General features: G+C 38.1%; 2 protein-coding genes across 4 annotated transcripts in view; one reads left to right on the top strand and one right to left on the bottom strand.

Moving 5' to 3' along the window:
• The window catches only part of alx3 (ALX homeobox 3), a 7,434-nt gene extending 6,630 nt beyond the window's left edge, over nt 1–804 (bottom strand). For 2 of the 3 annotated variants that reach the window (XM_056260989.1, XM_056260990.1), the window contains exon 1: nt 180–801. In XM_056260989.1, coding sequence (XP_056116964.1) covers nt 180–501 — 322 coding nt within the window. In that variant the 5' untranslated portion in view covers nt 502–801. Of the gene's footprint in view, nt 1–179 lie in introns of all 3 variants that reach the window. The other variant, XM_056260991.1, reaches the window with a different exon arrangement.
• A 40,047-nt stretch (nt 805–40,851) lies between these two features.
• slc6a17 (solute carrier family 6 member 17) lies at nt 40,852–69,865 on the top strand. The gene is made up of 12 exons (XM_056260988.1): nt 40,852–41,233; nt 49,242–49,652; nt 57,734–57,891; nt 60,883–61,009; nt 61,427–61,608; nt 62,600–62,710; nt 63,083–63,324; nt 63,472–63,664; nt 64,393–64,585; nt 64,709–64,868; nt 66,805–66,967; nt 67,873–69,865. Exons 2-12 carry the CDS (start codon nt 49,364–49,366, stop codon nt 68,239–68,241), a joined length of 2,187 nt encoding a protein of 728 aa, XP_056116963.1. The 5' UTR covers nt 40,852–41,233; nt 49,242–49,363; the 3' UTR covers nt 68,242–69,865.
• The last annotated feature ends 922 nt before the right edge of the window (nt 69,866–70,787 follow it).

Below are 70,787 nucleotides of genomic sequence, written 5' to 3'. Positions count from 1 at the left end.
GTCAGTTAAAAACATTAATGGTTTGTCACATATTCTACATAACATGGTCATCTTGGTTGTTTTGAGACGGGGCCTTTTAGAAGGAGTTTTTGAAAAGTTTTTTTAAACTTTAATTGAGAATTATTATTATTATTATAGCGTTTGGTATATTACAAACTACCAAAACGACTGTCACTTACCTTCGGAATTCGTCTCATAAAATGACGAGTTCTTCTCGGTGATCGAAGGTTTTTGGTCCTGATTCATATTCTCCAAAAACTTGGTATGCTTTCCAGGCGACGCGCGAGGAGTTGTGCTGACGCCGTGCGTAAAGTTCGCGGAGCCGCCGTCAGCGTAGCGTCCCATAAAAAACTCATGTCGATGCGCTAGAGGAAGATGCGGAGACTTTTGAAGGTCGTCACACTGAAAGAAAGAGCCGGAATTATGCTCCAAACCGGGCGAATTCTCCGGCGTGATCCTGTTTGGAGGCGAGGAGAAAGACAAACAACTCTCAGTCTCCATCACCTCGTCCCGAGCACGAGAGCGCAAATAGTGGACTAGGATGCTATTAACAGGGGACACGTTAGTGTATAAGCGAGCGAGTAGGGGATTTTTTCCCACCCCTTCATTTCAAGTGGGTGGGATTTAGAGGATCAGAAACAAAGACCCGTGAATTGGGAGTGAGAGAGTGAGACAGCGATCTGATTCAATACGCCCAGAAATCAATCACGTGCGGCTCCTGTCAATTAACCATTTACCTCCAAAACATTTTCTGTTATAAAACAAAATTGTTTTGAGAGATAGGAAAATGTGACTAAATCGAGTAATTAATGTGACTATAACTTTAAATCACCCAAGTTATTCCAGATTTGATGAGTTTCGGTCCAGGAACTTTTTACGCGTGACGCTGCCGGTCACTGCTCAATCAAAGCGGATCAACCACGTTAACGCGCACTGGCTATAAAAATACCCTGAATGAATTTAATTATGATTTATGGCATCTACATAAAGGATCGATGACAAAAATTAAGATATTTTGCATTTACGGATATAAATAGCTATCTGCTATTTATTTGCCATTATGTTTTTAGGCTATAGGCTATGGACAAAATAGGCCTTTAATTCAGAAATTAGGCCTAGTCTGCGTTAAAGTTTTTTTTTATCATCGAGACATGAACGAGGTCTATACAGAAGTACAAATAAAACATTGTAATTGGATTTACAGAATGAAACAACCTTGTGAAACAATCACAGGGCAAGTAAAATTAGTAGACTGATTGAGATTTTATGTAGAATTTCAGACAGGAAAAAAGATCATTTGGCTACGTTTGATATCCCAAAATCTGTGAAACATTTCAAAGGCCGTAACAGAAAACAGAAAATGTATTTATGGAAAACAGCGAGATGTTGATACCGCCAGATAAAACATATTCATACACTAACAAGATGATATAAGCAGGGTTAATGCATCACTAATATAGGTAATAAAAAAAATAATTAAAACGCGGATCCAGTTGCATCTTTAATAAACATTACAGAAAATGTTCAATCTTTGATATAACATTCATCAATGTGATCAAAATACTTGTTACTTCTTTCCACTTCTATCATCGCAAAAGCATATAACTTTAACTTCACTCCTAAAAAGAATAGGCATAAAGCAACCACTTTCAAATCAATATCTATTAGGAGAATGCCACTTAGTTCTTGCTTTTTAGAGGTAAAGGGTTTGCTATAGCCTATAGGGTTATTAAAATGAAAGTCTGCTGCATCCATTATTTTCTGCTCGATCTGTGTGGTTCTTAAAAATCCAACTTCTCCAACCCAGCAGAAAAGTTCGTTTTAATAGTAATTTTGTCCTTTTAAGTTTCAAGTGACTTTAAACTCAAAAGCTCGAGGAATAATACTGCAAACTGTCCACCAAATGAATCCAAAAAAAAAAAAAAAAAAAAAAAAAAATCACCTTCCACGTTGGACTTCAGTTTGCACATCCAGAGATCGAAGAAATTCAAAACTGTTGATATTGACGTGGCAGCTTGAATCTCTGCAATAGATCTCTAAACATAGAGCACTTAAAGGGCTTGTGCTGCTTTCCAGGATGTCTAACCGTTTTTTTTTTTTTGGTTATCAAAGCCGCATGGAGCCAACCTGACGGACAAGTGTGTAAACATCAAGACCATTTGCTTCGGTCAGCCCACATAAGAACCGTTTCATTCGACGATGAATTCACCAAGCTAACAGACTTTGGGAATGGGCTATACGGAAGAGATCATATCACTTCCTCTGACAAGTTGTTTTGTTGCACTCCAAACTGCATAGTCTTTTGAAAATTTTAATGAAATATTGATTAACTTGTCTGACGTCGTATTCTTTTTCAAAACTATAAACATAGGCCTACACCTTATTTTCTATTGCATAATTGTTTCTATTGTTATTTTGTTGCATAACCTTCTCTTATATATATATATATATATATATATATATATATATATATATATATATATATATATATATATACAGGCATATATATATACAGGCATATATATATATTTAGGCCTATATATCACTTGAAAGGTTATGCGGTTTGTGTATAAAAAAGGACATGTGCTAATTTGTAATGGGCAGAGAGAGTAGGATAAATATATTTGTTACAAATAAGGAGAACAGAAAAAAAAATTGCATTTGAGGGAAGCCTTGAGCAAACAGCACACATTTAGCCGTGCACAGTCGAGATGAAGATGAAAAAGAGAGAGTAAAAACGCCGTCTTTCATTATAGTGATCCTAAAAGGCACCAGGAGCCCCGTTAATTACCGAGCAGAAGTTAATCAAAAGGACATGACCGGCCTGCCGCTCGTGGTTCCAGGGGCATGTTTGTAACCCAATTAATGAAGAACATGACTTAGATTATGATGTGGGAGCAATGGAAATGGCGAAAACTGGAGACCCTCTGAGTAGAATGACCACCACATCCTGTCTATTAAATGATACAGCCATATACAGCGAACATGATTAAATACGCGTGCGGGAGAGTTTAATACGGGACTGCAGAACGTTGGAGGAACAGAGATCATGCATTCTAAAAACAATAGGCTACAACTCATGCGTGTAATTATTTAAAAATAAATTATACATATTGGGGAGTATGGGGCAGGTTGTCACGAGAGCTACATCATGGTGTGGAGTCGAAACTTTTGTTTGTTAGTTTTAAACAGTTAAAATATTTTTTAATTAGAATAATAGGCCTACTCTTCAGACTAATTCCAATAAGTGTCATTTTTATAAAATGGGTAAACAACCAGTGAACACAAAATACATACTGGCATAAATTCAGTGAGGACACAAAAAAATCATAAATGTCTGGTTGGGTGCATGTCACATTTTTATAAATTATATAATATAATTTAAAAGGTGTGACAATATGCCCCATGATTGTGGCATGTTGTCAAAAAAGGTCAACTTTTGTTCATTTAACTGTAGGCCTATATTTTTTCCCCCTTGGGCAATAATAGTGTAAATGTTAAATATCTGTTTAAAGCCTAGACTTTGAGGATTGTGCTTATAGAATTTCGACTTTCAAAAATAAACTTAATCTTAGAAATATTCACTGAAGTAAAAGTGACAACTAGCCCCAATCTCCACTTTATTATGTCTTTGTTAATGTGAATACTGTACTGTGTATGCAGTGCACCCTGAACACTTCTCCAGTAGCCTCAGCCAAGTTTTGTGATTCTGGCACAGGGTTAAATGGCTACAGAGAACATTTCACTCTAGCCGGAGGTGATGGCGTGTTCTTGAAATAAATAAAAAACCCAGTAGAGAAAATGTACTCCAGAAGACACGTTTGGATAGTGTGATCGGGTTGCTGAGTTGGCTGGATGGCCTCAGGAACCAGTGCTCTTAACTTTGGTGTTGACAGAGTTGGCGTGTGCACAACCACAGCCATATCATTTGCATCTGCAGGAAAGCAGTCTAACAGCTGATGCTCTCCTCTACTTCAATAGCTTGCTGATATTATTCAAATCACAACTGGCAATAGAGAAAAAAAAGTATGCCTCCCCCCTTTTCGATCAAACAGATCAGCGGCCATTTTAGAGCACAGATAAATATGTTCAGAATATAAGACATGTAATTCTTGCATACAAATGAGTCTCCTCTTGAACTGAATATGACTTGTGTGTCCAATAAAGAGCACTGACTGAATCCTGAAAAACAAGTTAGATCACAAAAAGCAAAGATATGAACAACACTATTCCATTCTAAAAGTTTTCCCAGAGAAAAAATTAGGTTAACAGCATCCGTCCTTCATTAAAAGACCCTGATAACCTAAACTCCAGACACCAAAACTCTGCAGGTTATAGATCAGGAGGAAACACCAATTTCTGGCCGTGCTGTAAATCTCCAGCAGCTCTTTGGATTTCTGGTAAGTCATCAAACGGCTGACCCTCGCTCCTCCGCTTGCTGTGGCTTTGTGGCCACTCTGGTTTCCTGAACCTGGGGCAGCTGAACCTGTCCCTGGCATGACCCCACACAGGAAATCAGTCCAGTCTGTGGCCCACGCTCTCTCATTCCCCCTTTCTCCCTCTCTCTTTTTCATCCAGTTCAGAGCAGAGAGTTGGATGTGACCCTTCTGAGACCTTCAATTAACACAATGCTGGACCTACAGTACTACGCCTATTAGTTTTTTTTTAATCTGTTATGAGAAAGAATCCAAATAACAGTTTTTCAGTGTTGCTGCACTCCATGAACAATATACGCCATTGTAAATGATGGATAGATGCATAGATGGATAGATAGTTGGTGCATTCTGCAGTTTGAAGGCTTGGTTTAAGGAGATTAGGATTTCAAAAATACCGTGCAGCATTAGTTTTGTTTAAACAGGGAAACCTCTGTGCTGTTAACAATCTTATTCACACACTCTGATCATGTGTGGATGGTCTTTATCATTTCAGCAGCCTACAGGTTTGCACTGGAATATGTGGAGGGGAAGGGGCAGTAATTCAATTATGTGCCCTGCATGCAGAGAGATGATCCCATATAAAGAGGATGGATTTTCCTCTGAGGGCTCTTTCTCTCTCTTCCACTCCCTCTGTCCAGCAGTTTGATGGCCAGCTGAAGCCGAAGCTCTGATTGACAGCTGCCGACCCCCAGGTCATAACACATGACAGAGGGAGTCTGGGAAGCGGGAGTTTGTTTCAGAAAAGCACTCAAGAAGGGCCAGTCTGTATGTGTGTGCATGCAGGGGATATTGACTGACTGACTGTCCCCTCAACAACCCCATATTTCACTGCCTCTCTCCATGAGAGTACTGAGAGATGCCTAACAGAGGTGATGTGAATGCAATGATGTTCAAATTTAAATGTGAACATTTATTCTAAAAAATTAAGAAGAAAAAAAACTTCTTTTTTTTCCCCAGGGGTGCTTTCTGAATTTCCTCCGAGAGCCACGCTGTTGTTGGAATATTAGAAACTGCATTTCAGGGTTGTGCGTAATTCAAAATTGAAGAATTGACTCCTGTTATTAATGCTCCACAAGAAGTTGAACTGGAATTTGAATTGGGATAAAAGGAAGATGAATTTACTGAATAGCAAAATCATTTAAATTCAACAAAGGCAATGTTTTCTGAGATATTAAGTGTTCTTCCAAAAATCCAAAAATCTATAAATTGCATTTTAAACATCTGACTATATAATTTTGAAATGCAGTTCAGCATTCTGTTTGCAAACTCAAAAGCATTCTCAATTAATTTAATGGTGCACATCCCACATCTATCAGTCAGTAAAAAAAAGTATAACTATCGCATGTACAGCATAAAAGTTAAGCTCACTTAGCAGGCCTGAATGCTCATCATGCTCTTATCATTCAAAGCTGAGTGACTCTAATCAAAAGATCCTCGTTTTCTTCCTCTCTGACTGCAGGAATCCGTAAACAGGCTCCTCGTCTGGGTAACCATCTGGGTATCAGTTGACCTGGCTGCTGTGGACGCACGCCACAGCTAAAAAATAAATAATCCCCAAATGTGTTTATACTGAAAGGGGGGGGAAGCTGGTGGCGGAGAGCCTCTGTGACCTGTGGCTCTGATTCAATTAAAGGTGCTCACACAATGACCATGAAGAAGGTTCTGAAGCTCAGATGCTCAGCCATGGGATTTTCATTAGCTGCAGCCTGAGGCATGGACTCTCTTCTCAGATATGGATAAATCCGGAGAGTTGGCTAAGCATCCTATTTTACCTCTCCTCTATTCCATGCAGGACCTCTGTTCTAAGAAGTCAAAACATTCCTTGAGCACCATGTCCCTCTAAATATAATTGTTCTGGCAAGCAATTTGTACTGCACCCTGCCCTGAATCCATAAAGTCCTGTCAAACATGTTATTGTAGGTTTCTTATGTCTATTTTCATTTTTTAGTAATTGAGAGAGTTTAAGGTGTTTGTCCCTCGGCTTATAAGCTACTTTTTTGAAGGAATCATTAACCTAATTTTTTTCTCCACATATCACCAATTTCCAAAGGTCGTGTCATGCCCATTTTGCGCTAAGTCGCTGTTGCTCTAAAATAAAATAAATCAATTAAAAATAAGAAAATAATTGTTCTTTTGATCTTATAAACACAATAAACACAATAAACAAGGACAATTTACAGTATTGTGCAGGTTGTGGCTGTGCCATCATTCAAATCATATCTTCCTAAATTTTGGTTTTCTTAAATAAAATAGATAGACCTTTCTTTTCGACACAAGCATTGTGGCTGTTTCATGAGTCATGCGCACACGGGATAGAAAGAGCCCCTTTTAAACTGTCACCGAGAAACGAATGAGTGGTCATGTCGCTTTAAAGCTTGTTAAATCCATGCCAACTTTCTGTCTCTTCCTCAGGAAGTCACCAGCGAGTCACAAAACGGCCAATAATAGATTCAAGTCTACTGTTCGTGAATTAACAATCAACTTCACTGTCATTTCTAACAGCCTATAGCCAAATCCGAACAGAATATTTTGAAAGCATGAAATATCGAGGCCTATAGGCTATACACACACACACACACACACACACACACACATAGCCTATATTGAAATGCTTCTCTAGGCTAAGGAACGATTTAGGGGTAGCCTACTCCAAAGAAAAATATATTTTAATTCTGTAAGTAAAATAATAATAATTATATAGGCCTAGCTAGAGTATGCTATTGAATCCGTTATGTAGGCCTATAGCGTTAATTTGTCAAATGATTTGAAATATTCGCTCTTTTTTATTTATATCTAAAAATGCTTCTGAGTGTAACAAGCAATGCTATTTAGTTCTTGCCAACTGCCGAAAGTGCGTTTCCATTTTATTTTTTATTTTTTATTATTCGCTAGGCTACAGAGAGATAATAAAGTTATAGGACAGGCTACGCGCTTTATGACCGTGGTTGTAAAATTGTAAGGATACACATTAGGTTACTATTTGTTAAATTTAAAAGAAATTGGGAGCTAGGCTACAAAAATAGTCAAATAAGCCTAGTGCAAAAATAGGGTAGCCTACAACATTTTCCCAAATAACAAATAAATAAATAGCCTAAAGCAAAATGACAAACATATAGCCTAAACGTTTCTGGGTTCTTATCGCCACCATCAAATAAAACGGTGAATTATTTTTTTTGATTGCTATTGCTTTTAATTTTAATGCTTTTTATTGCTATTGTTAACATGAATAGGTTAGTATTCTGTTTTTATTAATAATATTATTATAAAGAAGCATGTCAACGAATTCCAAACAACAGTTTGAATTGACTGGAAATTTGGAATAGGTTATCATTACTTTTATATTTTTATAAAAGTTTAAAAGTTTAAAAAATTATCTTTTATGCCATTTATATTTTACATTAGTTAGCCAGCATGTTTCAGTTGGTCTCGTAATGAATCTTTGGAGTAAATTCGGCTTTCAGCGCCCTCCGATGTTCTCTAAACGCCCCCGTTGAGAAACTCTGGACTAATAGGCTAGTCGACAATAAACTGATTGGTGGATGGGTGGAGGAGCAACAGCTGTCTGTCTCAAGTCACCATTCACGGGGAATGAAGGCGAGTCCACTGCAGTTAAACATTTTTGTTATGGTTTTAGGTTGTTTAAAATCAAATATAAACTTTGATTGAATGTATATTATTTTTATTTGGTCTTTATTTTTATGTTAGGCCATTTTATTTGTATAGCCAATTATTGTGTGCACTGGTTGTTCAGTTGGTTACAAAGGTTTTAAATTACAAATTATACATCCTTTAATGTAAAAGGAAAACTTATAAATTATTTAAATAAATGAGGGGAGGATGACAAAAATATGCAATTACTGATAAAATGATTGAGGTATTGCCTACATTTAAAAATCACATCCACCCGGTCCTTTTCACTTCAAAATAAAAACAATATTTTTCCCATGCAAATCTAAATGAATTACCCTTCTATAGCCTACTTACAAATATCCCATTAACAAATAAACATATATATAAAAAAAAAGTAAACATAATAGGCCTACTGTATAATACACACATCACTATTCAATGACACAATTAGGCTACATAACCTCAAAGCTGTCTCGATAGAATAAATCTCAAAAACGTTGATATTCAGATGACTAATTTCTCTCTAAATTTCAGGATACCATGAATTCTTTTTTCCCTCCTCTTTTAACTTAGGCCAATTATTCTAACAACTCTCGTCATTAAAATTTGAAACATTTCAAATTAATTTTTTTTTTAAATTGAGTAGAATAATAAAGTAATAGGCCTAGCCTTGTTTTAGGAAGAAGAAAAAAATATTTTAAAGTGAAGAAGCCTGTAGGCTATGTTCATAAATAAGAACTATCATTTGTATGTCGTTTTGCTTAAAAGGAAAAATACACCGTTGTTAATTATTTGTATGAAGATAGCCTATCTCTCCCGTAGCCTAACCGTTTATCTGTAGCCTATGTTGTTGGGGGGGAATCAGCAATACGATTTCTTTCATTCTTATTTTCGTGGCCTTTTCCCTCCACTGTCTCTGGTTTGGGTGAAATGTAAATAGCCTAGCAGTTCAGTAAATGATAGCCATTCAATATATGCGTTGGGATGAGATGCTATGGCCAAGAGGAAAAAAGTAGAGGGACATCTTTCTCCAGGGGGCGCTCATTGCTGGGTTTCTTCAAACGCTAAGTAGCCTAGCGCGTAAGAAAAACAAATTAAATGGATCTTTCCACTTGCTTTCACACCATGGCACCAAAAGAAAAACAAAAAAACAAAGTAAATATTAGTAAAATATAATTGAGAATAAAAAAAAACTTAATTCCAGAAAAAAGAATAGCAGTTACAGCAGCAGCAATCGTTCTCCCCTCCGCCATGTTTAAAGTTTATGGCACGCCCATCTCGGGAACTTCAAAGTTATCCCCTTCCCCGTAGATATGACTTGAGTGTTTATGTCCAATTTTTAACTAGGAAACTTGTATTTACGATAATTCCGATAGCATGTGAAGGCAACATTACAATCAATCATCTACTTTGAGAAGCAATATAGTGCAATATAGTTCAACAGTCACATTAGATTAACAATGAATATCTGTTAGGAATACAGGCATCAAATTAATGCCACATTTCAAATTGCATAGTTTTTTTTGCAACCTTGAACAGTGCAAGAAGGAGGATAATGACCTAAATTTGGCCCATGGCCTTTGGTTGTGGGACCAGTCTGAATGCCAGACTGCGGCAGCTGTACAAGCGTAACTGCAAAGGAACAGCTCAGGTCATCTTCACGTGCCCCGGAGCTCATCCTGATGGCCCGAGGCACTGGACATGCGCTCTGACCCCTCACAGAACCACCCAGATGCTGGGCATAATGCAACCTTTCATATGAGTTGCTGTCTATCTTCTGCTTGAGTATCGAATTCTTACATCCGCAGGACTGAAGTTGATTCTTTCACAAAGGACACACAGACACTCACAATAACATAGGGACTTGTGTACATACACAGGCAGGCTCACACACAAAACAGACCCAGCACAGACTCTCCCACTGCTCATGGCTACACTGGGACTCAAGTAGGCCTACACAGAGGAAAAGGGGAGAGAGAACATTTTTATTATCAAAGCTCTTCCGACAGCAATACAGCCATAAAGATTTCAACACTCAAATACAACTATTCTCACTTTCAAAAGAGACTGAGTACCACATCACACAACCTAACAGGCACATTACTACTACTTCATGTGAATTCAATCCTCTCAAAAGACAGCGACTGACCTTGAATTAGAAACTTGTGGAATCAAAACCTAAACTGTTTGGAAATACTCTGCACCTAAAGCAATGAGAAGCAGATGACGATCAAAATCAACATCAGATTAATGTTCCATTTGCTGAATGTCTTTCACATAAGGACAAAGGAATAGAAGGGAGAGAGAAAGAGATATTTTTAACCATTTATAACAAAGAGACTTAAGTACATCCCATTTCGCAAAAACTTAAATAATATAAAGATGCAAATAAGAAATTCTTTTCTCTTACTTTAGTAATAAAATAAAAATCAATAGTGAATTTGCCATATAGCGAAATATTACAAATCAGCCCATTCAAAACACCAACCAAAATGATGATTTATGTTTCAAAAATACAGATTTAAAATGAGCATTGTCAGCTTAAAACGACAGTCAAATGTACACTAACAATAAACATGCAGCTATGTTGAAAAACAAAATCTTATACAGGTGCACACACACACACACACACACCTATATTGATAATGGCACTGCTGGCCAACTGTGCCCTGGAGACTTACATCCCTGAAGCAGTGCAGAAAATCTAATTTATTGAAGCGCAGCAGCAGCTGGATTTGCACTTCCGAGAGAGGGATTCCGTTACAGCCAGCCCAGCGGAACTTAAACTGGGGTCCGGGAGTTCTGGACTGCTGAGGGAGAGTGAGGAGGTTTAGCCTTTGGGCGAAGTCTACAGAGCACCAGCTCACCCACTACCATGCACATCGTGAAGTCCCCAGTGTAGCATTTTGAGAAAGATCCAAATAATTTTGTTGTTGAACTGCATGCATGGTCCACCAGCTAGACCAGCCCCAAATCAGCATTAACCAGCAGATTTAAATAGTTTTGTTAGTTATGTTTTCTTATTACAATTTATTTTTTTATGTGTTTTAGAATTATAGGACTACAATTGTTAAAGTCCCCCTGTGGTGAAAATCCAGCTTTTAAGCTTTTAATATTGTATGTATGTTGTGTTTTTAATACGCTTTAAGACTAGGCTACAAATTCATAAGTCAACACCATTGCTGAGTATTTTCTCCTTAAAGGGGTCATAATGGTACATGCACTTTTTCAAATTGATTGTACTGCAATGTGTGTTGGCAGTGCCTGTACACAACCATCATATAATGATAAAAATCTATCCAGTGTTTTTGTTTTAATCTCCTTATATGTGTTTCCCAGTCTCAAATCGAGCCCGTTCGACCGTGTGACATCACACGGTCGGATGCCCCTCCCACGATTGTTGATTGACAGCAGCGTTTCAACACAGACCCGCCCTGAGCGAGCTGTCATCATAGTGCGTCATTGTTGGTACACTGGAGCAGAATGGTGTCTAAGCGATTGTGGTGTTCTGTTCTTGGGTGTAATAACGAACACAGCAGTCATTTTGATGTTCCTAAATCTGAACCGCTGAAGATGCAGTGGCTGAGTTTTGTTTTCGAAGGGAATATTCCCCACGAGCAACGTCAATGCTTTCATGTTTTAGCGATTCGCGAATCATTTCTCACCAGACTGCTTTATAAACGAGGGTCAGTATAAAAATAATCGGTACCAACTATTCATGTCCCTGCTGCACCTCCAGAAGAAGTAAGTGTAAAAATGTATTAACCTTTATATTAATCATTGCAAATTGCTTGCACGCTTCACGATGAGGGTACATTACGGCATGTTTTCTATGTACGACCTTCTCAATATAATTCATAATCCCACGTTTATAATGAACAACGCGTTATGGTTATTGTGTTATTACAAACTGAGTACGTATACACCAGTAAACACATAGCGTTCGTACATCTCACTAAGTTACTCTAACGTTACCCTGCCAGTACATACAAAGTGACGTTACCCAACCATTCAGAAACGTCCTGTTCGAGCCTTAAAGGTGCAATGTGTAAACATTTTGAGTATCTACTAACAGAAATGCAATATGACATCCATAAGTTAACTATGTTTTCAGTGGTGTATAAAGAACTTACTTAATAAACCGTAATGTTTTTATTACCTTAGAATGAGACATTTATATCTACATAACCGCGGGCACCCCCTTCTATGAAGGTCGACATATTGTGACGTCATGTTTCTACCGTAGCCGACAGCGAACAAACAGCTCTACAGAGCGCGTTTCGTCACTACCTTGAAAGAGAAGCAGCAGAAAGCTCGAAGCTAGCCATAAACACCGTGAGTAGTGACTTTTCCCTTGTCAGTGGTGTAAAATATGTAGTTGGATTGTTTCATGTAACTTAGTTCTTCTCCCTCGCTGTGTTATGGCTGTGCTATGTGGGGATAAATCTGCTGGTTACGTTCGTGAGACAGCTGATTAGTACTCTTGTCATTGACCGTAAAACAGTAACGTTATGTTACAGGAATCACCAACCCGTCGATCGCGGTCGACAAGTCGATCTTGGAAGCATTTTAAGTCGATCGCGAAGAGTTTTCAAAATCAGAGAAAAAAAGCCTATTGTGTGTAGTAAATGGTGTCTAGGGGATGTGGAGGCGCGCGGCGCTGTTACAATCATGTCAATCATTACAATTCAATTAAAAGAGCTTGATCTTGCCTTAAAAAAACAAGAACATGAGACTCAATTGTTGCGGGTTAGGGCTCTCGAAATTGAATCAGATCGTGATATAAAACTTCGTAGACTAGAAGTAGAGCTTCAAACGTTACGTAATCAGCCTAGTCCTCTACCCCGTTCTAGACCGTCATCGTCAGGTCACATGGATTCTGTACCTTCAGTTTTTGATGTTAGTAGGTATGTAAAAATGGTACCACAATTCTTTGAAGCTGAAGTTGATTCATATTTTACTACATTTGAGCGGGTAGCAGTTAAACTGAATTGGCCAAAAGACATGTGGGTGTTACTTCTCCAATGTAATTTATCTGGAAAAGCTCAGGAGGTTTGTTCTGCATTACCTGTAGAACAGGCTCTTGACTATGATGTTGTTAAGGTGGCCATACTAAGAGCTTATGAGTTGGTGCCAGAAGCCTGCCGTCAGAAATTCAGGGAACATTTAAAATCAGCCAAACAAACCTTTGTAGAGTTCGCTAGAGAAAAAAAGGTTCTCTTTGATAAGTGGTGTGCTGCTAGTTAGGATTGACACTTTTGACCAACTTCAGGAACTTCTCTTATTAGAGGACTTTAAAACGTGTATAGGGGAAAACATTGTGGTGCACATAAATGAACAGAAGGTTGCAACACTCGCAGAGGCAGCTGTGATCGCTGACGAATTCGTTCTTACGCACAGAACTTCTTTTCCTTCTGTACGTCAAGCCAAAATTCCTCCGTTGATAGGAAACGACTTGCGCAGAGAAACAAATAGAGTATTCCGTGCGCAGAGGTCGGATATTTTTCGTAAAACTATTGCAAAAGGTTCAGATGAACGGCGAGCTTGCTTTTACTGCTTGGATTCCAACCATCTGATTTCAGAATGTAAAGCCTGGAAACAAAAATCTGCTGGGGCAAAGCCCAAAAATGTGACATTTTCACATTCTGTAACCGTTTCGGATAGCTCACCTTCATGTTCAGAGATGGATGTTTATGAACCGTTTCTTATTAATGGGTTTGTTTCTCTGCCGGATAGTGATGAGAAAAAGCCTGTCCGCATGCTTAGAGACACCGGGGCAGCTCAGTCATTTATTCTAGAGAGTGTGGTGCCATTTTCTGATCATTCCTATTCTGGTACTGATGTACTAATTCGAGGAATTGAGTTAGGCTGTGTTAATGTGCCTCTGCATAACGTTCACTTGTCCTCTGATTTAGTTTCAGGAATGGTTAAACTTGGTGTTCGTGAACAGTTACCAGTGGATGGTGTAGGTCTAATCATTGGGAATGACATAGCAGGTGGCAAAGTTTTTCCTTTTCTGGTTTTATTCAACTAATCCTGGGCTGGGTGATCAGGCAGCATTAGCAGTTAAATTTCCTGCGGTTAGCTGCTGCTCAGCGATCTGATCCATCTTTAAATAGCTGCAGAGAAGTTGCTGTTGATTTGAGTATGGTTCCAGATACTGGTGTGTCTTATTTTTGGGATGATGACGTGTTGATGCGTAGATGGAAACCTTCATTAGTTGAGGAGGCGGATTGGAATGCTCTGTATCAAATTGTTCTTCCTTCAGGTTACCGATCTCAAGTTTTAAAACTTGCACATGAACATCTTCTTTCGGGACATCTTGGCATAACGAAGGCATACAAAAGGATTACTAAATATTTCTTTTGGCCTGGATTAAAGTCCAGTGTATCTCAGTTTTGCCGCTCATGTCATGCTTGTCAGGTAGCGGGGAAACCCAACCAGGTAGTTCCTTCAGCGCCTTTGCAGCCTATCCCTGTTATCAGTGAACCTTTTGAGCGGCTAATAATTGACTGTGTTGGGCCATTGCCTAGGTCTAAGTCTGGCCATCAATACGTGTTAACTATTATGTGTGTGGCTACCAGATATGCTGATGCTATTCCACTGCGGTCATTAAAAACGAATGTAATAGTGAAGGAGTTAGTAAAGTTTTGCTCAATTTTTGGCCTGCCTAGAGTCATTCAGACTGACCGGGGGACTAACTTCACTTCCAAGATGTTCAAGCAAGTTGCAAAAGAGTTAGATGTTAGTCATCGTTTGTCATCTGCATACCATCCCGAGTCTCAAGGGGCGCTTGAACGCTTTCATCAAACTCTAAAAACCATGCTCAGAACATATTGTGGGGAAACTGAGAGGGATTGGGTGGAAGGTCTGCCTCTTTTAATGTTTGCGGTGAGAGAGACCGTTCAGGAGTCAACAGGTTTTAGTCCCGCGGAATTAGTTTTTGGTCATACTGTTCGCGGTCCACTAAAATTGCTTAAAGAGAAACTACTGTCTAAGCAGTCATTGCCCACATCTGTTCTTGAGTATGTGAGTTCATTCCGTGAGAGACTTCATTTAGCTTGTGAAACTGCAAAAACTCATCTGGCGGCTGTGCAGTCCAAAATGAAAGCACACTTTGATAAGAAGAGTGTAGCACGTCATTTTGAAGTTGGGGATGATGTTCTTGTTTTACTGCCGGTGTCTGGGTCAGCTTTAGATGCCAAATTCTCCGGTCCTTATACAATTGATAAAAAATTGAGTGACACTGACTACGTAGTTCACACCCCTGATCGTAGGCGAAAGACTCGAGTTTGCCATATAAATATGTTGAAGCCTTATATTGTAAGAAATGGAGGTGGAGCTAGTGTCTCTAAAGTTTTTGCCTGTGATGTCTGCTGTTGTACCCTCTCCTTACAGTCCTGAAGATGATGGATTGTCTGGGTGTGATGCTAAGTTTTCGTGTGGACGTTTCCAGAACTCTTTCATACTGGTTGATCTAGATTCTTACCTGTGTTATCTTCCTGAGAACCAACATAGTGAAGTGGGTAATTTGATCAGAAAATACCCTGCTCTTTTTTCTGATGTGCCACGCCAGACGAATGTTCTGGTTCATGACATTGATGTTAGTGAGAATTTGCCTGTCAAACAGTATCCCTATAGAGTTAATCCTGTTAAACGTGAGGTTATGAGGTCTGAAGTTGAGTATTTGTTCCAAAATGGTCTTGCAATGCCTAGTGAAAGTCCTTGGAGTTCACCTTGCTTGTTAGTCCCAAAGCCAGATTCGACTTTTCGTTTTTGTACTGACTGTCGAAAAGTAAATTCCATCACTAAGCCAGACTCTTTTCCCTTACCCCGTTTAGAAGACTGTATAGACCGAGTCGGATCAGCGAAGTATGTGACTAAGCTTGATCTTTTGAAAGGCTACTGGCAAGTTCCTTTAACACCACGAGCTTCGGAAATTTCTGCATTTGTAACGCCAGATAACTTTTTGCAGTACTCTGTTCTCGCCTTTGGGATGCGAAATGCACCTGCGACATTCCAGAGGTTGATGCATAAAGTACTGGCTAACGTGCCAAATTGTGCAGCGTATCTGGATGACATAGTTATCTATTCTGATGGGTGGCAAGAACATCTAAAGTCCCTTGAGTGTGTTTTCCAACGCTTGGAAAAGGCTTCCCTTACGTTGAATTTGACAAAATGGGAGTTCACAAAAGCAGTTGTGACCTATCTTGGTACAAAGGTTGGTCAGGGACAAGTGCGACCAATTGAAGCTAAAATTACTTTAAAATTAGAGTTCCCCACTCCCACAAACAAACGCCAATTACGCCGGTTTTTGGGAATGACCGGTTATTATAGGGGATTCTGTAGAAATTTTGCTTGCATTGTGTCTCCCCTAACTGATCTACTCAGTGCTTCTAAGAGTTTTGTGTGGACTCCTGAGTGTGAATGTGCATTTCTAGCAGCGAAAGATATTCTTTGTAATGCTCCTGTTCTCTCTGCACCAGATTTCGATCTACCTTTCAAGTTACAGGTGGATGCTAGTGCTACGGGGGCTGGAGCGGTGCTGATGCAGGAGGATTCTGGAGGTGTGGATCATCCTGTATCCTACTATTCAAAAAAAAATTCAAAGTTTCAGCTTCATTACAGTACCATCGAGAAGGAGGTTTTAGCTTTAATGTTAGCTCTACAATACTTTGAGGTTTATGTGGGAGGTAGCAACACTCCTGTAATTGTGTACACTGACCACAACCCGCTTATATTTTTGTCCAGGATGTACAACGCTAACCAACGGTTGATGCGCTGGTCTTTAATACTCCAGGAATACAACCTAGATATTCGACATCAAAAAGGCTCTGAGAATGTGGTAGCGGATGCCTTATCTAGAGTATATAATCCTATGGGTTAATGAGTTTTTTTTTTTTTTACAATTCAGTGGAATTGTAAATTTGAGTGTGGGGGTGTTACGTCAAAGTACGTATCCTTGTCAGTGTTGTGAGTGCTTGTCTTTTTGTTGTTTCTGATCTCCCATAGGTTAGGTAGCGGCACCTGTGGGTAATCAGCGCACCTGTGTAGCTCCCTATGCTGATTCGCTCTTGCCGGTGTATGCTTGGTATAAAAGCTGACCAGTTCTGCAGTGCGAGAGAGGCGGGAGGTTTTCTCCTCTGTCTCTCTTCTGAAGAGACCCTTTCTCCTGTTCCAGTCATGTGTTGAAGTTTTCCCTATGTTGTGTTTGTGTCCTAAGTAAACCTTTTTACTGAGGTGAGAGATCAGTGCAATGTTGTTTGGACTGTTATAGTTTTTATTTTTATTTTGTTTACTCCCTGAGTGCAGGGTGGGTTATTTTCTTCAAGTTTTTGTTGTATTGTTTCTTTATTATTTTTCAGTTAAGGAAGGTGTAGGGAGGTAGGCGCCATTTAATTTGTTCTATTTTTTTCTCCTGTTTATATTTAGAGAGGAAGTTAGGTTTAGTATTGTCTTTTATTTACATCATTATTTTGGTGTTTAGGTTATTTAGTTGTTAAAAATAGTTAGACTTGTTTTGTTTGTTATTTTGGCATTAGCCTCCTCCTGAGGTAAATTACTTCCTTTGAGTCTTGAGTTCTTGATTACTTATGTTCCCTTAATAAATTCCCTTTTGATTTGGAAAATGGTTCTGTGTTGGATCAATACTGGGACGGAAGACAGGGGCTCTGAAGACGATTATTTATGTTTATGTATTTCTGTTCGTTCTCCTCTACCCTAGACAGGGGTGGACGTAACACCTGTTAGAAAAAAATATATAGTTGCATAGTTTCATGTGGTGAATTCTCCCTCGCTGTATTATGGGTTTGCTATGTGGGGACAAATGTTCTGGTTACGTTTGTGAGACAATCAGCTGATTACTATTATTATATTATATATTAAGACCCTTGATCCTCACCTGACTATGGCTTTGTAAACTTTATCCATGATGTGGTTTATAATGTACTGTGGTACAGAAACAGTGACAATGTTACACACTCTTGGCTTACTCTGTCTCCAGACAACGATATGTTTGTCCCGTTTTAGCCACCAGAGCTTCTTCGAAAGGGAGGGGTGAGCAGTGAGTGCAAATCGCAACCGAACCACTAGATGTCGCTAAAAAATACACACTGCACCTTTAATTGTCGAACTTCTTTGCGGCCGTCATCTTGTTCCGGGTCCGACTCCGGTGTTCAAACTGATACGATTGCACAGGCCCTGTCCCAAATGGCGCACTTCATGCGGACTTTCGGTCTCGCGGACTTAAATTGCGCATGCTCGCCGAGTCTACGAGTCCGTAGGCCGTCCCATTTAGCATTTTAACGCTCTGAAGTGTGCTCAGCAGCGCCCCCTTTGTACCCTTGAAGCGGTCTTCTGCGATAGATGGAGTAGCATCTGCCTGCAGTCCCGGAGGCTGCATTTTCAGGACCCCACTTCTAGGACCGCATTTCTAGGACCCTAGGTTTTTAGTGACAACGCCACCTACCGAATTAGAGGACCAGCGAAAATGGATGACATTCAGAGTGTGAGTATCAAATGCGAATCAATTTTTATTTGTTTAACTTTAAAAACAATTGTGATGCATTTCATTGGAAAGTTAACGTTGCCAACGTGCTGGTGATTTGCTAAACAGTTTTGAATGCATAGCCATCATATATTAGCCTCTAATGCTGGAAAATGAAATACTACGGTTCATTTAACGGAGCTGTTGCATGATAGGCTAAGCCTGTGTTGACTTACTTACAGCACAATAAACTGTACCATGTTCGTTCTGAAAGCTTGTTAATTACTCATTGTTTTTCCATTTTAATTCAGTTAAAATAATCGTAATGTTTTCACTGTCACGTGCTCACAGTAAGCCTGTTAACGTTACCCACAATACATGTTATGTGTACGTCTCTTCATTTTGACATGGTTTTATAAAGTTGGTTGAGACATATGACATTTTAATAGTCAGACATATCAGAGAGGCCATTATAATAATTGACTGTTAAAATCCCACGTGTTAGATTGTGTCATTTACTGTATAGGCCTACTTATATATGGTCAGGAAAAGTCGTGTCAATAATGTTATTTCTATTCAGATTTCTTGCATCTCTCTCTATTATTTTTTTCTCAGTTCAGATGGGCTTTATTGACATGAGTGTTTCTAGAACCTTTGTTCCCACAACATCAAAATCATTTTTTTTTCCAAATCTTTGAACAGTATGCAATAATTGTATTATGAACAGTAATTGGTATGAAGATTGATATCATTATTTTTATCATTATCATTACTCTGTGGTAACTAAGATCTTTTAAATATGAAATTTAAAATTAGAGAGTAGAACATGTTCAACTAAATGTTCCTTATTTAATTCACTTCTCTTTCTCTCTCTTAGGAGTCAGTGATGATGTTGTCCATGTGTTTGTCCATCCATTGAAGTGGTTCACGTCATGATCAAATTTGTTTTTGTGTGTGTTCAAGTTCAGTTGTTACATATTATTTTGTAAAATATTTTGTGTGTTCAATTTCAGTTGTTATATATTATTTTATAAAAGATTTTGTGTGTTCAAGTTCAAGTGTTATATATTATTTTGTAAAATACACAATCTTAAATCTACCCCCTGAGTCATCCTTGTCTTCCCTCTGTACTTGAAAATGTGGTCCATCGAGTGACTGAAAAGGCTATAACATGATTCCTTGTTTATTTTACTTGAGTTATATTATAGTATGCTACTTAGACCCAATTTCTCAACATTCATAGGAACCTGGTTTAATTGCAATAAAGAAAGTAGTATTTGGGTGTAATAAAACTTTTTAAAAAACTCTAATGTAGTTAAAACTGGGTGGAGATACTGCCTTGGTGGCACTTTTTTCGTTCCTCCAAACTAGGGTCCTGGAAATGCGTTCCTGGGACTGCGGTTCTCCGACTCGGTAGGTGGCGCTGTCACAAAAAAACTAGGGTCCTAGAAATGCGGTCCTAGAAGTGGGGTCCTGAAAATGCAGCCTCCGGGACTGCAGGCAGATAATATTGGATAGATGCAGGCTCCACGCACTTTAACCTGTTAAGCTGCAACCCCATTTTTGAAAAATCCCCAGATATGGCATTCCCAAACTGAAACAGATACAGTTCATGAACCCTTTGTACTAAAAGCACAAGTAAGATATCATTTGAAAGCTGACACCTGGAAGTTTATTGTAAATGTAGAATTAATTATTGTCATAATGAAAAAAAAATAGTTATAAATAGCTTCAAAGTTTTGTAAAGTTATTATACATTTATTTTTATGAAACATCTTCATGAAAATAAAATTGAAGTTGGCATTGTAGCAATCTAGAAATGCACTGCAGCTAAAGCCACATGTCTGGCCATGTTATATTTAAAATCTGAAGATGATAAGTCTAAAACTCTGTATTTAGTTCAATGTTTTTCAAGATCATGTCATATGACTTTATTTTGATTAGACTGGTGTTTATTGTCATCTTATAAGCATCTATTCAGTCTATTGCCTCTATTGTTTTGTGATGCAAAAACGAGCCCCATTCAGTCTCAGTCTCCCCTGCACATATTCACACCTCTCCAGCCTGTTTATTGCTCTAAATATGCTTTTCTTTTGTCTGCATTATAATCACTAACGACTAGCAATTCACACTGTTTCAATCCCTCATTTCTTTTATAAAAGTTCTCACTTCACAGTGAAACTGTATCAAATGCCCTTTTTGAAAAACGAAACATTTCAGTAAGCATTCTTATTTAGAAAAAATCATAAAAATTACACCGAAGTTAGGTAGCAGGTGCTCAGTACTAGCTAGCATGTTAGCTTAGCACACCATCAATACACGACAATTTATGAGAATAAAACTATGTTTGTGCTCCAAACTTACTTTACAGCGCAAGTCGAGTGTTTTAAATAACTTTCTGTAATCTGATTTGGCTTCAGATAAAAAAATCAGATAGAAAATATATTATTTTATTGTATTCTGCACAATTTGAAAGTCTATCTCGATTAGCATTACATTATACATATAATCTATTATTATGAAAATACCTGACATGACTCGAAGAACACAGGTAAATCAAATATCATTGCAATCATGTTTATTGTCTTCAAAACATCTTTATCTGCACTTTACAGCGATCTCGGATAGCTTTGTTGTGTCAGGACTTCCCGAATGTCACATGATTATGGCTCTTCTTCATGTGATCCATATATGGACTTTACTGTACTGTGCAAACAGCGCCCCAGACTTTCAGTATGAATTGATAACACAGTACATCAGAGTATCCAGCGCTCAAAATGATTACATCGACGCATTTGGGTATAAATTCAATAAATATTATTCCTGTCTATAGAAATCTGATGTAAACCTATGAGAATCTATCAATATTTCTCCAAATCTGCACATGTCTGAGCTAAAAGCCCTGATGGACGTTGTTTTGTCAAGCACTGTCATGACGATCGCACGGGAGTTTTTTTCTGAATGAGACCGGCTGACGCTCATAATTCATATTAAAGGTAACGACTCATTTTTTAATTTCATAACTCCTGACACAAATTAAGACATAACTGTCACTACAAGTTTCTCAGAATACAATAGTGGTCAAATACTGAAACTTGAGTCTTATATAGTTTTAATGATGTATAGTTTGTCAAGTTAATAACATTAAATATGATAGTAACTTTGAACTATTTAAAAAAAAAAACGCTTCAGAGCGCCCACGCACTGGTGAAGCTTAACAGGTTTTAACTACCCAGGAATCCTTGCGAAAGGCCAATCAGACAACGGATTGGTGGAGACTTCGCTCACGGACAATTGTTAACATGGCTGAGAATAAAATATTTAAGTGTAATTATCATTACGGTTTTTATGACAAGTTTATACAAACATTATGATCATCAACCAGTGGTTGATGTCTCAAACATAGGCTAATAATAGCGAGCTGAATAATACGATCGCATTATGATTCATTAAATAAATAAAACAGAATGTCAGGGCTTTACTGAGTCATATGTAAACACAACAACAATAGGCAGCATATTTCCTGTTGCACCTGTCCATAACAACAATCAGACCGTCTTCCTGTTTCCGGCGTGACGATCGAGTCTGTCCCAAAAATACCTCTCAATGCGCCCTCGCAGACTCGCACTAAGGGCCCTATGGGTCTGCACTACATGACGTCACCGAAGTGTGGACTCTGAGGAAGTCCACAAGTCCGGAGTGTGCCATTTGGGACAGGGCCATTGATGTGTCCTCAGAGACTCCCGCTGCCATTCTTTCTCCAAAATATACCCTCAACCATTGTCAAGGCAACACTCCACATGCCTTGTCAAAACGCCCGCAGAACAGAGTGAGCGAAGCTCATTATCATTTAAAGGCATATGCACTGAAACGGCGTGCTGAAAACAGAGCTGTTTTTGACCAGGTAAAATTAGTGTTTTCTTACAATACTAATGAGAATTTTTAATTAAAGTATATTACAAACTTTTTATTTAGACCCTAAAGAATCAAATTAACTTGTATGAAAATGGCATTATATGACCCCTTTAAAACTGCAGTGAACCAAAGACAGTCTCAAGAACGCGATTTAAAATTTGCCGATGTTTCAGATGTCAAAACCCACCTTGTAACCAATCATGTTAATCTGTGATTGTCATCAAGTGGATCTCTGTGCTGGTGTGAGTGAGTGGAGGCGGGTCTAATTTGCATATTCATAGAACCACGTATACTAAATGAGGCAAGGATGTAGAGTTACATTCAATCTATTTTAAGGCATGAAGAATATTTTTCAAGGAAAAAAACGTTTAAATAGGCCTATGTCATTTTGGTGATCAAAGAGTTTTAAGGGATAGCCTACAATTATTGACTACAGGGGGACTTTAATTTATTCCAATAAATCTTCATATAGGTAGCCTACTGTCTCTAATTGATATGAACAAACAATCAGAAAACAGATCAGTTTTTGGTTATTTCGAATTGGACATAACTGAAAAAATGACTCCATGGGAGTCAGTTGTGCACTCAGTAACAGTAATGAACGATTCACTGACTGACTGAAGGGATTCAAAGTGCTCAGAAGTGAGTTTGAGAATGACTCTGAGAAAATGACTGCAGAAATCGAGTCTGATTCCAGAATGGATCCCAAACTAATGTCTTATTGGAAGATGAGTGCGTGACCGACATATGCTAGCATGTGATTAAAGAGACTGTGTTGGGAAGCAGCATCATTAAATTGCATAGCCTAGCCTACTTTTATTGTTAAACTGACAATAAAAATGTTAAATGTGAAAATTACAAACAAACGAAAAATTTAATTCACTGTCCATGAAGACATAATTTAATTCCCTAAATTGTTCATTTGTAACTAGTACAAAATTTCGCACAAGAATATAGGCCCTAATGTATAGGCTAAACAATAAAGCTAACATTGGGCTGTCTGCTTTTCAGATATTCAAAACAAAACATTCACAAACAAAGCAATTATTCTGGTTAACTACATAAAGTGGACTGGCTTACCAGAGCAAAGGCCTGCTTCTTAATTGTTTTCTCTTTCTAACAGACGAATGTCAATTTCCAGTGTCTTGCACCTGTGAGCTTTAGAACTCTAAGTTAAGTAAACAAAATGCGTTTTTTAACAAGTTTTTTTAACAAAATGCGTCTGGAGACCCTGTGCATTATTTGCCATAAACTGTTAAACAACTGATTAGCTTTTCTGGGGTAACTGTTTGTTCTTTTGAATACTCGATTTCCCGGAACCTTTGCAATCGACTCGATTCTCAACAGGTCGAAGAATCACACCCCAACACTGGCGCACACTCTAGCAATAATACATTGATACACTCCAAATTTGGTCAATTGCAACTTTTAAATAATTGTCGCACATTTTGTTTTTGCATTTCCAACCATTTTTATTTGTAATCTGCAGGTGTCATCCAGTTCAATTACTGACTCTTCCCTGACTGCAGGAAAAATCTCCAGCAGTCTGAAGATAGGCCTAGGGTTCTTCTTGCTTCAACCATCCTACCGGAGGAATATTCTGGTGCCGATCTGAATTCTTATAAGGTGAATATAATGAGTGATTATATCTTAAATAAATACATCAGCTATACAGATGTTACTGTAGGTTTCATGAGTAATGAAAATGTGAAGAGAAAATTATTCTGAGAAGTTACACACATGCTCAGAATCAGACATATGTAGGCTATATGCAAAGGTAGTATTTGGGTGTCAGTGGACGCCATATTAAATTTGATGTGGATGAAAACGAATGATGGATAGACTTAAAGGGGTCATATAATGCCATTTTTGTACAAGCTAATATGATTCTTTAGGGTCTAAATTAAAAGTTTGTAATATACTTTAATTAAAAATTCTCATTAGTATTGTAAGAAAACACTTATTTTACCTGGTCAAAAACAGCTCTGTTTTCAGCACGCCGTTTCAGTGCATATGTCATATGTCAGTCCATCGCTCTGTTTTCTTTGTGGATAATTTTGTGTCGTTTGGTCCACGGTGGTCCACAGCCCTCTCACAGCCTGTTGTTAAACAGATGCGTCGCCTTAGTGGCGCGAAAATTTTCACGTAATCGTGCTGCTCGTATGAGGAGGTTTGCAAGGTACCAGCTGAAGTGCAGCAAGGACTTTGCAGCTTTGATTACGGACTGTGTTGGTTTTGGAGCGTCGCAAAACCATGACGTCACGCGTCCTGTTCCGTGCTCCAGCACGGTTAGCGCTCACACTGCATGCGAACCGCGCCCGAGTCCAACTGAACCGTGCTCTGGCCCACCTCTTCCAAGCGGGCCAGGGCCGGCTAATCGAGCCGCGGCCGGGCACGGTTCGGAGCACTCACACTAGTCAAACGAACCGCGCTTTGGTGGTCAAACGCACTCGGGCACGGTTCAAACTGGCTAGTGTGAGTACACCCTGAATTTTAAACTGGACTGTTTTCGCGTTCTCATTTAATTCACGTTTATGAAAAACGGTCGGTTCTCCACACAATACCGACTGTGACGCAATAGTCGGGATCATTAATATGTACGCCTCCAAATATTTGCATAATGCCAGCCCTCAATGCCAGGTGGAACTGCGCAGCCGAAGCATGGCAGTTGCTCAGTGTGGATGTACACATGAACACAAAAGTATTTTTTAGTTCCTTCATCTGGGCCTCTGAAGAAACAATGGGTTAATTTTATTTTCTCTGGAAATTTCCAAACATTTCACCGAGTGTTTCCTCAACTTGGGCCAATACAGAGCTGGCCTCGGATCGAGCTACCAAGCAACACTTTCTGATGAGTAATTGTTCAAGTTCAGACAGGTAATCTTTCTCTCAAAATCGTTCAATACTGTTTATGCATCAGTAAGTCAAGCCAGTGACTAAAATATCAGCTTCACATCGTTTCTTTTAGTAGGATGAAAATAATCGTATTTAATTTGTGAACAAATTATATACAGAAAGCGATCAAAGAACAATCTTTCCACACAGCGCGAGTTTATCTGGACACTTGCCAAACTCGTTATGAAATCAATGACGCACGTTACTGCACAACGAAGCTCTTACTGTATTTACATCATCGTGTTTGCATTGGTGAAAGCAGAGAGAGTGCAGAAACTGCTTTGCAATGATTAGATCTTCATTCTCGCGATCAACAGACTGTCATCTGCTCAATGCTCATCACGGCAACATTTTGTGATGGGAATAGATCTAAATACTTTAAAAACATCTCACGATTCGTTAATCTCGATAGCTGTTATAGTAAAAACGTATAATAGCAGTAGTAAAAGTATTCGGGAGAGAGTATCAGATGTAATGCGTTGCTATTTCATATGCAAGCATGTCAGCCAATCACAGCAGTGGCCGCGGTTACACTGAATCCCACAGCAGACACGCCCCTTCAAACAGAGTGTTCAAATCAGAGGCTAAAAGCAGGCTAGGAAAAATGCCATTTATTTCTAAATTATGATTATTTTTTATCTAAAAAACATACTAACATTATAAGGGTAACCCAGGAAACATTAAAAAATAAAATAAAAAAACATTCTAGGGCACCTTTAAGTCTTTACAATGGCACATTCTGTATAAAGGTCCTAGATCGCTTAAAGGATAATTCCGGTATTTAACACTTTGAGTCTATTTTCTAGTTTGTTTTGGATGAACTAGAGTGGTGGACTTAGAAATGTTGACGATGGGTCCTGTCTCGACTTTTTGACTATTTTAGAATCGCCTCTGACCGCTTCAGAGTGGATGTCTATGGGCATGCTCAAACATGTCCTTAAAACAACCCTTAACGTTGGTTTTCAAAACTGTGCAACTCACCGAGTGGTTAGTGGTGTTCGTTGATGATTAAAAACAAATATATCGGCGCAATGTATGCTTTCAATCCGTGTTATTTGCTATAGTGGAACTATTTTTTCAGATACCTCACAACCGCGTATAAACTTCCGCTCGATATTTGAGTCTGAAGCATTAGCACACTCCCGGCCACTTGATGGCGACGGCCACTTGATGGCGACAACCACTTTGCCGCAGTTGCTCAGCTCACGCTAGCCTTCTGAGAGACGGAGAACCGAGCGAAAAGACTACAACCAAATGTAAACAGACCCCTTTCCGTTTCCGGTAGCGCAGTAATATCAACGAGCACTGAGTCCTCCAGCAGACATCAATACGATTTTAAAAAATGGCAAATAAAACACGACAGAAACTGTATTTCGCTACGCTACTTGTTTTGGAATATCAACGAACACCTCTAACCACTCGGTGAGTTGCACAGTTTTGAAAACGAACGTTAAGGGTTGTTTTAAGGACATGTTTGAGCATGCCCATAGACATCCACTCTGAAGCGCTCAGAGGCGATTCTAAAATAGTCAAAAAGTCGAGACAGGACCCATCGTCAAAATTTCTAAGTCCACCACTCTAGTTCATCCAAAACAAACTAGAAAATAGACTCAAAGTGTTAAATACCGGAATTATCCTTTAATAGGCTCTATGCACGAACGCTGCTGACGTATTTCCGGTTGAATCTCAGCCAGTGTCTTTACCTCCGCATAGCGCGTTCTATACCGAAATGTACTAGCGGCCAAACTTTAATAAAATAAATTTTCTCAGAAACGAGACAACAATTTTAGAAACTGATTCGCTAGTCGGATTTCACATGATATGAGAGATTACTCACCCTCAAAGTTGTCGATGTAGCCCGAAATATATAATTTAATTTCCTTCTCTTTCTTACTCTTATGTGTGACTGCTAACTGCCTCACAATATTGTTAACATCATTCACGTTAACCGCTGGAAGTTCTTGTAAACAACGAGTGTAATTTGCCATTATCTCCACCTAATGCAAAAACGGCTTGCGACGCAGCACCGGATGTAACTGGGCGGGCTGAGACAAAACATAGAGGGCATAGAGCCTATTGTCACAACTTTCAAAACTGTTTTATGGAGTCTTTGTCTGCTAAATGTGTTTTTTTTATTTTTTATTTTTTTATACGCTTTGTCAGCTGAACAGTTGGGATGTTTTAAACAACAGAATACCTTGAATGCACTGTCTGTAGGCCTATTTCCTGGCAAAATAAATAAATATGGCGCTACCCTGACTATGGTCTAGAGTCCTGGCTGTGACCCTTTTATGGCCAAGCACCCCCCAGACCGCAGGCCTCTGTCTCCAAACGCAGTATCAGGTCTGCAGGACAGCTGTCCTTCTCTCCTTCTCATCTCCCTTCGCCTCAACCCTCTCTCCCTAGTGCTTTCAAAAGCTCCCTGTGTCACCAGACTGATTAAAACAAACACTGCTCATATTTTGGTATCTAATCCAATTGTGCTCTTTTTCTTCAAACTGAGCCTGCAGCGCGTGGGGTATTGGGTGTCTGGGACCCCCGTGAGCCCCCCTCTTCTGTGGCAGGGCTTCAATTTCAAACACTCCAGGACATCACATAGGGGGAGCCAAGCGTAAATAAAGACTTACAGCGGCTTATTTGAAACGTCCAGGTATGAGTGGAATTATTTAGCTTTTTTTCCTGTGTAACTTTATTTGACTTCGATGGCTTAAAATAGTGACCAGCTTTTGTAGTGAGCTTGTGTTCGGAGTATTTGTAGCCAGCGGCTGGTATGGGGATAAAAGGTTATGGTTATGTGGCCGGTTGCTATGGGGGTGGATTGCGAGACTCGTCCCATGTTTATTGTTTTATTAAAAGGGGCATGTTGAGCTTGTGGGGTCAGGACTTTTCCTGATATCCTGACTTAAAGAAGTAGACTTGTGTATGCAAAGGCCTGAGCAAAAGGTCCACATGCAGTCATAATTACAGATATACAGGACTCAACATGTGGTTGCTTGGTTTACCATCTGTAGTAAAATCTTGCAATCAAAAAAAAATCAGCTTGTGCTCACAATCTCTCCACTTGGCCCCGGTTCTTGTTCAAATGAGTCTTCCTCCACATGATCTGACCCTCAAATGTTGCCAGGTTATGACAAGAGCATTCTAGCATTCGACCCCCCTCCCTTCGCCAAAAGATAAACACATGGAGATTTAAGCTGTAACCAGAGCCGTTCAGAGAATTCATTCAAGGGTCAGCAGCACACACAGTGCTTCCAGATAACAGCCTTATATCAAATATGTTGCCTGAGTTGCTCCTTTAGATTCATTATTAGTGCATCGCTCCATATTTGACTGTATTGAGCCCAGGTAGATGATCATATTTAAGAGTATCTGATACAGTAAGTTGACATAAATAACTTTAATTACAATATGCATAATGGATACTTTTAGTGTTGCAACTGTATTTGTGAGATCAGCTACATCACCTGAATTAAAATAGAAAATAGACAGTACAGTTTGTTAAACACAAGTCAGGACTTTGGTAACAAACCTTTCAGCAGAAATCAAGCATGACGTTTTTAGCACCATCTAGTGGATGAAATACTTCTATCTCATCATGAGTGATGTAATTTCCTGTATTGTGGACACTGTCCAACTTTTTGCGGAAGCAGCCACACCATCAAGTTCTCCTCTGAAATGTTTGAATTGTATATATTAATTTAGGCACCATTACATTTTATTGTTACCTGTTCTCTTTCAGTGAGCCTATTTTTTTCTTGTAAGAATAGGGTGGAAAGTCTTTAAAGGATTAGTTAACCCAAAAATGAAAATTCTGACATCATTTAGCCTACTCACCCTTATGTTGTACCAAAACTGTATGAGTTTCTTTCTTCTGCTGAACTAAAAAGAAGATATTTTGAATAATGTTGGTAACCACACAGTTGACGGTAGCCATTGACTTCCATAGTAGGAAAAAAAAATACTATGAAAGTCAATGGCTTCCGTCAACTGTCTTTATATCCCAGTATGAATCATACATGTGTGTCATTGTCCAAAGGAAGCACACAGAATCATCAAGGACTGTATACGCACCCCACACACAAGCTGTTTCGGCCGTCTGGCAGATGGTGCAGAAAAACATAAATGTACGAAGGCCAGCTAGTAAGAGCTGTGCGAGTAAACCTCACTCTCCTGATCTCAAGAGGCGCTCTCTTTGTTAGAGTGCTCGGCTCCCACACCGGACACCGGGGTTCGAGGCCCCCACAGAGCGGGGCGAGTAGGACCTGAGGGGTTACTTACAGTTCTGGTCAAAAGTTTGGAAAATGTTTATGTTTTTGAAAGAAGTCTCTTATGCTCATCAAGCCTGCATTTATTTTATCAAAAAATACATAAAAAACAGTCATATTGTTCAGGATTCTTTGAATAAAAAGTTAAAAAGAACAGCATTTATTTAAAATAGAAATCTTTTGTAACAACATACACTACCGTTCAAAATCTTTTTTTTTTTAATTTTCTTTTGAAAGAAATGAATACTTTTATTCAGCAAGAATGTGTTAAACTGATAAAAAGGAACACATTATTTAGAAAAGTTTTCTATTTTGAATAAATGCTGTTCTTTTTAACTTTTTATTCATCAATGAATCCTGAAAAAAGTATCACAGGTTCCAAAAATAAAATGAAATTAAACAGCACAACTGTTTCCAACATTGATTGTCATTGAGTATCAAATCATCATATTAGAATGATTTCTGAAGGATCATGTGACACTGAAGACTGGAGTAATGATGCTGAAAATTCAGCTTTGCATCACAGCAATAAATTATATTTCAAAGTATATTAAAATAGAAGACCATTATTTTAAATTGTAATAATATGTCACAATATTACTGTTTTCTTTGTATTTTTTATCAAATAATCAAACTTTTGCCTGGTACTATATATATAATATACACGCACGCACGCGCACACATACATATATATTACTATTTTTACTGTATTTTATTATAATAAATGCAGCATTTTTGGAGCAAAATAGACATTTCTGAGAATGGCAGTCTGAGAGGCTGCAAGGTTTTTGCCCTAAATAGCTCATTTAAAACATATTGAAACAACCTAAAATGGTTCTTAGCAGGTCTCTGAAGTAACCTTCACCGTTATTTACTTTTCACAAACCTGATGTATAGCTTGTCATTCTGTATGAAGTCTTAAAAGCCAGGAAAATCACACAGAATGCACCGCCAGGCCTGGTGATATATGATATATGGCCCATTACCCTGGACTTCTTTGCGGTGATGATGCAATTTTTTTTTTTTTTGCACCCATTGGTCCAAAGCACAGAACTGACCTTAATATGCAACTTCAAACAGCAAGAAAAGAACACTGGACCTGAGAAATACAGCCATAATCATTCCCTGTAACGACCACGCTGCTTGAAGTTTGAGACCTGACGGAGAGTTTTAAAAACCCCCACAACTGTATATCAACTGCACAGACTGCAGTTACAGCCCCTTCCAGCACATTCGGTGCTAAAACCAAGGTTGTTTATGGCTATAATGGTGTGATATTGTCTGTTTTTATAAATACACCAATTGGCAAGGTCTAATGTAAAAAAGATGACCGCCATCTCCCATTTTACATCCGTTTGGCTTCTGCAAAGCAGTCCTCTCCAAAACAACTCCACTTCATTAAATACCAATTTTCCCAGTTTCATTTGCAATTAAATGCACTGATAAGCACTTTTCCTTGAACCAGAGACCTAACTGGGCTATAAAGTAATTTGTGGCTTAAAGAACAGCCCACGAATTAATAAGGCTCATTACGTAGCATAAAATCTTAGATTATTTTCCATGTGTTCATTCTAGAAAAAAGGGCCTTTGGGCGTGGGTGGTGGGCTTGTTCATATAGACAGTATTCAGGTCTTTATCTGGTGGAGAGGAGCACAGAATCAATAAAGCAATGGAGCAGGAAGACAGGCGTGCAGAGAGAAAAGACATAGTGCTGCCCACACCAGAGCGGCTGTGGCACACTCATTTGTCACCACTGTATTTGTGCGTGTGGAAAGAGAGACAGAATGTGAGAGAGAGAGAGCAAAAATTGTCAGAGTATAGGGACAAAATGTTGCTTGTAAAAAAAAAAAATAGACTAACACTAACCCTAACCCTATACGTTACCTACCTTGTGTTTTACATTTACAGACAGGTTAGCCATATGTCATATTTTAGTACAGTGGGTTAGACAAAAAATGGCAAGTTTTAAAATTATTATAATTATCTTCCTTAAAATTATTATTATTATCTTCTTTAAAATTATGATTATCTTCCTTTAAAAAAATCTCAGTCATGGTTTATTCACTTTCCATAAGTCTGATATCTCTCTGTCATGTGGACTTTTAAAGACACATTTTTTTGAAGGTGGATAAGCCATCATCCTGAAACCTAATGCACACCGGTGTGTGATCATCTAAAGAGCCTTTTGGACCCAGAGGAGGGTGGGAGTCGGGCGGTGGGTTATTTCGTCTGCAGTGTGTGCCCGTCTTTAAAAGGTGACCTTTACAGTGCTGAAAAGGCCCGCATAAATCTCCTCGTGCACATTCACACAGTGTGATGTCTGGGGTAATAAAATATTACTTTTGAATCATTCTGATGGATTTATCACTTCATCCTCATCCTCATCCTTAATGTAAAAAAAAAAAGCATACACCCAGTGTGCGCTTTGAAGCCCCTTGTTCAATATGGGTTTATGCCTACTTTATCTTATGTTTGTACATAGACTCTATGTATAAACGATTTATTTTCTAGACCAGTGGTTCTCAACCAGGGGGCCGGGACTCGCACAGGGGCCCTCGCAAACTTCCAGCTTGGCCAAGTCTTAAAATTATTATTATTTTTTATATTAACATAATCTTAGTTAAAATGCAAAAAAAATGCAAAAATAAATCAATAAATAAAGATGTACAACATTCAACTGGTATAAAATATTGAGGTTATTTTTATTACAACAGAAGTACCAGAGGGACAAATAAGCTTAAATAGGAGGGCCTTCGAATATTGGCTTGGACTATCTTTATTGTTTTGGAGTAAAAAAAAACACTGCTCTAGATTGTTTTTATAGTCCCTTGTTTATATTTATTGTTTGTAACCTTGTCTGTAAATACTTAATGTCTCAAACTTCAGAATGTTTTCAATAAGCTTTACCCAGCAAAGATAAAATGACATTTTGATTGAACTTTTAGCCACAAGAGGGTGCTGAGCGTCCACATGGAATGAGCTCCATTTCACTGCTGTGCTGATTTGCTTCTACTGATGCATGGTGGGTAAGAGACTTTTGGCTGCTCTATCCAAAAACCAAGACATCATATTTAAGAATGCCGTTTCTGAACTGACCCTTATGGCAACCAAAGAAAAAGAAGCTACGTTTCATTTGAAAACCATAAGAGATTTTCGCAGAATGTCATGCAGAAGTCAAAACACACTATATGGCTTTTTTATCTCTTTTATGCACTTATCTCTTTCCTGGCTCTATTTTTCTTGCTTAGCTTTTCGTGAGATACATTCTAGTGGAGAAAAATGCACACATCTGACATGGTCTCTACCCGAGCAAAAAAGACACAGGTATAGCACCCAGGAGGTGGCCGTTTCCAGACAGATTCTTTGTTCTTTTATCAAAAGGCCTCTTCATGTGCAAAGACCTCCTAGTCATTAAGCTGATGGACGACCACGTGGGGCTTTAGGTTGCAGATTATTAGTGAACTGTGCTGAAGTGTATTTCCTCTAATGGAAATTGCAGTCGTGATGTGCAGTTAGACAAGCAGAATTTCAGTAGATGCTCTTGTTCTGCGTCTTGTTCTTGTTTCTGCGGCATCCAGAACATTTATGTGAAAAAAAAAAAGAAAAAGAAAAAGCGCTGTATTTGGCTTTATGAATTCCATAGAACGTTTGAAAAGTAACTGACACTACTCGAACTTCAAACGGGACGGGTATGGTCAGATGAAACAAAAAAAAAAAGCTTTTTTGGCAGCAAACACTTACACATTATAGGAGAAGACTCAGAGCTGTTATCTTGGAAAAAGGAGGTTGCAAAAAGCATTTAATAAAATGGGGGAAAAAAAATTGTTCCAAACGTGTTTTTGAGAAACCCAAGGGGGCAAATAATTCTGACCAGCACTGTATATATAATCAAAAACTTTTTAATTGAACAGTTTGTCATAACTGCATCCATTAGATTGGAGTCTTACATAAGCGAAACACACTTGTATCTGTACTGAGTGGCATCTCCTAGACTCTAGAGGACCATCTGTTGGGTCCTCACACCTCCTTCTATCTCTGTAATGAGGGCTTAGCAGTGGCTTAACCCTCTCCCATCTCTGCCCATATAATGCCTTATATAACAGAGAGACATATTAAAAAATGACTAAAGCAGAGATGGCTGGATGACCATTAATGCGTGTTAGGATTATTATGTGCACTTATTCTGGACACTTTAGGGCTCTAGGGCACTGTAGAGCTGGATTTGATGGTACACACGTAGCCATTAATCAAATCAGTTATTGTGACAGTCTAATACTATTATCATCAAGAGTCCGGTATATTTCCATAATTTTGAAACAGGAATTATGCACAGGTGAACAGGAAGGCGATGTATTTTTTTCTGATGTTAATATTCTTCCATCCCATCTTTATAATCTCGTCCAGCCAATGGAAGATGGATTATTATTTTATTTTAGCAATTGAACCTTTGTTAAAAAGGTTAGTTCACCCCAAAATGAAAATTATCCCATAATTTACTCACCCTCAAGCCATCCTAGGTGTATATGACTTTTTTCTTTCAGCCCAATCGGTGTTATATTAAACAAAAATATCCTGGCTCTTCCAAGCTTTATAATGGGAGTGAATGGTACCTTGGTTTTTGAAACCCAAAAAAGCGCATCCATCCATCCATCCATCATAAAAGTAATCATTCGGGGCTTCAGGGGGTTCATAAAGGCCTTCTAAAGCGAAGCAATGCGTTTGACTTTATAAACCATCATTTCTGGCTTCCTGTAACAGCCGTACGCGAGTCTAGTTCCGACGGAAGAGTGACCTCTGACCCCATGCATGACGTATTGACGAACGCGGAAGCGCAGAGGATAGAGCAAAACAAAACACAGGTCACGAATTAGAAGTCTAAAACAAGAATTTTTAATGAGAAATGTAAAAGAGGAACTTGAGTTTGTTGCCCAGCCCTATTTGTTTACCCCGTCTACTCTTACCAAAGCTCACGCTACTCCTACATACGTCATGCGTTAGGTCAGAGGTCACTCTTCCGCCGTTACCGGAAGCCAGTGATAATAGTTTGTAAAGTTATAAATATAAATATTTTTCTTTTTTAAATATGCGTTGCTTCGCTTCAGAAGGCCTTTATTAACCACCTGAAGCCATATGGATTATTTTTATGATATAACTAACCCTTTAAGTCTTGCTTTAAAAATATTACTGACCAGTCCAATTTAGCATCTGCATTCAACATTTTTTATTATATAACCTTTAGCTCTTTTAATGCTATAGGGAGAATCATGATTGGATAATCTCCATAAAATTTTGTTTAAATGTATGTGAAAATATGAAAAAACAAATAAATCTTGAGAAGTCCATGTTCTCAAACATGTGGATTAAACTATTTCAGCCCTCATGTCCCAAAAACATGAGAACATCAGAAAGAACATCTACATTTGTTTCAAGGTAAATTAATAATGTTACTTAATGTAATTAAGTATTGTAAGTTACCTACACAATTAATCTAACAATGTAATTTCATTCATTCATTTAAATTAATTCCAGGCTGTTTTTTACCACATGTGAGCACATAAATCTCCTGTTCAATCCTATGGGATGTTCTGTAAAGCTTGTCTGAGTTAGCAACATTAAGAGAGGTTATGCAGTGCAGAAATTTCGGAACTTATATTAACATAAAAAGAAAGACATGAAACCAATTCTATAATCCATTCAATGGCACCTTATCAATGTCTTACAGGAAGCGAGTTGAAGTCAGAACACATGAAGAAAAACAAAGCCATTTAGTTAAAAATCTAAATCTTTAATGTTCTGGGTTCTGTCGATTTACAAATGTCTAATCCTTTCATGTTACATAAACCTCCCGGTTTGTAGACAACCTACATGGCTCAGTGGTTCATAGGTTGTCTACAAACCGGAAGGTTGGTGGTTCAATCCCCGGTTCCACCTGACCAAGTGTCAAGGTGTCCATGAGCAAGACACCCAGCTGCTCCCGACGAGCTGGATGGCGCCTTGCATGGCTGACACCGCCGTCGGTGAATGAGTAAGTGAATGGGTGAATGTGAGGCAAGATGTAAAGCGCTTTGGTGGCTATTGGGTCGGTGAAAGTGCTATATAAATGCAGTCCATTTATATCTGTGATTCAAAATGCACATTGTTAGTTTTATTATGCAGTGTATGTGTGGGTTTTCACTGAAAATTATTGTATTGAATAAATATGAAGTCATCAGGCAAATCCACCATCAGTCTATCATCTTCAGTATACTGGCATTTGATTACAGAATACAACATTTTATATAAACATTTTATTTTATTATATTTATCGAATATTTTATATATAATCTGTTCCCTGTTATCTTTTTTATCTCTTTTTTGTATATTATCAGTGTTGGCGACCGACCGTCTCATTGGCAGGTTGTGATACAGATGGTGTTGTGCCTTCCCATCATGCAGTTCAATCCTCCTATCTCTACCATTTTCTATGTTTATTAATTTTAGGACAAATTCTGAAATCAATGCCCCTTTTAATCATTTGATAGAATCTTTTTTTTTTTTTGTCATATTTTTTTATATGTCCTGAAATTCTGTCACAGCACATATCTAACTGGATTCGAGCCTAAATCAAAAGCATCCCTGTAGCTCCACCATTGGCACTGACAAAATCTGTATCGCCATCCTGTTTATGATACGTAATGCTGCAGCAGGAGATTATGACGTCAGCCGGCTCTTAACAGCAGGCTGTTATAGTGTTCAGATCAGCTTCAGCCTGAAATATGTCCTGTGCTTCATATCCTGTCAGTGTAACATACACCCCGGTTCATGACACCTGAATTACAGCTGTCTCAACCATGTCCCTTGTCGTCTTCTCTGTGATTAAGTTCATTAGATGTCAGTTACACAGTGATTGGTCTGTTGTCTGATCCTGAAGGGATTGAGCATACATCTTTAATGATTCAATCCATGTAATTGTATAAATCTGACTTCACTGCAGGAGAATTGCATTTCCAAGTCTCAGATTGTGCAAAAGGAACAGGTTGCTTCTGTCAGGTACAAGGCTTGAGGATATACGGTTTGTCAAAGGCAGTTAAAAGGCACAGAACGTGAGATAAGACACCGTGGGCCATTAAATCTGAGTCTGGGGTAAGTAGTTAAATCCTGAATACCAGTACATGGAATAAATAACAGGCAAAATATACCAGATTATGCATACTTTGCCTATAATGAGCTTTTTTCTTGTTCTCCCACTCACTTTCAGGCTTTATTCATCCTCATTTTGTAATGTTAACAAGTGAAGAACGTGAGCACAGACACGGCCACAAAAAAGGAACAGCACTTTGGATCACACATGGTGCTGACAAATATCAGATTGGCAGCACTGCAAAATTTCACTCTTATACCGCTGAGTATTTGAATGTAGATTTGTAAGCATCCTTTTGCCATTGTGGGAGTTTGTTTAGAGGCTTTTCTTTAGAAATTATTTGCCAAGTTTTAATGATTGAATATATGACTATAGGCCATATTGGATGTAGTATGCGTACATTGATCAATGTTTGATTTTATTTGAGAGTGAATAAAGCCTTACATTTCAATCTGTTCATCATACAAAGTGATTGTTTCCTCTTATACAACTGACACATTTTTCAAAATATCTTCTTTTGTGTTCTGCAGAAAAAAAGCCAGCTGTATGATTTTGGAACACCATGAGTAAATTATGACAAATGAAGTAACTTTGCAACTACATGTCAGCTAACTCTCATTGGAGGATTAGTAGACCGTTTGGTTAGGGCTATGGTTGGTAGAATAAGTTGACGTACTTGCAAAGTTACTGTCTGTTGGATGGACCATCAAAATACAGTGTTGCAGATATTAAGCAGACAGTCTACTAACACTAATGATTGGCAGTTGATATGTAGTTGCAAAATTATTTATAGTTAGTAGAATGTCTGAAGTGGACTATCAAAATAAAGTGTAACCACTTTTGCATCTCACAGATTAAAGAAAATAATATGGGGGTGAGTCAAAATGTATTCATTCATGGGTGAATAGTTCCTTAAGGCCCAAATTTGTTAGCGCACACACTACTATTTTTGTTTAATAACTCTATACTTTCCCTCTTGCTTTCTCTCTTCCTCTCCACTATCCCCGCCCTGTCATAATTTCCCCAGATAAAATGCCCCGTGCGGCCATGTTGTAAATTCAAGCCTTGCTGCATGCCCCATTAGGCCGGTGATAAATATCCCTTCTGCTGGTTTCCTGAAGCCTGTGCGTGCAAATGAGCCTGTGAACAGTGTGAAGTCTTATCAACTCCGAGGCGGGATGTGGAGTTCATGGACGTTTGAGTGACAGACCTTAGTTGCAAGCTTTAGAAGACTCATTAATAGTGTTTAAAAATACCTCCTTTTCATCCTTTCTTTTTTCTAGAATTGAAAACTGGTGTAATGCGTCAGGCTAGCATGTGCGCGCCAGTGGAGAGCATCCACACAAATGCACTTCACTCAAGGTCACGGTGACGCCAGCAAGTTCTCAATAATTAAAGCCTCTCTCTGGGACCACTGTTGCAGCCTCACAGTAAGAACTGCAGAGAAAATTGTGTTTATACCGATGCTATCGCAAACTTTAGCTACTTTTTTATTTATCAACAATAACAACACTGGTCTATGCTGGTTCAATAGATTTAAGATGCATAAACTCAAAAGGATAAGGCATTTAAATTGTCAATCCACATCTTTTATATAACTTCAGGTAAATACAAAATTTTTCCATATTCCATAGTATTATAACACTTGTATATTTTCGCAAGTTCTGCGTTCAGATGCTGTGTTTGCAGCAATTAGGGATTGTAGCTTGTTATGCTGTATGGTTATTTATCTTGTGCCAGTAGGGATTTGACTGAATAAAAACACTGGTACTATGGCTAATGTTCTGTACTGTGTTTGTGTGAAGTAGAAGTCTTGGGTTAGGTGACGCGTGCGGTGTGATTTCAGGTTGGAAGCAGGCATCCCTTTTACCATGATCTGACATGAGTGTGCCACCATGGCTCATTCATGCCACCAGAACATCATCCCAAATACGCATACACACACATACACGAGCGAATGAGTCAGAATCATATGATCTGCTGTTGCCATAGCAACAGATCCCAGCAGTGGGCCCTGGCGAGGTGAGTCACATGAGAAGGGTGAGGAGCTCTCTGTGCTCCATGAGAGAGAGCTAGAGCCTTGTTATTCGCACACACACACACACACACACACACACACACACACACACTCGCTGCAGGGCTGAGGATGCTCCAGCTTGCCCAGAGCTACAGGCTTTAACACAGGGAGGGAATTGCTGGAGACTTCAGTCCTATTTTTGGCTGTGTTTGTGCACGTCTGCATGCAGCATCCCAGCGTCTTAGACATCTGTGGAAAGGGAGATGCTCAAATCCTCATTGTGCCTTACTAGCATTTACCTAGATGCATAAGTCTGAGGGTATCCATGTGGGCTATGACAAGGCCCACGCAGAATCTATGCCAATCTGTAGATTTCCATAGAACAGGAATGCCGTGTTTATTCATCTTTAACATTCAACCCTAAAAGGAGTTAGTGAAACCTAAAATTTACTTATTCTTATTAATGGACATCTAAAAAATTACCTCAAGCATTTATTTTTCAAAATGCATGTTTTTATCTAGAAGATATACAAGTACTGGTTGCGATGTTTATCCATGGTAAATCTTGCTTTAGGTTTGCAGAACTACTTCATTTGTCAATGATAATACCTTTAATTTGAATGGTTATAGGTCTTGGATTCATGATTATCCCTGATCAACACAAAATAAAATGTATTCAAAAATAGCCTACTTCCCTATGCTATGTTGTGGTCAATATAATATCCAATTTCAGTGATTTTAATTTATAATTTAATTGATTTTTATGCAGGAGCAATATCTTAAATCATAACATTTTTAATAAATTCATTTAAAAATATCAGTAAATTTAAATAACAGAAACATTTTCTACAACATGAATCGTCATTTGTATCACATGAATACATGTTTTTAATATTTTTGCAGAAAATATCAAAGAGATTATGATATTTACATTAAATTCATTTAATAAAGTGTGGTTAATTATGCTTTCTTTAAGTGATCAATAAGCCCTTTTTAATTAGACCTATCAATTCCACAGATTTTCCAATAAAGTGCGGAAAATTCTCATCAGTGCAGAACGTGGAAAAAGTCAATTCTGGACATTTAGCACCATGAAAACACTGGTGGTGTTTCTGCAAGTGTATCCGGCCCCTAAAAAGTCTCTTTGGTGTTAGACATCTGCTAATGGGCCACATCTGCTGATGTGAGTCAAACACACACTCACAAATAAACAAACCCATTTCTATGTGTTACCTGTTTGTTGTTTTCCAGGATCCAAACAGTAGGCGCAGAAGACAGCTCTGCCTCCTACCCAGGGCACTAAACATTCAGAGTTTGATCTCTGTAAAACATGGTGCCAGAACATCCTTCATTGGTCTCCACATGAGGTAAAAACAGAGTGTTGCATTGATTTGTGATCAGTTAAGTCAGTGCGTTAGGCTACTATAATTCATAAGTGATAAGGAAATCTGAAAATGATCTCAGACAAAAGTATTTTACATTAGCCATCTATTCATTTTAAGGGATGCATTCTAAATCACTCTTTATCTTTACAGGAGTGCAGACGTGTGATTAATGGGATGGCTTTAAAAAACATCTGCTGAAGACATTAATCAGCGATCTGCGATATCCATCTCAATTCACATAGCAAAATTGAAAAGAAACTCAATTGAGCCAGACCAGCCAGAACCAAGGACGGTATAAATCCTCCAATGTCAGGAAGAAGAATGAGCGGACACAATCAGACTGCAGGTGCGAAGAAATAGCCTTTCTGATAGAAGACAGTCTTTTCTGAGAGAAGAAACAAGCATAAGTAGAGCTCCGAATTTTAGCCAGTGTCAATGTCATCTCTCACTGCTTTGATGGGATCATAGTGGAGTTTATTGATTTAAAATGTGGGGGAAACAACCTTATCTTGTACTAAATAAGACATGACTTGTAGCCCCTTTGACAGATCTGGACACCATTGTGGGTTTTAAAGGTAGGAGGTAGAATTTACTTTGCAATCGCTAATGGTATTTCATCAGAATTTGGACGGGATGGGATGGGATGCGCAGATTACGCGTCTGCTGACGTATGAACGAGTTCGTGACTCATGCGTATAGTCTATATAGTAATTTGCTCTCTGCCAATCGTGTAAGGAGAAATAAATTGTGCTTTGAATTTTAACCACTGGAGGACAAAACAAGGAGTGGGTTGGTTAGAAGTGTTGTCGCGGACAACACCCACAGATGTGTCAGCGTGACCCCAAAGTTACTATTTTGGGCTGAAGAGAATACACAATAGTGCGCGGTGGGTTTTTGCGTCAGGCGGCGCGCTCGGTCACTTACTCTGCGCATTTCTGGACAGGTTCAGTCGTGAGCGCGGAAACGGCACACCAGCGAGGATTCTTTCTGTGGGAGCCATCAAATTGATCCTTCTTCGGGTTATTGTCACTCATTGAGACCTCTATGAAAACACTCGCATCTGATTCTCACTCTTCGACATCCAGTAAGTGGCCGTGGTTTCTCTTCATTTAGTACCCGACGTGATAAAAAGATGCAAGAGATTTTCCATCGATGATTGCGTTGTGGCAACTTATTTGGTATTCCTGTCATGCATAGAGCGTTTTATCACGCTGCACGCAGTTCATGTCGATAATTCACAGCAGCAATTGCTGGTCAGTTGTTTGTTATTTACGAGGTTTCTCATGTTATCAGAGGGGCGTCAGTTTTATGTCAACGTGACACACATATTTGACCTTGAGGATGCTGCAAGGCGCGTGGTACTCTTTACATGACAAAATTAAGCCCCGCGGGGTCCACGTGTTGGTGCTTTTAAACTATTGTAAGCGTATTGCTCGTCTCGATTAGTGTTGAAAGATCAGTGAAAGAGGGAGGGTTAAGGTGAATGGTATCATTGTCCGTGACTGCAGTCAGGCGCATCCTCAGGTGACGCGGGAGCCGTCGAGTTTATCTGGAAGCTTGACGAAGATGCACTTGATTTATTTCATTACATTACTCGTTTTCATTTGTGTATGAAGTAGGCTAAAACAACTATGTTTGAAAACATTATTGTTATACTTCATACACAAATTAAAACGAGTAGGCCCACTGTAATTATGTGAAACACGAGCATTTTTTTAAAAATTGTAACTTGAGTGCATGTTTTGTCATTACGGAAACGTATTAAATATGGGCAATGTGGGGTTCAGCAATATTTATTTAAACGACAACAATATCATATTGATGTTTCTTTTAATAAATTGCTTTGAGTGTTCATTTGTTGCTTTGGATAAGATAAGTTGGTAAACTAAATGAATTAATGTAATTATTGTACCATAGCCCTACTATTAAACACTACTGTACAGAGGGTCAGAAAAATCTCCCCATCTGTCCTATAAGTGCTTGACTTGGCTTCTGTTACAACAGATTACTTCGCTTCTCATGAAATTAATGCTGTAATCTTAAGATTCATTCAAGTTTTAATAAATCAGAATAATACAAACTAGAACAAGAAACAAACTAGGCTTGAGTTATAAAACTTAACAGCCAACAGAACATTTATCATGAAAAACTCATCTCTTGTGGCCCAATTTCTCATCTTTTCATTTTCATGCTTAACATTCTGTTCTGGCATTGAGTGAGCAAAATCTTCATTTATCGATTCAGTTAAGCAATTACTGTAGTACAATATCATTGTAGTACAATTATTGTAAATATACTGTACTACTCTAGGAGATGGACATTGGAGACATGCTCACAGAAGTCCTCTGAATTCACATGATTTGCCACAATCAAAACATGCAGTTGCCATCATCCCTGTATTATATCAGGGTAATCTTTTCCTGAACATGAATCATTAAATAAATAAATATATATATATATATATATATATATATATATATATATATATATATATATATATATATATATATATATATATATATATATATATACGTATATACTGTATATATATATATTGCTTGCTATATATGAAATTGGATAGATGAGCTGTCACTCACTGTTCTGATATAGAGTGCATGCAGGAAGCAGAGATGTGAGAATTTCATCAAGCTTCATTGCCTAGCAACCCAGACATAAAATATGTACATTTGCATATTATAATGTGCAATTGAATCAACAGGATATTTAGCTACAGTAGACCATTATTGCTAAGGGAAGCCATACCAATAGTAGGCTCTGATCAGCAACGCATTTTATATTCTTGGGGAAAATGTTGAAAAATTGCATTCACCAGCAGGGAGGCTTAGATTTTGGTGTCTTAGTTTAATTCCGCAGAATCAACTGACCAAGCACGTTCCCTGCATTATGAGTGATAAGCACCCATGTGTTTAATGCACAGCAAAATGAGACTAAGCACATGAGCAGCATTCTTCAGGTCTAGTTTGCTCCCCACTGAAATATAATCCCCCCCTTCCATAATAATGACGTAGAGAACTGACTGGCCTGCTGCCCGGACAGGCTGTTTTGGACCTGAACACTGTGCAAATTTTCACAGTGGGTGCAAAAGTTCAAACTCAGTGTGTGATGGTTCTTTGATGGTTTATCACCATGTCACAAAAACAATGCACATGCTAATAATTTCATATGATGTGTATGTTTGCTCTTAACAGTAGTTGGATTCCTCCCAATATGTCCCCAAGTAGATCTGAGCCTTTTTTGAATGCAGGTTGTTTGGAGGTTGTCATGGGTGGTGGGTGAGCATCGCCTAGCAACACAGCAAGGTTTTGTGTCCTCTTGTATTTGATATAATCTGTATAGATTTTTCCAGTGCCTTAGGCTCTCATTACCAAAGATAAACAAAGGTGAGAAGAGCAAAGATGGCGGCTTTGTTGCCACATTCCCTAGTCATTCTGTAGATAAAAATCTCAGCTCATCACCTCTCCCTTATTTATCATGAAAAGCACCCCTATGGTCTAGATTAAAAACTCTTTTTTAATCTCAGGCTGTGATTTGTACTGGATTTAAACATTAGTTGAACACCAAACCAAAATTCTGTCCAATTTTAAAGCACTAATTTACACTTGCAATGTGCAATGTTGCACTGTTAAACCAGTAGTACATTTTAGCTTTAGTATTACGCCAGTCTCCCAACATAAAAACTATATCATTAACTTAGGCAGCAAATAAACCACCTTTAGACTGGGGGAGTGAAATTATGGCTGTCAAAAGATGCAAAAATTCTATGTCGATGATTTTTTTGTAGTTAACATGTTAATGCATTTAGTTCCTTTGTAAGGGAAGATAACAAAATACTGTGCAAGTTTTGGGTTCAGAAGTTAATTTGGTTGACACATGTAGTAGAATCATGTGCAGAATTCAGCAGCAGTGCCCACATACATTGTGTATTCCTCAAGCAGCATCAAAATGAATGCAAACCCTGAACTCGCACCAATCTGCAATAAATAGCTTTCTCCATTCTTCAAGTGTACTTTAATAAACTAAACAATCAGTATAGCTATAGCTTCACTTGTACAGTAGTATAGCCCAGTTGCAGTGTACGAAAAATGTAGTTGTAAATTAGTTGTGTACTCAAAGTTTACTACTGTTACACTTAAAGTACTTTCATACACTTGGGCTGCGTTCCAGTCCAAAATTGTCATGCCCTTCACTTGCTAACTTCCCTCCATCTTGTTCACTCGGATGTACGTCATTGCTTACGTTGCACGAGTGCCCACTACTGGCGGAAACTGAATTGGCTGAATTGGAACGTCCTAAGCGCTTGATCACTTGGAATCAGCCATGGAGTTGATTTATTATTTACATTTTTTTTTCCTTTAAGAATTTGTTTAATGCAGCATCCAAATGTATATAGGTGTGTTTGGGTTGTTTAAAATTAAATATATATATAATTAATATATCAGAGTTGTTTGTGGTGGTGGTGGTGATTAGACGAGATCTGCGGTGACGTCACAATCGTGTTGCATTGTGGTATATGGAGCTGCCTGAAGTGTACATATGAAGTAGACTCGCTCCTTCGGACAAAATCGAGGGAACAAGTGTCTGTCCATAAACTTCCCTTGTCCACTTCACGAACGCACTTCAAAATGGTGGCAGGGATTCCCCCGAGGGGAAGTGCTTAGGGAAGTTCGCAAGTGCGTGTCTAAAAGTGGACTGGAACGCAGCCTAAAACCAATTAAAGGTATTGTAGGTAGGAATTTTATAAAAAACTTTTTTCCAAATTTGTTTAAACTTTCTGTATATATCAATGCATAATTAAAATGTTAGAACTCTGAAAAAAAAAGTATAAAAATCGAGTGTCTGTAGACCTCTCACGACTGTTTTAAAGACAGCTCATTATTTCCATTCACTCCACCCCCTCCCTTCTGGGCTCCTTCCAAAGTCACGCCCCAAAAACACAACTCCGACCGCTGAGCTGAAGACGCATTATTTACCTGAGACGAGCGGAGAGGAAGGAGCGCAGTGCATGTAGTGACATCATGTCAGAATCACATGTAATAAAAAAAATCTAACTTTATCATTATGAAGATAAACAAATAAGATGTATTTTAGTACTCACTATCAAGCTAGCATATTGACATTGGTAAAGTTTAAAATATATATTGATTCGCTAACGAGCTAGTTATCTATAAGGCAAAGCTAAAAACAGGTTGCATGATACACGTTTTTCCATTGCCATCATTTACACTGTGATGAAGATGAATTTCGTGTAACATTCATAACATACCGTATATGGTGTTCTGCATGTAAGAGTTTCCATGATGAAAGCATTGTTGACTCTGATGAGGACTACACTCCAGAGACAAGTACCGCATCGTCAGCTCGAGGACAGATCCGGGGTCGAGGGCGAAGCAGAGGAGGTCGTCACAAGGCGTCACTTTTCAGCCCCTTGAGGTCTCTCAGTTCTCGCCATCGCTGGAAAGCCACGCCGATATTGACACGCGTTTTATTTCGTTGTTTATCCAAAGACTTTTTGTTCATTACCTTTTCTAGTAACGTAACTGTCTTCCTTTTTTTGCCTTCGCGAACTGCATATGTGAATTTTGATTGGTCTTTTTCTGCCATTGTTTTGCTATTCCTAGGTTCCGTGCCTCTTGAATTTCTCAAATCAAACGGATACGCGCAAGTGGGCAGGTCCTGTGTGGCAAAAGGGTGGTTGCCATGGTTGCGAGAGAGTGACAGTCGCCTAAGCCAATCCTTTGTTTCGTCCCGGAAGGAAATAATGAGCTGTGTTTAGTGCAGATTAAACGGTCTAGAGTCACTCGATTTGTATACTCTTTTTATCAGAGTACTTACATTTTAATTATGCATTGATATATACAGAAAGTTTAAACAAATTTGGAAAAAAGTTTTTTTATAAAATTCCTACCTACAATACCTTTAAGTCCAAAGTTTTGAAATAGTAGACTTACAAGTATGCTACTAGTAGATTGTTAGTATACTTTCAACATAAAGTATGCTTAAAACTTAAGCTTTACTTAAGTATATTTAATAAAATTAACTTGAAGTATACTTATTTTTTGTAAGGGTTGATGAATAGAAAGTTCAAAAGAACAGCATTTATTTGAAATTGAATTCTTTTGTAACATTATAAATTCAAATTCAATTCAAATTTATTTGTATAGCGCTTTTCACAATACATATTGTTTCAAAGCAGCTTTACAGAAAGTGCATTTCAGAAATGTACATAGAAAAATACAGTTAGTTAATCATGTATTAATTTAGGGCATAACATATCGCCGGCGTTGAGTCGTCTCTTCACAGGCGTTTAGTCATCTCATCGCAGGTGTTGGGGCATCTGAAGTCTCCGTGAGAGGCTGGATACAAACTGGAGCTGACAAACGCTATTTACCTCGGGACTAGCATCGCGAGATAACAGCAGAAAAGCAGATGGGAAATAATTAGCATAGCTGCTGTTCATAATATTAATGCATTCGATCTGATTCAACAGTAGTATAAAAGGTAAGCATTATGTGAATGGCTAAAGAGATGCGTCTTTAATCTAGTTTTAAACTGGGACAGCGAGTCTGAGCCTCGAACAATATCAGGAAGGCTATTCCAGAGTTTAGGAGCTAAATGTGAGAACGCCCTCCCTCCTTTATGGACTTAGATATCCTAGGAATGACCAGAAGCCTCGAATTTAGTGATCTTAAAGAACGGGATGGAGTGTAGGGCGATAGAAGGTCCATTAAATACACAGGAGCTAAACCATTTAGGGCTTTATAGGTCAGTAATACTTAATTGATACGGAACTTAATAGGTAACCAGTGTAGAGATGATAAAATTGGTGTTATATGATCATATTTTCTTGACCTAGTAAGAACTCTAGCAGCTGCATTTTGCACTAACTCTAGCTTGTTTATTGTGGATGCAGGACAACCAGCTAATAAAGCATTACAGTAATCTAGTTTTGAGGTCATGAATGCATGAACTAACTTTTATGCATCATGTTACGTAGCTTAGCAATGTTTCTAAGGTGGAAAAAGGCTGTTCTTGTAACATGAAATATGATTTTCGAAAGATTTTCCTAACAGGACATCCTTCTAAATTAAAGTTGTATTGTAAGAGGTTTTGTGGGTAGTTGTTTTGGACCAATAGGTAATACCTCCGTTTTATCTGAATTTAATACCAGGAAATTACACGTCATCCAGCATTTTATATCTTTAAGACACTCTGTCAATTTAGATAAGTTAGTGTTTTCATCTGGTCGTGATGAAATATATAATTGAGTGTCATCAGCATAACAGTGGCAATTAATTCCATGTTTTCTTATAATATTACCAAGTGGCAGCATATATATTGAGAATAGCAGAGGGCCTAACACCGATCCTTGCAGCACTCCATAGTCTACTGACTTTATCTTCGATTTTTCCCCATTTAAACAGACAAAATGGTAACGGTCTGATAAGTACGATCTAAACCATGCTTAATGCCTGTCCCTGAACACCAGTGTAGTTTTGTAGTCGATCCAAGAGTATTTTATGATCTATAGTGTCAAACGCAGCGCTAAGATCGAGTAGAACTAGTATTGATAAATGTCTTTACTGTCAAGTTAATACATATTTGATAAATAAATGTATTAATTTCTTTTTTTATATATATTACTTAATGTATTTAAATATACAATTCATTCTATAATTGATCTATAATCTGATCTATAATTGATCAATATCTTTTGTCAAAGACTACGTCTGGATTGTATTCAGAACGATGATCAAAACATAGATGGAGTAGATTGAGTCCATCAACACCCCGAGAGCTTAGTCCTATACCTCGTCCTGGGTCGACATTTCATCCGGTATCATTAGGCAATTTTGATTGATGCTGTTTAATGTTTGATGATCACATTATTTTACATTTGCATAAGCAATTTTTCTATTGCTTGTTTCTGCTTCTGCTTCGCTTGTGTTTTGATCTGGAGATTCTGTACATTTTCAGAAGATTCAAAATAGCCCCCATTATTACCGTATAACATGACAAACATGTCATAACATGGAAAACATGGATTGCCGTAAAATTCCGTCAATGGCAGGGAAAGAATTAAATACAAAGTTCTGTCATTCTCAACTCATCCTTTCTAGGGCACAGCTGATTGGTTCCTGTTGAATCAGTAGCCAATGAGCTTTGCTAAACCTTCAAATACTTGGTCAGCATTTTCTATAGCAGTTGCAGAACGCTTTCAGATACCCTCCACCTTCCCCAGCTCCACCTGTATAGATCTGCTACGGATAATTCATGTATGCTATATTGTACAGCAGCAGGATGTCTTCTTTGCTCACAGCAGCGTGTTGTGTATCTATCGGCAGTAGCAAGTCCCGTATTTGCACTGCAGCAGCAGCAGCAAAGCAAAGCAGATCTATTCCGCCAAGACCAAACATAAAACATTGTCATTTCCATTACCATGCCAAACACTCCTAGAGATGTCTTGACAGAAGTAGATTTGGAAATGAGTAGAAATTCCTATACTATACTATACTATACTATACTATACTATACTATACTATACTATACTATACTATACTATTCCTGCTACCAGTGGACTACACAAGATTCACATACTCAGAATTAGGAACATATCTGTTTTAAATTATAATAATATTTCACAATATTACTGTTTAACTTTATTTTACATTAATGAATGTAATTTTAATATTGGCAAAATGATGATATTTTACCATGGTTAATTCCAGTAGGCTATACTGTTCAAAACTGCAATGCAGAGGGTCAGAAAATCTTCCCATCTGTCCTACTAGTGCTTGCATTTGCTTTTATTACAACAGCTTGCTTAGGTTTTCATGAAATGTATTCTATAGTCTAGACCCAAAACCAATCTTAAGATAGTTTTAATAAATCAGAGTAATATTTAGGCTTGAGATATAAAATTCAACAGAACACCTGAAAAAAAAATATATTTTGTTAAATGTAACACAAATGGACATTCATTTGGAAGATGATTTGGCCTATATTATGAATCCCAAAGCCATAATTGTATCTCTTGTGGCCCGATTTCTCATGTTTGTATGCTCTTTTCACAGGAGCACAAACCTTCATTCTCCACACCTGTATCAAGCAAAAAGGGCAGTTATTGTGACCTCCATTCTGCCCTGCTCTTCTTTCACACCTTTAATCGTTGGGATCACCACGACACGGCGCAGCCATGCCCAAGAGCAGTAAAGTGACTCAGCGCGAGCACAGTAATGAGCATGTCACAGAGTCTGTGGCCGACCTCCTGGCGCTGGAGGCTCCCATGGACTACAAGAGCAGCCAGATGAGCATGGCAGGTGGGGGCCCTCCGCCCATAGGCAAACCAGACATCTCCCCCGACCTGGAAGACGGGCGACCTGCCTGGAACAGTAAGCTGCAGTACATCTTGGCCCAGGTGGGCTTCTCGGTGGGCCTGGGTAACGTGTGGCGTTTCCCTTATCTTTGCCAGAAGAACGGAGGAGGTGAGTTACTTATTAGTGATGTGCATTTGTAACTGTTTCAAGGTTCAACCTAAAATAAATTATATTTCTATAATAATTTATTCAACCTCCATTTCTTCTATAAAACACAAAAGGAGAAATGTTAATGGTTGCTCTTTTTCATGCAACTACAATGGATGGGGACAACAGATTTCAATCTCAAAAAGGCAGAAAAGCACCAATTAAGATACATAAATGTTTTCCTCAGGTGTTTTGCATTGGATTTCATCCATTAGTTGAAAACTAAATCAACATTTCCTCCAATGTGTTGATTATACTCACCTTTAATATTCGTTTTAAAGCAATAATTTACTCTTTAATGCAATGTTGCATTTCTAAACCTAGCAGTACATTTTGGCAACAAATGAACAGCCTTGAGAGACTGAGGGAGTGAAATTAGGGCTGTCAAAATTTCAAGGCCTTCTATGTCTTTTTTTTTTGTTTGTTTAGTTTACCGGTACATGTTAATGCATTTAGTTCCTTTGTAAGGGAAGATAACAAAATACTGTGTTGGGTTCAGAAGTTCATTTGGATGACACATATAGCAGAATTATGTGCATATAAAAAGACCCACACACATGTGTGTGTATTCCTCAAACTGAATCAAAATGCACAACAAACACAAACCTTGAAGTCGCTCCAAATCTGCAATAAATAACTTTCTCCACATTTTAATTGTATATCAAAACACAATAAAAGATTCATAAATGTTTTCTAGTAGGTAACATTTATTTATAGATCACATTTAAACAAAGCTTACCTTACATTTACATTTAGTCATTTAGCAGACGCTTTTATCCAAAGCGACTTACAACTGAGGACTAAACCAAGCGAGTCATCGTGAAGAGGCAAAAACAACGCAAGAAGCGCTCAAAATACAAAGTTCAGACATTGCTCAGAGTAGCATAAGCCAGATAAGCAAGGATTTAAGGGAAAAGGAAAGAATTTTTTATTTTTTATTTTTTTGATATATGTTAAGTGCTCACGGAAGAGATGAGTTTTCAGTCGTCTTTTGAATGCTGTCAGGGATTCTGCATTCCGGATGAGGGTGGGCAGATCATTCCACTAGCATGGTACCGTGAATGAGAATGTTCTGGAGAGTGATTTTGAGGCTCTCTGTGATGGTACCACGAGCCGTCGCTCATTGACCGATCGTAGGCTTCTGGTAGGGATGTAGACTTGTAGTAGTGAGTGGAAGTAGGAGGGAGCTGATCCTGTGGTCAAATCTGTAAGCAAGTGTCAACGCCTTGAACTTGATGCGAGCAGCGAGTGGTAGCCAGTGCAGAGAGATGAACAGAGGAGTGACGTGGGCCCTTTTGGGCTCGTTGAAGACCAGACGAGCTGCAGCATTCTGGATCATTTGTAGAGGTTTAGTTGCACATGATGGAAGTCCAGCCAGAAGAGCATTGCAGTAATCAAGCCTAGAAATGACCAGGGCCTGGACGAGAAGTTGTGTTGCATGCTCAGTTAGGAAAGGCCTGATCTTCCTGATGTTGTGCATAGCAAACCTGCATGATCGAGCTGTCTTTGTGATGTGGTCTGTGAAGGTCAGCTGATCATCAAAGATTACTCCAAGATTTCTGACTGACCTTGATGGGGTGATTGAGGAAGAATCTAGCTGGAAATTGAAGTCGTGCTGTAGAGACGGATTGGCAGGGAGGATGAGAAGCTCAGTCTTTGCCAGGTTGAGCTGCAGGTGATGTTCCTTCATCCATGCCGAGATGTCCGCCAGACAGCTTGAGATCCGTACAGCTACTGTGGGATCATCTGGTTGAAATGAGAGGTAGAGCTGGGTGTCATCAGCATAGCAATGGTAAGAGAAACCATGTGCCTGTATGATGGGTCCCAGTGATGTGGTGTAAATGGAGAAGAGGAGCGGTCCAAGAACTGAGCCCTGGGGAACCCCTGTGGTCAGTTGATGTGCTTTGGATACCTCACCTCTCCATGTGACCCTGAAGGACCTACCTGTGAGATAGGACTCAAACCAGTGGAGAGGAGTACCTGTGATGCCCAGTGATGAGAGGGTGGACAGAAGAATCTGATGGTTCACAGTGTCAAAGGCAGCAGCCAGATCCAGGAGGATGAGAACTGATGATTTGGAAGCAGCTTTTGCGATCCGCAGGGCTTTGGTGACCGACAGCAATGCAGTCTCGGTTGAATGCCCTTTCTTGAAGCCAGATTGGTTGACATCCAGCTGGTTGTTCAGAGACAGGAAAGATGATACTTGGTTGAAAGCAACTCGTTCAAGTGTTTTCGCAATGAATGGTAGGAGAGAGACAGGTCTGTAATTCACTAAAAGTGATGTGTTTAAAGCTGACCAAAGTTCTGACCAAAGTAAATTACACAGCATACATAATATAAAATTACATAAAAAATATGGCCAGGGAATAAAGATGCATTTTAAGCCTAGATTTAAGAACCATGAGTGAAGGTGCAAGATGAATGTCAATGATCAAAAAAGCTTTATGACCCTTTTGTTTTAACCGAGATCATGGGAAATTCAAGAGTGCTTTATTAGATCTTAAGGATCTGCTAGATGAAAAAGGGAGGATAAGATCTTTAATGTAAGATGGGGCTTGGAGCTTTAAAAACAATATCTTAAACTGGATCCTAAAATAAACCAGGAGACAATGAATAGAGACTAAGATTGAGGTCATATTAGTCATATAACTAGCAGCAACGTTCTGGACCATCTGAAGATGCGAAAGTGAAAATTAATTTATATTGAGTTACAGTAGTCTAATCGCGAGGTAATAGAAGCGTGAATAACTTTCTGTAAGTCCTGAAAAGACAGAAATGATTTATAAGTGATAGAAATATATATTATCTTTAAAGATAATCCGGTAACACTTTACAGTAAGGTTCATTAGTTAACATTAGTTACCTACCTTAGTTAAATATGAACTAAGAATGAACAATACTTCTTCAGCATTTATTTATCTTAGTTCATATTAATTTCAACATTTACTAATACATTATTAAAATCTGTGCAACCACAGAAACCAAAAATTCTCGGGCCAGCAGCATGTGTCCAAATTTCAATCTTAACCGTTCTATTTCATCAGAAACGATCTTAAAACAGGGCTTTAAGTGTAAAATACTGAACTTGTCCTTTAATTTGCAGCTTCTTATAAAAAGCTTTGGTATGATTTCAGAAGATTAGTCTTATGGAGCACTTTTATGGTATATATTTTTTGTCTTTTTGGAGCTTGATAGCCCCAGGCTTAACTCACTTTCATTGTATAGAAAACAGAGGCGTGAATGATGACAGTGAATTTACATTTTTTTGTGTGAACTATTCCTTTAATGTTTTCACTCTTTTTTATTATTCTTTTTAGCTGTACATTTTTTCCATTGAGACAGTCTTTTTTGGGTCAGCTGTGTGCCTTGTGCACTATTACTTGGTCTCTCTAAATTGACTAAGCTGACGATAGTGTTATTTAGGGCAGCAATGTTATATGGGCTGTTTAAAAACAGGAAAATCAAGGCCAGTGTGGTCTTGGTTTGCAAATTTACATGCCATAATACAATAATTTCCCTGCTCTCATTGCTCTTTGGCTGCTTGGACTATTCTTCATTGTTCATATCCTCCTTTAATCTGAAGCGTACTATTTCATGCTGTTTCACAGTCTCTAGACAGAAATGTGGTTTAGAATGATTTCAGGAAATTATTGATTTAATGATAACGTCTCGGTTACGTATGTAATCCTCGTTCCCTGAAGGAGGGAACAGAGATGTAGTCGACGAAAGGGGACTGAATCAGCTTAGTGTCTTCAAAATTAAATATATCCTCAAAATATAATGAATTAAGGTAATTCCATGAAATTGTTTAAGCATAAAACTTACTATGTTTTGTTTAAAAAACAAACAAACAATGGCAATTGGGTAAGAAAAATTAAGATGTATTCTCTGAAAACAAGTGAAGCAAAATTGATAAGATATTAAAACACGTACATTTATGTTGTTATGTTGCAAATTTAGTTTTTGCAGTGCATAATTGATTGCAAATTATCTGAAAAAAAAAATTTATTTACTGTATCTTGAAAATAGTATACAAACTATATTAAAAAAGGTCCTAAAATATAGTTGGACACGTTAATGTTATCTGAAAGTGAAACCTGACACCTTTATTAGATCGTCATGTCTTGTCCTTGCTTGTCTTGCAATTATGAATGTTTCCCAGAAGGCCTTGTTTACGTTACGCACCCTTGCTCTCTCCATCTTCTCTCTTCCATCTGTCCGTCCATCCCTTTCTCTTTCCTCCCGTCTCCCATCGTTTGTTTCATTAGTTGTATGCATAAATAAAGCTCAGACAAAAAGCCTCGACAAAGCAACATCGAACACAAAAGAAATGCAGTAATCAACCTGATAACAAGCAGTTCTTCGTCATAAGCTGAGGCTGGGGAGTGCTTTGCTGTGATCATCCCTGGCTCTAATTACACTTATAACCTCCCAAGAGGAGGGGTTTGTGGTCATCCGCCAGCAGTGTGCCGCCCAGTGTGTCTATAGAAGCAGTTATTTTCGGATTGTTCTTTGACTTCAAACAGAGGAAGCTCTGCTCAGACCAAACTCTTCGTCACCATGGAGCTAGTTTGACGTCAGGGCTCAGCAGCGTGACTTGCTGTTTTATTCTGTTGTCTGTTCATTCATGCCGGCAGTCATGTCATTAGCCTATAAGATACCATCTTCTGCATCTAGTTGAAATTTAGCTAGAAAATGTATGAAGAACAAAACATAAAAATAATTAAGCTTTGCACTTGTTCTTGCTCTAATTGGAAAAGTATAAGGATAATGGATTTCATTATCCAAATTGTGTCATATAAGATTAATATATTTTAAAATATGGTGTGACAGTCAGCAGGTCATATAGTTTGTTTAAATGCATTTCTCTAAAGGCAAGTGCCATGTTTATTACTTGTCATTTACTGAAATCAAGCTTTTTAAATGTAATCAAAAGAGAAATATAATCAGTGATCCAACTATATTGCAGTTATGGAAATCTTCAGTAATGTCAACTGCACTACTTTGACTTGATATTTATGTTCTGTTTTATTTATTTTATTTTTGTGTGGTTGACATTAGATCAGTCCCAATACTTGATTTCTTTATAATATATATTTTCTGATGAGAAAAAATATATATCTGTTGTAGAATCCTATGAGATGAGTATGTATATACGGTATATACAGTATATATATATATATTGTGTGTGTGTGTGTGTGTGTGTGTGTGTGTGTGTGTGTGTGTGTGTGTGTGTGTGTGTGTGTGTGTGTGTGTGTGTGTGTGTGTGTGTGTGTGTGAAAGTTGGGGTGTTAATATCTTAAGACATAATTCATTTCTTGAAAGACTAGATAAAATGAAAAAATTTAATGAACTAATTCTTATATTGATGTGTGTGTGTGTGTGTACTCACCTGCCACTTTATTAGGTATACCTTGCTACTGGGTTGGACCCCCTTTTGCCTTCAGAATTGCCTTAATTCTTTGTGGCATAGATTCAACTAAATGCTGGAAAAATTCCTCAGAGATATTGGTTTATATTGACATGATAGCATCATCACAAAGTTGCTGCAGATGCTGCACATCCATGACGCAAATCTTCCATTCCAGTACATCCCAATGGTGCTCAATATCATGGAGATCATGGAGATGCGTACGCATTTTTCCACGCACATATCAGGATTTATAAAAAATAAACTTGGCGTAAATAAGTGCGCACCGTAGGGATGCTCTTGACCGTGCGTACGCACTCTTTTAGAAGAGTATGTGTTTTGGCGATACCATCTGGCCCAAATAGCAATAACTATTTAAAATGAAAAACTTCTAAATGATCCTATTACATCACCCAATAAATCAAATTGCATCAACCTGAATTATCATTATCAGCATTCTTAACCAGGTGCAAATACTATTTTTTTGTAATGAATGGGCTATAAAAAGGTATGTGCGTATATAACATATCATCATAATGGATGCTCTAGCGCTGTTAGAAGACCTTGCTAATGACGCTCTACGGAGGGAGTGTGTTTTCAGAGACCGTGAAGATTTCCTTGCTCATGATGATGATTGGCTCATGAGCCGATTTCGATTCCCAAGAGCCATCCTCTTGGAATTGTGTTCTGAATTACGGCCAGTAACATGAAATCATTACTGAGAAGTTACAACATTTTTATATTCAATTCACGAGTTCACACTTACAAATAAGTCAGATAGAATAAATGTGTATTTGGCGTGCTGTCCGAGGAGAGGGCTCCGAGTTAGGTATTCGGCCCGAACCCAGAGCACTCCCCCCGTATTCCTGGCTGTGAAATAAATAAATAAGATAAGCCAAGAGTGAGGAGTCGGGGTGGTGGAGGGATGCTGAAACTGTCAAGGAATGTTAGGTGAGTTGACAGAGTGAATATTTATATGCTCCTTCTCGTGCTGATAGGGTAGACATGGTAATTGTTTGATGACCAGTTGATTGGAATGATTATTTGAACGTGCTCCTCCCGAACTTTGTTTATAAAACATCATTAAATATAAATATTTGTTGTGGATGTGATGCTTTTGAACACTTTTCCTCTGGCATGCTGTCTGTGTTTTAATGTGTTAACTACATAGATAATTGCTTATCATGATGGCAGATTGTCTGAGAAAATGGTTTCGTGCAAATAACAAGGTCTATCTGTTTCCATTAAAAATATAAATCAATTAAAATACTATTTGGCCAGTGGAAAAGATTGAGAAGAACTTTCTCTGAAATGCATTTTGCACTATTTTATTTTATTTATTTAAAAAACAAGGGAAGAATGGGCTACTAAATGATTTTTATTAATGTAATGTGACGGCACATCCGTATTTCATATTTTCCTAATGTCTTGTACCGTTAAACATGTTATCATGTGGATGAATAATCATATGCAAATGATATGCAGATGAGGATATGCATAGTAAAACTAGGCGTTATAATCTCCATATATGGTTATTTCGGGGTGGAGACGTATGTGCGCACAATCTTCCGCTGACTGGGATTTATAAAGTGAATTCTGCGCAGGTTCTGGCGTACGCACGGTTTTATAAGTCTGAATATTTTTTTGCGTACGACATTTTTGGCTTTCGGGCGCACGTACACTTTTAGTAAGGATTCTACGCACAGTTTTATAAATGAGGCCCCAGGTGACTGTGGAGGCTATTTGAGTACAGTGAACTCTTTGTCATGTTCAAGAAACCAGTTTGAGATGATTTGAGGTTTGTGACATGACGTTTTATCCTGATGGAAGTAGCCATCAGAAGATGGGTACACTGTGGCCATAAAGGGATGGAAATGGTCAGCAACAATACTCAGGTTGGCTGTGACATTTAAACAATGCTAAATTAAGTGGCCCAAAGTGTGCCAAGAAAATATCGCCCAACACCAATACACCACCACCAGCTTGAACCATAGATACAAGGCAGAAGCTTTCATGTTATTTGCACCAAATTCTGACACTACCATCTGAATGTCGCAGCAGAAATTCAGCCTCATCAGACCAGGCAATGTTTTTCCAATCTTCCATTGTCCAATTTTGGTAAGCCCATGCGAATATTGGCTGATTAGATATTTGGGTTAACGAGCAGTTGAACAGGTGTACCTAATAAAGTGGCCGGTGAGTGTATATACTGTAAAATGTATTAAATCCTGTAGTTTGAATTACTACTATACTATATGATTTAATGTCATACATTGTTTCATGTAGTTAGGTGAGTAAATGGCATACATGAAATAAAAATATAAAAGGTGACCCCTTTATAATATATTTTACTTAAAAATGTATGTAAATATAAAATATGAGGAAAAAACATGGCCCAGGCAGTCATAGATAGTATTTTGACTGTAGCAACAGACATATTGTAAAATAATTTACTACTTTTTTATGTATGTATGGAAAAACAACATAAAGGGGAAACAAGTCTGAAAGGATTTTGGTGGTGAGGTCAGTGTGCTGTAGCTTGATTGATCTTGGGCTATTGGTTGGTCATTAAAGACACTGTTGTAAGGACATTACTCTCTGTGTTTACAAGTGTCGCTATCTCTCTTTACAGGTGCTTACCTTGTTCCATACTTCATCCTTCTTATCCTTATTGGCATCCCACTCTTTTTCTTGGAGCTGGCGGTTGGCCAAAGGATTCGTCGAGGGAGCATTGGAGTGTGGAATTATGTTTGTCCACGACTTGGTGGCATTGGAGTGTCCAGCCTGATGGTGAGTGAATTATGTTCTTCTGAAACACAAGACACAAATGAGCAGTCACTTAAATGTATTTTCTTTTCTTGATTGAGATAATGTTGTAACTTGGTTTGAGAGTGTATATGCGTAAATAGAGGGCATACACGGAGTGGTTGGGGTCAAATGTGAAAGTGGAACTAAACTTTAAATACAGCTATATAGACAAGATAAAGTAAATCATTCTTCATGGTTTACGATCTCCAGACTTCAGATTGGGAGTGTCTGGTTCACATCAGCTCAGACTGGGCAATTGATACAATTTGAGATTCTAGTTCAGATGCTAATGCATTGTTGAAGAAGGGTCACAATACAATGAGGAGCCTGCGAGTTCCAGACCAAGAATAACCAATGTCATTTCCCCCCTTTATTTTGTTCTGAAGGCCTTAATAGAAGCATTTATTTTTGATGAGTTACAGGCCTAAAAGAGCTAATTCACCACCTGTGCCGCGTCATCCATTACTCAGCACTGTTCTCAAATCATTTTAATATGAGCGCAGTCACGCAACCTATCAGATGGGTTTCGATCTTAAAATATCACTCTCTCTGAACATTTAATAAATCTATTTTCAGTCCCAGCTGCACCTGGACTTTCTGGTTTTCTTTCCTTGTATAAGCAACTGCACTTTGGAGATATAGCAAGTCAGCAAGTATGTAAGGCCTTTTGGGAGGTGATGGTTATATACCATAAGCCGATGCACCAGCGCGGAAAGCTGGTATTGTGTGAATCAGCAGTTTCTTGTGAATGGCTTTCTCATTAGTAACAGAATGAGCTGAATACCAATATATAAAAAATATATATATTATTCTGTTCATTTACAAATATTAATTATAATATAATCTTGAATGTCTTTTGTATTTTATTTAGTATTTGTTATGTAGTCTGAGTGAGACTGCTGGATTCATTTACTTCAGATTGGGAATCAACCTTGTTTTTTTAATCTTCTACTCAAAGGCAATGAAAAAAACACATAGGGATAGCCATTTTGACATCACATGCCTCTTAGGGGCCGTTTGCATGACACTGTTTTCAACTTAAAAACGGAAAACTTTTTTTGCTCGTTCATTTACATGACAATGGTATTTTGGGGGCCTGAAAACGCAAACTTTTCAATTTGCACGTTTTTGAAACCAATAACGTTATTGTCTCTGTGTAAACTTCAAAAATGCACATTTTTGATAACGGTGACGACATGCGCATGAGTACGTTTTCAGTCTATAGGCGCATAGTTTGTTTACAAAGTGACATCTCTAACTACTGGCCTGGCATGCATAATACAGCGTTTTTAATAGTTTTCGCAGTTCAGTGTGAACAGGGATCGTTTTGATCTTCTTTTGTATGCAAAAAAATTAGAAGGAAAACTTTTTTGTTTTCAGTACATCGATGTCGGGTAAACATATTCTAGATAAGAAGTCCCACAGTTAAAATTACTGTAGAGAAACACTCAGGGACTATATGTGCCTGCTCTGCTGCAGCCTCAGCTATTAATACCCATGAAGCTACAGCAGAAAGAATGTGCTTCAATTATTCACTAACTCAATGTGCTGTGGATTTGTTACGTCGCAAAGTACCATTACGGCCCTGTTACAGACTGCAGGGAAAAATCAAGGGATAGATTTGCTGTAAACAGGCACAAGTTGCTAAACCCTCAAAATGCACGGTATTTCAGCATACATAACACATTCATTCTATTCTATTGTGTTCTATTTCTATAAATGCACACTATATTTGGAGTAATGCTATTGATTTTTAAGAGTTAAAAGACTTCAGATTTTATCCATTAAGACATCCGATCATATATCAGATGAGACTCCAGGAGCCAGACATGTGCAGTTGTATCAGCACATATACAACTGCCAGGAAGAGCTACTCTGACTGAAATGTACTGTAAAATGAACTTTCCACAATCCTTAACTGGCATGTAAACTCATTCAGATTACACCTTTGAAATTTTTGGATTTAGGTGTAGATTTTGTGGTTTCTGTTCATCTAATTCTAATATAAATAGCAATTATTTCAAAGCCATATGTAAAGCAGAAAACACTCCCAGACAAAGAATCCCAGAATGTGCCAGATCGCTAGACCAGATTTTGTCACCTCTTGTTATTTTTAGTGCACAGTGTGGCTCAGATGTTCAGTAAACAGTCTATAGTCAAGCAAAATGAGCCTTAAACTAGATAAGACCTTTCCAGGGGGCTGTTCTTTTTTCAGTATTACAACTCAATATTCAGTATCTTAAAGGGTTAGTTCACCCAAAAATGAAAATTATGTCATTAATGACTCACCTTCATGTCGTCCCAAGCCCGTAAGACCTCCGTTCACCTTCGGAACACAGTTTAAGATATTTTAGATTTAGTCCGAGAGATTTCTGTCCCTCCATTGAAAATGTATGTACGGTATACTGTCCTTGTCCAGAAAGGAAATAAAGACATCATCAAAGCAGTCCATGTGACATCAGTGGGTTAGTTAGAATGTTTTGAAGCATCGAAAATACATTTAGGTCCAAAAATAACAAAAACTACGACTTTATTCAGCATTGTATTGTCTTCCGGTTCTGTTGTCAATCCGCGTTCAGTGACGCTGCTGATGTAAGACGCTGCTGACGTGTATCTGGTGCGTCTGTGTATTCGGGTTCAAATAAATACGGCTGGGCAAAAAAATGCAAGTCTTCCTCTATGTCGAAATCCTTAGACATATTTGCGAAGAGTGTTTTGTTTACAGCGTGCGTCTCCCTCAGACTGTAAACGAAGCTCGGGCGCACCAGATTACACGTCAGCAGCGTCTTAGTTTAAGATAAATCTAAAATATCTTAAACTGTGTTCCGAAGATGAACGGAGGTCTTACGGGCTTGGAACGAGATGAGGGTGAGTCATTAATGACATCATTTTCATTTTTGGTTGAACTAACCCTTTAATTATTTTCTAGATGTTAACCAATACCCTTTGTTCTTTCTTTTCTCCATACTGCAGGTGTGTGGTTTTGTGGGTCTGTACTATAATGTGATTATAGGCTGGAGCATCTTCTACTTTTTCCAGTCGTTTCAATATCCTCTGCCTTGGAGCGCCTGTCCCATCAGGAAGAACGGCACTCAATCCTGTGAGTGCTCTGCAGTTCCTCACACAATGACCATAAAGATCAATAAACAATCAATATTCCAATAAATCACAATTTCTATTTGAATGATACCGATTTTTTGTAGTGAATCAAAAGAAATACCGCACGATTCCTGCCTGATTCTCTGTACACATGACTAAAGTCGGTTCTTTTAATGAATCGTTCAAAAAGATGAGTTACCGGTTTGAACACTGTCCTGTATAATTGACAACATTAGCAGAAAGAGAAATTATTTCCTACAGTATGGACAAAATGGACATCCCAACTGAAATGAATCGGAATCAAATCCTAAGAAATACCATCCTGATCTTTTCCAAAGGGTCATTAAATAGTCAGTGGTGTAAAGAAATATGAATAGACAAGGAATGTTGTCTCTGCTTTTCTTTTTTGTCTGATTAGTTGTGGAGCCTGAGTGTGAGAAGAGCTCAGCAACCACGTACTACTGGTACCGCGAGACCCTGGACATCACCAGCTCGATCGCAGACAGCGGCGGTCTGAACTGGAGGATGACTTTGTCACTGCTGGCTGCCTGGATAATTGTCTGTCTGGCTGTAATAAGGGGCATTCAGTCTTCTGGGAGGGTGAGGCAGACTTGCTACTGCATGAGATTATGAAATGAGAACCAACTGAGTTGAGAAACATCAATTTTCAGATAGCTCAAAGGCACAATATGCAGATGCTGGGTTATCAGGCACATCTGAACAATTACACAATCAAGATGCGCAATTATGATTATATTCTCAGAGTGGAACGTTTGCTTTCTCCTTGAAGCTAATTCAAGGTGTGATAGTGCTGCAGTTTTTGCAAACACATATTTTGTGGAAAAAATGCCCATTTACCAGCTGTTTAAATGTATCACAGTGTCTGAACAACAGGGACACAGATAGTTCTCTATAAATTAAAATTTTGGTTAATCCTATCAGACCAATAGAGCTTCACCACCTGTTCTGGGGACAGTTGCATAAACTTAACCAGCAAGTCTTAAGATCTAGTCTGAGCAACTAGTAATTAGTTAAGGCTTATCAGTCTTACTTTTTAAATTCAAATTAGACTAATCTACATTTTTATGTAAATGACAAAAATGTAGACCAGTCTTGAAGAAAACTTGTAAAGCTAGTCTAAGCAGTTTATGAAACCGGCCAAATGTCAAGTAACTAAAAGAGACTCCATAAGGCCTCCACACAATAGAAAAAAAAAAAATATATATATATATGTATATATATATATATATATATATATATATATATACTTAAATAAGTGTATCTAAAATAATGTTTACATTTAATTTAAAATAAATAAATAAATACAAATAGAATTTATTCGAATTTTCTTTGTTTATTAATTGCCAAAAAAAGATATCAACCAAAAAAAGTGGGAAGAGTGGATTCTTACCAAAAAAACTGTTGAAGAAGAATAAATACATTTATAATGTGCCGAAATTTACGAGCTCTTGTTGTAATAAATAATTCCAAAAGCATTAATACACAATATAAAACAAAAAAAATTTGTTCTCTGAGAAATGTATGCACAAATCATTCTAAAACATTTGAACGAAAACAATAAATATTGCAGGTGATGTACTTCAGCTCACTCTTTCCGTACTTGGTGCTCTTCTGCTTCCTGGTGAGAGGGATGTTTCTTAAAGGAGCAGTAGATGGCATTGCTCACATGTTTACACCCAAGGTAAGGCGATTGTGTGCACACACTTTCTTAAACGCACACGTGAAAGTTAGGATATCCAGATGACTTAAGAAAACTAGCAGACACATTTCATGCAGTGTAAACAAATCTTTATAGGCAGCAATCTTTAAAAGAAAATGTGTGCAGCTAAAATGTAGCGCTCATCACATGGTTGGACTCCCTCTTGTGGTGTATTTGGGATATTTAATCAAATTCATATTATGAAATATGATTCTATTACATTAATCACACATGATTCTATGCAATAGAAGGCCTTCAGCTATGCTGACACTTATTTGGCACTGTTCATTTACTTAGAGATTAGATTTTCAATCACTCAAATGTAATAAATATTTTTAATTTATTTCATTTTAGCTGGAGATCATGTTGGAGCCGCAGGTGTGGCGTGAAGCTGCCACTCAAGTCTTCTTTGCTCTTGGTCTGGGTTTCGGAGGTGTCATCGCTTTTTCCAGTTACAACAAGAGAGACAACAACTGTCATTTTGATGCCGTGCTTGTCTCCTTCATCAACTTCATGACCTCTATACTGGCCACACTCGTAGTGTTTGCTGTGCTGGGCTTCAAAGCCAACATCATGAACGAGAAATGTGTTGTGGAGTACGTATGACCTCTCAATGCTTTTCATTATTCTCATGAAAGGATCATTTTTGTGATTGGATTAAGTTACACTCTCCATTATAATATAATAATAACTATGCCTAATACTTTAAATCTAAAGCTCATGTCTGTGTTGTTCTCATGTAGGAATGCTGAAAAGATTCTAGGGTACTTGAACTCAAATGTGCTGAGTCAGGATCTCATCCCCCCTCACGTCAACTTTTCCCACCTCACCACGTCGGACTATGCGGAGATGTACGGCGTAATAAAGATTGTGAAAGAGGACAGTTTTGCGCAGCTGGGGCTGGAGCCGTGTCTGCTGGAGGATGAGCTCAATAAGGCAGGTGTTTGGCCCATGAGCTAAAGGCTTTCAGCAGGTTTTCAGCTAAGCCATTTAGGATGTTGTTGTTTTTTTGCCAAGCTCAATAGACAAAAATGTCGATTGTAATAATGCCTTTGAACCGTAATGTTCTGGAATATATTGCACTGTTCAAGCTATTTATAATTTTAGAGCCATTCTGTATTTTTCTTTTTTTTTATGTATGCACAATTCAATTTTTTTATTCATCTCTATCAGTGTTATTATAGCTTTTTCATTTCTATTTTATTTGTTAGTTTTACTGTTAGTTTTAGTTTTTCAGTGTTTCCTCTTTTCACTTCATTTACTTTATTATTTTAGTATATTTGTGCTGCCAAAATGAGTGTGCTAAATGATTATTTAATTACCAGCATTACACTTCTTAGTGTCTGGTGGTATCTAGTGGCGTATTTCATTTATGAAAAGAGGTTATAAAATGTGAAACTTTTAAAATATATTCTATATAAAAATAACATTTATTTTTAAGACTATTTATTTTATTTTATTTAGTTTTTACAATTTTGTAAAAGTTTTTTTTATTTCATGAAAATATCTTTTTCATTTTAATTTTAATTTTAGATTTTTTTATGATTTTTATGGTTCTCTCTCTCTCTCTCTCTCTCTCTCTCTCTCTCTCTCTCTCTCTCTCTCTCTCTCTCTCTCTCTCTCTCTCTCTCTCTCTCTCTCTCTCTCTCTCTCTCTCTCATCAGGCTGTTCAAGGCACTGGTCTGGCTTTTATTGCCTTCACAGAGGCTATGACCCATTTTCCAGGCTCTCCCTTCTGGTCTGTCATGTTTTTCTTCATGTTGATAAACCTGGGCTTGGGCAGCATGATTGGCACCATGACTGGCATAACCACACCCATTCTGGATACCTTCAAAATTCGCAAAGAGGTGCTCACAGGTGAGAGCTCCTGGTTTGTTCACTTCTCTTTTTTTCTGAGACAGTAAATTAAGTTTACTCTAAATGATCCTGGGCCAATTTGATAAGGCACCGACTAACTTGTGTGATCTTGTATTTCCCCAGTGGGCTGTTGTATTGTGGCCTTTTTGTGCGGCTTGCTGTTTGTCCAGCGTTCAGGGAACTACTTTGTCACCATGTTTGATGACTACTCTGCTGGTTTGCCCCTCACTATTGTGGTGATCCTGGAGAATATATCTGTTGCCTGGGTCTATGGCACAAAAAGGTGGGCAGATTGTTTAGTGCTGTTCTCTGGTGTTTTGCTCAGAGAGCTACTCAAAAGAAGATTGTAGGGGCTTTCGCACCTGAGTGCTAAAAAGAATGCTCTTTTTGGTCTGTTCGCACTGAAGGAACTGGGAACGATTTTAGTTATAGGAACACCTTTTCCAAGAACATGGAAAACAGTGATAGATAGCATTCACCTGTCGCCCATTGTGTGCAGTGTCATGTTCTTTTCTCAGCCTCGATGATGCGCAGCACTACAAGTTGACAAATGAGTCTCAACATGTCCCGTTCTCACAGCAACTTACAGTAGCGTCTGACCAAAGTAATATCAAAGATGGCGACGTCAATACCACTGAAAACAGCAGCTTTTATATCTGGGTGGAGAGCGGAGCATTTGTGGCTCACATTGCACACAAAACTGATGGGAGCAGCTTCGGTGGAAAACAGTGACTGGATCTAAAACACTCATATCTCCGTCACTGTTAGATACCGAAAAACCATACATGAAAACCCACAACACATGGTAGACATGCACAGTGCAGAGCGGCTCTCTCACACTGTTCACGTTCCGTTCACACAGCATGTGTTTTCTGAGAATGCGGTTGTGAGTCCTGAAAATTTACGGATGTTAGTTTGGTTATAGAATGTGGTCGTCACTCCTGTAAATAACTGAACTGTGTGTGAATGTAACCGTATTAGGTACTCAAATACGTGACTGAGATAGGGCTGGACAAAAATTCAATATCAATATTTATTGCGGCATAATAATATCAATAACGGTGATATGATTTTTAAACACATTTCCGATATTTCAATATAGCCTACATTACAGCATTTTTACTACGTGATAAATAAGCAGCACAGCACAACGGTTCATATGCTCATTGTCTCCAAATTATGACCAGAAACGGATAATTATTAAGTCTGCTGTTTAAAACAAATAAAGAACAAATGTAGGAGAATGGTTATTATGCACAAACATCGGGAAACCCTTTTGTGCAGTGAGCGCATGTCAAAAATATATATTCCGATTTGAAGCTTGTGAAATATAAACCGCACATCAACCCGATCACTTGTTTAGCGTTCATGTAAACCCCACATTCTGATAGATCAATCGAATGAATTCAGGGTGTCATAAACACTCAACAATGTCCTTGCCCCAGCAAAATGTGTTTTTGTTGTTGATCACTCTTTTTTCTGTTTTCTGCAGCAACTCTGAGCACTTTTAAAAGCCTTTTCTTTATCCTGGCTGAAGCACTTTTGTTTCAATCTATAAGAATAACATAATCAGCCTATATTATAGTTTAAAGTTTAAAGATATTCATATTAATAAGTTGAGTGTCTTGTTTATTTGACAGTGATTTCACATTTCCTGTTTGGTTGAAGGCTAAATACAAATAAAAGGTTAACATTCATTTATTTGTACCTTTTTTATTTTATAAAATATTATATAGTTTTATAGGAGGATGTTTCATAGACTTGGCCATTCATTTTTCAGAAGTTTGTAGGTGCAGACATCCGTTGTGGGCATTCTTGGCACTTTTTCTGAGACTTTTATATTTTTCATTTCGATATCGGAATTATATCTTATCGACCGAAATTAAGAAATATATTGTGATATAAACTTTGGCCATATCGTCCAGCCCTAGACTGAGAAGTGTTTTCTGCTGCTGTGTGAACGTAGCCTATGGCGCTACAAATGGCCCAGACCAGAAAACCAGAAAAATGGCCCTAGTGGAAAATTGGATTCACGAAGACCGCCCTGGTGGCTTGTTCCTATAACTGAATTCCGGTGCGAAAGCCACTATTATCTCTGAAATCAGATCTCCTCAGTGTTTGTTCTTGCTAACCCCAAATATAGTCTCTATGCAATCCAGTTTGCTTTTGCCTTGTGTGATATTGATCTGTAATTCTGCATGCTTTATGTTGTCCATTAGGTTCATGCAGGATCTGGAGGACATGCTGGGTTTCAGACCGTGCATTGTTTACTTCTACCTGTGGAAGTATGTGTCTCCAGTGTGTCTGATCATACTGATTTCTGCCAGTGTTGTAGAGATGGCCATCAACCCTCCAGGATACAATGCATGGGTGCAAGACCTGGTTAGTTATACACTATGAAAATATCTCCCATCCTATTCCCTGTTCCCAAATATATGCTTAACTATAAAATTCATTTATGCTTCCATTGTTTGATATTTTGAAATTAAATATTATTTTTATATTTATTTGGCTATTTTATCTTTCATTACAGTTTTTACATTTTGTTCATAAAAAGCTATATATATCTATTAAAAAAAGTTTTTAAATTTTAAAATCAAACAAATTTTGTGGTAGTTTGTATTAATACCCCTAGTTTACATATGTGGATATTTTTCCCCTTCTATTATATATGCAAGTACATCTAGGCATTATGCTCATATTCAGATAAATACACTACTGTTCAAAGCGTTGGAGTTACTTTAAAAAATGTCTCTTTACACTCACAAAGGCTACATTCATTTAATTAAAAATCCTGTAAAAACAGTCATATTGTTAAATATTTTTACAATTTAAAATAACTTTATTATTTTAATGTATTTTAAAATGTAATTTATTTCTGTGAATTTTCAGCAGCCATTTATTATTATCAATGTTGAGAACAGTTTTGCTGCTTAATATTTTCGTGGAAATCGTAATACTTTTTTTTTTTTCAGGATTCTTTGATGAATAGAAAGTTTATAAGAACAGCATTTAAAATAGAAATCTTTTGTTTCATTATAAAAGTCTTTACAGTCACTTTTGATCAATTTAATGTATCCTTGCTGAATTAAATTTTTTTTTTCAATCTTACCGACCCCAAACTTTTGAATGGTAGTACATGTATTTCAAGGAGAAAGTTAGCAATGAATTCTAGATTTTGATGACATTTTTTAAATTGGAAAATTATCATTCAAGGACTTTAATAGTTAACTTAGTGTCTTCTATTGCATTTCACCATTTCTTTCTCTCCTTTTCCCTATAATCAGGCCATGGAGAGGTTCCAGAGTTATCCTCCTTGGGCATTAGTCATGTGTTTTGCTCTGATCATTGTGGCCATGCTTCCTCTTCCATTGGTCTTCATTGCCCGTCACTTTAACTGGCTCCCAGACGGCTCCAACAAGCTGTCTGTCTCCTACCGCAAGAGCCTGGCAAAGGAGGCTTCCACCCTAGAAGATGAGACGAGGTTTATCCTCGGGAAGAATCCCAGCGAAGCCCCTTCTCCCATGCCCAGCCATCGGGCCTATCTGGGCCCTGGCAGCACATCTCCTGTGGAGCTCATCACCAACTCTACCTCCATCAGCGGCTATGGCAGCGGTTACCAGACCAACCCTGCCCCTCCCAAATCTGAGTCATGATCCTCCAACCCACCACCCAGAGACTGAGATGGAACGAGAAAGAAGATTCTGAACAGATGAGAAGGTCCTAGTGTTGGTCACACCTTAACCCAAGCCATTCAGAGGAGCAGGACCACAAGAAAACTAACAGAAAGACAGAGATCCTTCCATATTCCCCGACTAGACAGCTTCCCTGGGCCCAATTATTCATACGGACTACAGATGTTGGTCTGAAGGTGAAAGAGAGCCTGGAGCTTTCAGATCAGTGTGTAAGGTGGCTTATTTGGTAAGTTATTTTTGCATATAGATAAATAATGTCAACTCTAAGAAGGTAATGAAAACATTCAAGCTGCAGGTTTGGTCTCTGTCACTGGTTTGGGGCCATAGGGGTGTAGCACATCCCTCTCTGTGAGTGCTGTAGTAATAGTTGTTGTTTAGGTTAAGGTGTTACCAATGCTGCTGAACTCCAGACATCTTACAAAATGCACAAGATAAAAGATGCCATGCAAGGAATTTAATTTAATTTAATTAAACCCACCTTTAGAGCTCATAAAGATAGACGACTCAGAGGGACTCAGAGAAACTAAAGCTTTCACTTATTATAATGAGTCCTCTAGTCTAGTGGATATTATGTAAGTGTCACTGTTAAATACAGACCACCTGACAGTAGAGTGAATCGATAGCTCGATTTCTGTTACAGACTGAAGTACATGTTCATTTGATAAGTGTTCTTGGTTATAGACTGCACATCAACAGTCTGTCATGTCCACATCTCAGCACAGGAGGGCGACATATGTATTCATACAACAAACGTACTGTAGTTTCAGTGCAGTATCAAATATATACAGTATCAGTGTCAGGTTCAGGCTGTTTTTGCAACTGGATTTATCTGATTTAAGTTTCATTTTTGGAAAGTCTTATCTAGATGTTTTTATTTTTTTTTATAATCTTAACAAATATGACTGCCTAGAGGTGACTTTCACACAGCACAAGGAATGACATTTTTCATGATGCAATAAGGGATATGGTTTGAGCCATGTAACTCCACCAAGCACAAAAACTATAACTTTAAAATTACAAATAAACTGAACATCAACAAATATTTAATTTCCATGTCTGCAATGGCAATAATATAAATGAAATGAGTGGCATTAGCTGCCATTGTGAGCTTTACTCTGCGCCACAGTTCTAAACCAGTGGAGAAATCTGCATTAGCTGGACTGTGTTTTTACTGAAAGTTACCATGCTTGGTGGAGACTAACCTATATGACAGAATTATTTATAATTATTCTAAGTGAAGACAATAAGTTCCAAATGGGGAATGGTACTGAAATCTACTGTATGTTTTTAAACTTCAAACCACAAAACATGTAAATGGTTATTAAGTTGTGTTTGCTTATGATTTACAGATGCCAATCTCAGATTATTTACTTTAGTGAGTTTACTGCACAGAGAAGTGTTTGGCCCTTGTTTAACACTGCCTGATTTCAAACTTGCTGTTCTGGGGCCATATTACAGACACATATTCTCGTCATGGCCACTAAACAGATAAGATATGATTGTAGAGTTGGGATTTTTCTACAATACGGCTGATCTGGAATATGTGTAAAATACATAATGAGGTCATCTGTGTGGATTTCAATCTAATATTGTAAGAATTCTTTCAAACTGCCACACACATGATGACATCGTAATTTCACACACAGCAGGCATTCACAGATCAGATGCTATCATTCAAAATGTTGTGGTCAGTAAGATTTAAAAAAAAAGAAAAAATATTTTTATTCAGCAAGGATGTTTTAGATTTATCCAAAGTGACAGAATAGACACTAAAATATAAAACAATTTTAAAATGTAGTATTTCACAATACTACTGTTTTAACCATATTTTCGCCAAATAACGCATCCTTGGTAAGCATAGGATGCTTCTTTCAAAAATAGTTTAAAAAATCTTAGCGACCCCAGACTTTTGAACGGTAGCATATATATATATATATATAAGCCTCTTTGCATGATATTTTTTGCATTTTTTTCTCTCTTAAAAATTGCATTATAAAAAAAAGCAGGCTCTGAAAAATGTAAATGGGACAATATATTTTAAAAAAGATTCATGTAAATCAACCTGATATGGAAAAGCAGTTGAGTGTATTTATAAGGTAATATGTTGCGCTGGAAGAAGGAACAGTCTTGGTTCGCGTAATGTGTAGTCCCTTTATGTGTAGTGTAGAGTGAATACTGTGCTGCCCTTAAAAGCTCACTGTCTAATAGTCTGTAAGCCTAAGCATACTCTCCTTTTTTGTTTGGTTTATGTGCTTTCAACAGATACTCTGGTCTTAATGAAAGGGGTACATTTTCAGTATTTATTCCAGTAAGAATAGATTCAGGGAGCAGAAGAGGGTGTGAATAAGAGTGGGACAGGAGTTGTGGGTCATGTTGAAACACTGATGAGTACAACTGCAGTTTTTGATCATCCAGCTGCTTGTAGATTTTGCGTCTGTCACAAAAGCTTCTGTGATAAAAATAGACACGGACTAGGCTGGTTACCTAGGGGAACCTGTGTTAGAAAC

This window comes from Rhinichthys klamathensis, unplaced genomic scaffold, assembly GCF_029890125.1.
Source record: "Rhinichthys klamathensis goyatoka isolate OS25496 unplaced genomic scaffold, OSU_Roscu_1.1 h1tg000180l_1, whole genome shotgun sequence".
Lineage (NCBI taxonomy): Eukaryota > Metazoa > Chordata > Actinopteri > Cypriniformes > Leuciscidae > Rhinichthys > Rhinichthys klamathensis.
The sequence above is the reverse complement of the archived record's forward strand: the minus strand, read 5'-3'. Positions and strand labels throughout refer to the sequence as shown.

Coding starts and splice junctions, on each gene's coding strand:
- slc6a17 (XM_056260988.1), top strand. CDS start 49,364: ATGCCCAAGAGCAGTAAAGTGACTCAGCGCGAGCACAGTAATGAGCAT. Junction 63,325..63,471: donor AACGAGAAATGTGTTGTGGA/GTACGTATGACC, acceptor GTTCTCATGTAG/GAATGCTGAAAAGATTCTAG. Junction 64,869..66,804: donor TGGGTCTATGGCACAAAAAG/GTGGGCAGATTG, acceptor GTTGTCCATTAG/GTTCATGCAGGATCTGGAGG.